The sequence below is a fragment of the Lygodium microphyllum genome, chromosome 15 (genome assembly GCF_053477565.2).
Source record: "Lygodium microphyllum isolate KBCC chromosome 15, Lygodium_microphyllum_v1.1.10, whole genome shotgun sequence".
In the NCBI taxonomy this organism is placed as follows: domain Eukaryota; kingdom Viridiplantae; phylum Streptophyta; class Polypodiopsida; order Schizaeales; family Lygodiaceae; genus Lygodium; species Lygodium microphyllum.
Window position 1 is genome coordinate 41,008,096 of NC_141149.1, and position 72,089 is coordinate 41,080,184.

A 72,089-nucleotide genomic window follows, 5' to 3' on the forward strand; every position below is an offset into this window, starting at 1 on the left:
GAAGAGCTTAAGGCTAGCTGGAACAACAACTCTGACTGGGTGAAAGATGAGTGAGTGATGGCTGCGAAGGGGTTTAGCTTTTATAGCCCGCGAAGGTCGTTAGGTCGGCCTGTTGACCGACCTACCATATGAGCCTCCACTAGTCGGACATAGAATATTCCAAGGAATATTCCCTTTACCATTGGGCCAGGGGCAGGGGCCGCTTCCGCGGCCCCCGGACCCCACAATAGGGGCCCCTTTTAACTCCCTTACACCACAACTCGATGCAATGCGCCTCGAGTTGCTACCAGCTTAACCACTCTGTCTGACCCAAAGATTAGACCCACAACAGTCACCTTTTTGCCATCCGGTAACATAGACCTCATCTGATATACAAGTCAGGACTCAACCAAGGTCCGGGCTCACATTTGGCTTCTCCTCATAATGGGGGCCTTACAACTTTGAGCACCATGGATCATTGGTAGCACCTAATGAGGGTGGGGCATTGATCATATCTAACACCACGGCCTCCAGATCGACCTCCTCTACCTCTGCCTCTACCTCTTCTAGCATTTGAGTAGAAGACAGTTTCTTTTGAAGTTCCTCCTGAAAAAGATGCACCACCATTTCTCTGCTCCTCAGAAATTAGAAGAGCAATCAACTCCTCAAAATCAGGAAATCTTTCACGGACGGAAATGGATGTTCAGAACTGTGCATAATCCTTTCCTAGACCATTCAAGGTCACGGAAGCTAAATCATCATCTTCCACTGGCGACCTAATGGAAGCAAGTGCATCTGTAATCTTCTTCACCTTCATGTGATAGTCATTGATGCTCATACTTTCTCTTTGCACATTGTGCAACTCTTGCTTGAGCTGCATTTTCCTGGCTTGCGTATTTGTGCTATACATTTTTGACAAAGTATCCCATGCCTCCTTTGGCGTACTTGCATCCTGAATATGCACAATCATAGAGTCTGAAATACTGATAGATAGCCAGTACATGACTTTTCTGGCTCTCTCATGCCATCCTTTAAATGCTTGCATTTGCTGTTGATTGGGAACATAAGGAAGAACTGGTTCTTCTTCAACAAATTCCCAATATCCTTTTCCCATAAGAAAATTCGTCATTCTAAACTTCCATGCTTGGAAGTTGTTCTTGTCAAGCTTTTCAATGACAATCTGTGAAAGAGAATCAGACACCATTACAGAACACTACAAAGATTTCTGTCACTGCAAAAAACATAGCTTCAGCCTCACAAGGGCAAATCTGCAAAACTGACGAAAGTGGTATTCGACCACACAGTCACTTCCTAGTGATGATTTTGCATCAACAGGTAACAAGGATGATTCTGTACCTCCCAATATCTCTGCGCACAGGCATACAATGTAATTTCTACGGTAACTTTTCACTAACTTGTAGAACAGTGGTCGCACAGCATAAAACATGGCCTTTTCCTGAGTGCGTGCAGAAAACTTCCGCCTCCAAAACAGGCCCCGAAATGGCCTCAAATCCAAAAAATAGAGCAATCGAGGGCTAAAGCCTGATCCCGCAGCATATACTGCCCTCTTGTTACACCACGAAGGGCGTCTCAATATGAGACAATGCACTCCTGCACTTTTTTGGCTATGCTACCTGCAGAGACTTGCTCCCAAATAGGAAAATGAAAGCAACACTGGTCCTCTTACCAGAACACCGCGAACTTGACTTGCTTTCTTGAGCTCCTTACCACGAACAAGGCTCTGATACCATGTCAAGATTGTGGGAGAGAAGGAAGGAGTTTCACTTGTAGCTTTCTTGCTTGCACAATGGGGAAATACACACACAGGTGGAGGCTTAAAATAGTTTTCCTCTTCTTAGTTGTGTAAGCGAAAAAGAACTCTCATACATAAAAATAGAAGAACCCTATATATGGGTCTCAAACCAAACTCAACTAACTAAGGTGGCATACTAACTGAGCCACGAACTAGAGTAGATAAGGATAGCTGTCATCTTGCTATTATTCATGGGCGGTGTACCAACCGCATCTACAGCTAACAAGTCGATGATATAAATGCACAACAGTCACCCTGGCATATCATGAGTGGAGCTCGATATCTCAACACTTGGCAGAGCTAATTCACAGCAAGCAAGCTATCACACGCAGTCTATGCAGAAGATTATTTCACTTGAAAAAAGACCATTATCAATTGTCGTACCCAAAGAAAAGCAAGATCGTAAAAGAAAAATCCATTTTAAAAAAAAAAGTAAGTCTTGTAAACCCAAATTTGAGCTACGCTCATCCTTCTAACGAGATTTCAAGTGTGTGAGGTTGTTTGAGATTTTTGTAGGATGTTTGATCATCACATGGATGATTTAATGGGTTAAGGTGATTTGCCAGAGCCGACTATGGAGCAAAAATTGGATCTAATTATGATGCAAGTTCAAGAAGAGCGAAGAGCACATCAAAATTTACAAGCATAACTGGCTCTCTTTCAACAATCCACTGTCGATCAAGATAGAGCGCAACTTGAAGATGTTATTCGGCGTACGATTGACGCGACACTCAATGCACAGTCTCTCAGGAAAGAGGCCAAGATAAGTAAAATAAATTTTAAATTTCGTACTTTTAATGGACAATGTGATGACAAAATTGTTCTTGCTTTCATCAATCAGTTTGACGACTATTTTCATGAAGAGCAATATGCTAAAAAAGATAAACTTAAATGCGTCACTAACCATTTAGTAGACAGAGCATCATTATGGTGGACTGTTATCCGTAAAAGTGTTGATTATCTCTCTACTTGGGAAGCCTTTCAAAGAAAATTTTACAAATTTTCCTTCTATTTTAAATCCCTGAAAAAGCTATCAAACATTGGGATCTCCTGCAACAAAGAGATTGTGAATCCATCCTGCAATACATTGAGCATTTTTGGAGTGCCTTACTTCAACTTCGAATGCTTGAAGATGTTCTTGAGATGATTCACAAGCTCAAGTATATGTCTGGTTTGCTTGGTTACTTCTATGCAAAAGTAAATATGTTCAAGCCAAAGACTTTGGAGGATGTGATTTCTTTAGCGCATGATGATAAGGATAAAATTCATAAACGAGAAAAGCGATTGCAACCATTTTCGATTAATGGTAACTTTGATTCAAAGCAATTCAATTCTAACTTTCGAAGATTCAATCAAAATCGCTTTGTTCCTTCTTCTTTCCATAAACCCTAGACTTGACCTTCTGCTTTACCATCAAATACAAATTCAAACCCTAAGCCTTCTCTCCAGCCAAATCCCAATATACCCAAACTTCCAACTCTTACCAATAATGTCTCCAAGGCAAAGCCTATATTTTGCTACAAGTGTCATCAACCTGGACACTTAGCAGTGAACTGTCAATCCAAGAATCAAGCTATTCAAATCAATCACTTGGAAGCAACTAAAGACAAGGACCATGAAGATATGCCAGACTTCACTGAAGAAGAAGATGATATCGGTGATGCTTCATAGACTTTACTAGGTATGCCAGATCCTCATTCGTTATTAACAATGAAATGTTTTGTGCATGGTTAAGAAAAGATTGTTTTGCATGATGATAGAAGTACATATGATTTTATTTCCGTAAAGTTGGTTAATGAATTGAATTTACCTACTGTTCCAACTCGTTATCGCATAAAGGCCGCATTCTTAGGCACTAGATACAATGGTACACAAGAAGTTCATGATTTAGAAATTAAATTTGGTGATTATGTTGAGCATATAAAATTCTTGGTTGTGCCTTTGCAAGCTAGTGATATTATTTTAGGAATACCTTAGCCTCACAAATATAATCTTGACATAGATTATTCCATACATCCCATGAAAATTCATTTTAAAGGCAACCAAATCACATCACATGGATTGCACACCTTTGATAATTTTCCACTTCTTAGTCACACACATGTTAAACGTACATTAAGAAAAGGTAGTAAATCATATTTAGTATTGGTAAATGAAATTGGAGCTAAGGAAAATCAGATGCATCCTAGGCATGCACAATTTCTTTCACAATTTAAAGATTGTTTTGCTACTCATTTACCACTTGGTTTACCATCTATACGTCCTAAAGATCATAAAATAGATTTAATCCCAAGTTCTCAACCACCATGTAAAGCACCTTATAGAGACAATCAGATTAAACAAAAAGAAATCCAAGCACAAATTGAAGAACTGTTGAGCCGAGGACTTATTAGGCCTAGTAGATCTCCTTTTGGTGCACCTGTCCTATTAGTTAAGAAGAAAAATAATACTTATAGGATGTGCATTGACTATCATGCCCTAAACAAGATCACTGTTAAGAATAGATATCTGATCCCTAGGGTAGACGACCTCATGGATAAACTACAAGGGCCACTATTTTTAGTAAGATAGATCTCAAATATGGATATCATTAAGTATGATTGGATACACCTAACATTTTCAAGACTATATTTAGAACTCAGTTTGGTTATTGTGTGATTGTTTTCTTTGATGATATATTGGTTTTCAGTAAGAATGAGAATGAGCATTGTGAACATCTATCTTTGGTTTTTAAATTGTTGAAAGAGAATCAATTGTATGTTAACCCTGACAAGAGTGAATTTTTTCAAACCCAAATTGAATACTTAGGTTATATTTTTTCTTCTGATGGTATTTGTGTGGATCCTAAAAAGATAGAGGCAATTTTGAATTGGTCAATCCCTAAAAATGTGCATGAGTTATGTTCTTTCTTAGGTCTTGCCAACTTTTATAGAAAATTTGTGAGAAATTTTTCATTGCTTGCATCACCTTTGACGAAATTGTTAAAGAAAGGAGTTCTGTATCATTGGTCCGATAATCAACAAAAGTCTTTTAATTTATTGAAACATGCTTTAATACATGCACCTCTTTTACAATTACTTGATTTTAATCGGCCATTCTTTCTAGTAGTCACTGACGCTAGCGGATCAGGAATAGGAGCTGTTCTCATGCAAGATTTACATCCCATAGCCTATTCTAATTGCAAACTTAAACCTTCTGAATTGAAGTATTCCACCTATGATAAAGAATTACTAGCTATAGTTCAAGCCTTACATCAATGGAAACACTATCTGATGGGATCCGAATTTATGATTAAAACTGACTAGCAAAAGTATCAAACATATTTTTAGTCAGCCATAAATTTCTGACCGTCATATTAAATGGGCTTATTTCATTCAAAGTTTTCATACACTTATCCAATACCAACCAGGTAGAGAAAATGTTGTTGCAGATGCATTGAGTAGAAGACCAAGTATCCATAATATTTCCATTCTATCTTTTAATTCCCTTATTCCTATGAAGGATACCTATGACTATGACCCCAGTTTTCAAGCTAATTGGAACAAATTGGTTGCTAATAACTAGATTCCAATTGATTCTTTGTCTTATTCCGATGGATTTATGTTTTATGAGAAAAGATTGTATGCCACTGTTCAATTTAGATCATTTGTGTTGCAGGAAATGCATTGTACTCTATATCAAGGACATAGAGGTCTTATTTCAACTTTAAGAACATTGGTTGAAGATTTTTACTGGTCGCAAATGGAATCTGATGTTTCTAACTTTGTTTTTGAGTGTTTAATTTGCCAAAGAGTCAAGTGACACCATGGTACCAATTCCTGACCATCCATGGAAATATATTTCAATGGATTTTATAACTGGTTTGCCTAATACACAAGCTAATCATGATATGATTTGGACTACAGTAGATCACTTTACCAAACAAGCATATTTTCTACCATGTAAGAAAACATTAACTGTATCTCAAGTTGCACAATTGTTTTTTAAAATAGTTTTCACTAACCATGATTTGCCAAAAGTTATTATTTTTTATCGTGATTCTAGATTTTGTAATAATTTTTGGACTACTTTGTTTGCTAATTTGGGTACTAAGATTGATTTCTCATCTGCATTCCATCTTGAAACCAATGGGCAAACAGAAGCTATTAATAGTACAATTCTAGATCTTTTACGTGCATACACAATTTCAAAACCACAAACATGGGATAGACATTTGCACCTACTTCAATTTGTATACAATAATACACCACACACATCTACTCATAAATCACCTTTTGAAATCATTTATGGACATAGATTGCCTACACATGTTACATCATTTTCAAACAAAGTTAAAGCTGCTGATGATATTGCTAATATGCATGCTACTATTTTTACTCAAGTTAAAGATATCATTGCAAAAGCCTAGCAATCATACACTGACTAGGCTAATAAGAAAAGAAAAGCCATGAGTTTCATTATTGATGATTATGTTTGGTTACACATTGCAAAGAGAAGATTGCAAAGTGTTGAGAAACACCCTGTTGTTAAATTAGCACCTAGGTTTTATGGACATTTCAAAATAATTCACAAGATCAATGACAATGCATTTAAGTTAGAACTACCCAAACATTGGAAGATCCATAATACTTTTCATATCAGTTTACTAATATCTTTTAGAGGCCAGTTACTTGTCCACCATATCTACAAAAACCCTCCTTTGTTAGAAAAAGAAACTGAAATCCTTGAACCTAAAACTATTCTAGACACTGACTTTATGACCACTAGAACTGGCCGAAGATATTCTAGATATTTGGCTAAGTTTAAAAATCATCTTGTTGAAGAAGCCCAATGCATGCACATCTGCAATCTAAGTGCTTACTCCTCACTGCTCAGTCCACATTGAGCTAATAGGAATTGAGGACAATTGGTATCCCACCCTGAGGATATGATGCCAGGAGGCATATTTCATGGTGGATTCCATGAGGTTTTTTGATGGATTCCATAAAACTATATTTATTTATCAGGGCTCGTACACAAGGTGGATTCCTTGTGCGAGAAGTTAATGGGGACGCTTGTCCTTTTCATATGTCAGATTAATTTAATGTACACATGGGTGATTCCACAACGGGTGATTTCGCAAAATACATATCAGATTAATGGACCTTAATGAGTTTAGAGTGCGCACTCGTATTAAATTATGGTTATGATAGATTTCCAACATATTTAATTATTTTGTAGCTGAAGACTGCTAGGTATTCACTTTTGTGGGTTTTATCTTATTATTTTCTAGCAATTGTGAATTCTTCAGTTGATGTATAGAGTAGGTAGCGGAGGCGTTGGGTAGCACGGGCGATGCCGTGAATTCAAAATACCTAGAAGAATTATTATTTTTGATGGGCGCGTGCCTTATCACTAAAGGTGAGGTGCCAATATTTATTTAGGCACGCTTATTTATTAAAGCACTTAACAAACATTCATTCTTTTGTATGCGCATAGGCGCTCATTTAAATATTCAATTATTTGGTATTTGTATTTGGGCACAGCCTGACTTTTGGGACTCCCAAATGCTTTACTCTTTACTTGGGCAAAAGCAAACACAAAAGCCAAAAGCATGCTAATTGTAAAGTGGGCTATTTTTTAGCTTGGGGATTAATAAATCTATAAATACATGCCTTGTGAAGTGCTCACATAAGGCATGGGGGAGATTACACCCAATTTGTCTTTTTTTCTCATGTCATGCAAATTTTCTTTTAGCTTTTATGAAGAATTGTAGAGTTCTTATTCTTGGGGACCTTCCAGCATTTACTACGCGTGCATACATCACCCAATATGCGCACCACTTTTACCTTGAGATATGATGATTGAGAGGACTCTCCTCAAGAGTAGAGCTCTAATGAACAGAGGACCTATTAAGAAGCAACTTATAAATTTCTTTATGAGGGAACCTAATAGGCTTTCAAGTAGTCCTAAACTCAGTCCACATTTGACAAGAGTAGCAAGGAGGCCCTAGCATAGCCATAGTTTATGTCTACGCAAGGGACCTTGGTTGATCGAGTTGTCCAGATTGGCTAATCCAAATGTCCTACATATCCACTGTTATAAAATTCCAGATACATGCTCGACTTTCTTATATACTTAAAATATATATGGTGAATATTATGTTGGCACAGAGGGAGAATAGATGAGAGAAAAGAAAGATGTAGAGAGAGAGGTAGAGAAATTGGAAACACACTAGGGACTGGAAGATGGGCCAGTCCCCCCCTTGTGGAGTTATATTATTGACAAGGAGCAAGCTCCTCTGTTACACATAAGCCAGTTCTTACTTGTAGATCTTGGAAACAAGATTACGGTTCCTTGCATGGTATACAACCGGCTAACACTTGCACAACTTGGAAGTTGGCTCCTTTTGATCCTTCTTAAGTCTCCTTCTCTCCTACACAATATGTGTAGGGCTCTCCTCTTGGTGCTTGATTTCAGTAGAGCTTCTACAGCACTTGCACCTTCTCTTCTCCTCTTGGAACTTGATTTTAGCAGAGCTTCCGCAGCACTTGCACCTTCTCTTCTCCTCTTGGAACTTCATTTCAATAGAGCTTCCGCAGCACTTGATTTTAGCAGGGCTTCTGCAGCACTTGCACCTTCTCTTCTCCTCTTGGATACATGCAAAGTGATGCTTCCTTCACCCCTCCCTTACACCCAAGGAGAGCCTCCTCTTTTATAGACTTTCAAGAGCTTCTCTTCTTAGAGAGAGAGAGAGTTGAGTTGATCTTCATGCAAGATGTGGTTGTTCCACTCTACAACACTAATCTTGAGATATCTCTTTGTGTGTTGTTTGGATGAAAAAACACCTAACACGAATTGTAGATCTCACTGTTTTCAATAACCTTTGTAGCCCGTTTTTTGAGATTGTTTTTCTATTGGGAGATATTTTAAAAATGGATTTTTCAAAAAACAGCTTTTTGAACTGTACTCTTAACTTGTGGTCCATGCAACTACCTTGAGTCATAGATAAGGAGAGTTCATTAGATTACCTTGGGCCTCAACCTTAAGATTGAATTCCACATAAAAGCTTATGTCATTTTAGACCTTAGAAAGACAATCACTTCTCTCCTCACTTCCAAAAGATCACGTCTCTCGTATTTCTTAGTGAGAGAATTCTCTCTCTCATCTTCCTTAATGAAAGAGAAGACCTTAAACCTTGACTTGTAGGGGAGAGGATGACCCCAAATGAATGCAATGCTCATTACACACAAGTAAACATTCCCAGGCGTCCCTGGATGCACACATAAATACATACACAATGCTAATGCACTTTCTCTTCTTAAAACTCAATCCATCTCCATTTATGTGTAACTCCTTGGTTCTTGTGTACACTCTTACACTTGGCAGACACTTCTTTCCCCCTTCATAACTTGTATTGCATGTACCAGATATCCCCATCATAGTGCTTTGATCACCCCATTAAGTGATGCACTAGGAATACTAGTCTCTAAATGGTCTCATGGCCATGCTAGATCATCATTAACACTTAAAGAAAAGTGATTCATTAATTTATTGACATGAATTTATTAAATAGAGAATGTGTAATAAGCAATCAATTTAGTGGCACCTACCCATGTGTCAATGACAAATGCATAGGACGATACAAGAGGGTATTGTCCATGCTAGAAGCTAGGCCCCATGTATCTCCATGATGATATTATTAGTCTCGTTTTATGTATACAACCTCATCAATTATAATTGTATCAACTAGGGCTTTTCTTTATCTGCCTTTCATTTACATTTATTGTTTTCTTTTGGATAGTTGTATCATCATATAGATAATTGTAGTCCTTGGTCTCATAAGTCAATTTGGCCTTTGTAGATGTTCATAAATAATTTCCTCTTTGTGTGTGTGTAACATCCATGTTTCAATTTAATGGGCAAAAAGTTAATCAAGTTTGGCTAATGTCTAATCACAACTAGTTAAGAGTAGTGTGAAATATCCAAACAACTATTATGTGGTCATAATTGGGCATTTTGAATGAACCACCATATATGTTATAATAAAAGTGAGCACAAGGTTGATGTGTGGCAACTTTACTTTGTTGGCATTGTGATTCATTACGAAATGTGTTATTCTTTGCATTTGAACTTTGCCATCATGAAGCAAAATGTTGATTAAGAGTAAGGGAGTAAGAGGGAGCTTCATATATGTTAAATACTTGAGATTAGGTGAACTAGTGATACAAATTATGAAAGAATTATATATTTATTTCTTCTTATGGGAAAGTGTTGCATGCTTCACATGTTGTAAGTTTGCAATCACAGAGCACAATTTGGTTAAAGGTGAGGAAGTGAGAAAGCTTTGCAAATGTTTGAGCTTTGAGATACAAGTAAATCAATGATAAAAGCTATGGGGAATTTATATATTTATCTCTCTTCATTGTAGATAGTGCATCCATGACCCTTCATGATCAAGGCTCATTTCTTTTCATGATTTTATGAAGCTATGGATGATTATGATGGAGGTCAGATATTGAAGAACAATGAAAGGTTGAGATCCATCAAGGCAAGATTGAGGGTGAGTATGAGAGTGCAAGTGTGAGAGTGAGTGTGAGTGTGATTATGGATTATCCATAATAGTGAATGTGAATGTGATGTTGTACATTCATGAAAGTGAAAGTAAAAGTAAGATACCTTGGAAGTGCTTGGGTGGTTCAAACTACAACACTTTAAGAGTGCTTCTAACTACAAGGTAGATCAATATAGACCAATCTTTTGTTTATGTTGTTAGGTGTTCTCAATATTGTTCTTATATAGCATATTTCTCCAATTGAGATAGACATTCAAAACTATTGATGCGATGCTGATTGGTGCGTAAGGGTGAGAGGCTAAAACCAACATATGGGTGTCTTGTGTATCATTATCATACATCATTTAGATCAGATCAATCTCCTCTTCTTTAAATCTTTAGTGCTACTTAGATAGAGTATGCTTTGCATGAGACAACTCAAAATAAGAAAAGATATTCATTGAGAGGTAAATATTTTGCATACACATATGTGAGAGAGACATGTGGGTGTCTTTTGTATCATTATCACATATCATTTAGATTAGATCAATTGCCTCTTCTTTGAATCTTCAATGCTACTTAGCCTAAGTATGCTTTGCATGAGACAACTCAAAAGAAAAAAGTTTTTCATTGAGAGGTTAATATTTTGCATACGCATACACACGATCTCTCTCACATAGCGATGGTGTGAATCTTACAAGTTCAAGGCACGCTATGTCCAAGCCTTATGAAGTGATGTATAAATGTGCTACTTGCACTAAATTTCACTATGTGCACTAATATAGAGTGCAATTCATAGTACCAATGTATAGTTTTCTTTGCAATATATTGCAATTAGATTATAAGTTGCAACACATGATTTATTTGCAACTACACCCACATAGACATACACCACCCACATAGAGAATGTGTGTGTGTGTGTGTGTGTGTGTGTGTGTGCACATTAACATGATCTATAGGATTCCTCCACATCCATCTACAAAAAATGATGACTCAATGGAGTCGCTCTACTATAGGTATAGCTCTACACTTGTAATAGTGGCTCATCAATATGTGTGCCACTGTGTGTCAACAAGGGGGTTGCAACTACATGTCAAGTGCTTGCAAAATTGACCACATAAAATTTACTACAATTAGCATGAGACCATGTCCTATCATCATGCACTTATAGTTATACACTTAGTTGAGTATTACTTGGTTCAAGTCGTATATCTCACCATGTTTGATCAGCATGCCTTACCTTGATGAGCTACCTTAGGACATCTACCTTAGGAAACCCTTTTTTTAAATTAAAAAGTCATCTCTTTGGTATCATGCAACCAATTAGTTCTTGTTTGTCACATGCACCAGAAATATTCACTAGTACCTTATTGAGTGTTAATTGAACTTGTGTATCCATAGGGTGGAGCTTGAGGTTTCAAAGCTCATCCTAGGCCTTTTGAGAAATTAATTAGTATTAGAGAATAGTGTGGAAAAAAAGACATGACTCACGGCACTTAATGAAGATACAAAAGTTTTTGTGTGTTGAAATTGACAATAGTGTTCACCCACTGTAACTTGGCTACAATCAACCAAGCCAAATTATGAGATTTAAAGCACCTCACTCTACATAGCCTCCCTAGCACTTAGATATTGAGCTAATCTACTTCAACCATTGACAAGTACTACAAATAGAATGTAGGTATGACAATCTTGTGGGCACTCAAAGTATGATGACATTGTAGGATGATCAAATAAGGTGCACAATCATGGTTTACAACATCAAAAGTTCAAGTAGTGGTCATCTTTGAAGAATATGGAAAAATTAATGCATAATTGTTTGTGAAGCTCAACACTTTAATGCACACCTAGAAGCTCAACACTTGAAAATGAAATGAAATTAGAAGCTTGAAGAGCCCATTGCGATGGTAACAGGGAATTTTTTTTTTGTGGCAGGGTAGCAGAGCCATACAAAATAGTTTCTGCACTACTGCATACAAAGCACTTGCAAACAAAAAGAATGTATACTGAAATCATAAAACTGATACATGAAATAAATACATGATCGCATAAAATGCGATTGGTACAATCATGAAAGGATATCACTAATACATAGAAAATGTCTACATAGATCAGGCAACTAAAAACTAAAGGTGTGTGAGCTCCAAGGATCCAAGGGCGAGCTACAAATCCTCGTCCCCTGAAAGCTCGTCCCGCCGCAAAGGAGCATCGAACGGGTTCGGCAGAAAAAGAAACAACATATCAATCCACCATACAATAATGCATTCAAATATCTCATGGTAACTACGGACAAGAAAGACGAGTGACTTACAGGGCTGCCGCGTCTATACAATCGGTCGATCAATGCATTGAGACCATGCCTCTTTGCATATCGAGTCTCAAGGCCTTGCGGATCGCGATTTGTAATGAAGTGCTGCAAAGAAAACAAAATGCCAACTGTTAGAAACATGATTGTTAGTACAAAGAATATTTCAAAAAAACAAATAAGCAAAACAAAAGAGAGACTTACAAACTCCTCCAAATATGTCATGTGGCCGCCACTCCCAAGATGATGCACCACTCCGGCCTCGAGTCGTGCCCTCGCCGCCTCCTGCTGCTGACTCCAACGTCCAGGCAAATCTGTAGCCTCCTCCCTCAGTCGGCACCAGTCGTCTGCATCTAACCACTCGGGCTTTGCAGCCCCACTCTTGATTGCCTTGCGTGTATCGGATCATCTATGTGACATGTATGCATGCATGCAATCCATCATCCAACCCATAGAGAATCTATCTACTACGGCTGGCACCAGAAACTCCTCGTGCAAGGATGCTACTATGTAGTCCTTGCTCCCCTCCGGTATGTTCTTCCAATGATCCAGGACGTTGTGCCGAAAAACTTGTTGGCACAACTCCCTCATGCGAGCCATCACCCTCCTCCCCTCATCATTCATGATGATGGCTCCTGACCTACTATCAACTAGGTATCCATAACCCCCAGGAGTCTGCCTAAGATGGGTCATCTCCCATCTCCGTCCACGCTCCTAGGCATATCCAGGAGACCCCTGTACATCCGGTGTACCGACAGGGGTACCCTCTCTAGGAGTGCCACTCAAAGGGGTGCCACCAAAAGGGGTTCCACCTACTGACGGCTGCGCAAAAGCCGGAGTAACTAGAGTAGACGTCCCCACAGGTGTGACAAATCTTGGAGGTGACGCAGCTCCAGCTGAACGACGAGACGGAGATACCACGTCTGTGTCTCCACAGTAGCACCTCCTGATCTTGATGCAGTCCCTCTCTCTGGCCCAAGTTGTGAGCGTCGAGATCATCTGCTCGAAGCTGAAGCATTTGATCGCGCTGAAGCAGATCTAGCAGAGCGCCCTGACGAAGAACAAGACAGCTCCTGGTTTGCCATCCCTCTGAATCTCGCGAGCTGATCTGGAGACATGCGTGCCATCATGTCCTGAAACTCCTCATCGCTCATCCCTCGACTCATCCTGAAAATGTCACCTGCACAGATAAAAAATGGTGTTATAATAATCAATTTAAACTATACAAAGCACAGTAATATAAATCATTTTTGAAAAATCCCTCTTAAAATGCATATCTTATGTACCTTTATGGAAGATCTAAACAACGAATTGAGTAATACAATTCCCCAAGAATGAAGTATTCTATGGTCCCATGTTAATCTCCTGACACAACTCTGCATACACTGGAAGGTCGATAGACATGTCACCACAAAAGAACGAGTCTGCCTCGTTCTCAAAAAATTCTTGGACTTCTGTATTTCCATCATTGTTAGCCGATGCGGGCTCCAAACTTGTGGTGGCCTCCACTCCTTGTAATATCGACCCCTCTATTTGCATATTTTCTTCATCTATGCCTGGAACATCGCTTTGATCATATACTCTCGCACTTCGAGGAGTTGAAGGTATAACATACCACCATCGAGGTTGTCAGGGGTTTGGATAGAAGATTACCTGTTTACAAACACATACAAAGCGAGTTCAAACCATTGTGACATAAACCATGTCGTATTACAATTAGCAAGCAAATGACTCTTTGCACCTGTTTACAATGGGCCGGCAACACAAAGATGTCGCGCAAATCCGTCCATTTTTTTTCGGAATCTATTTCGCGAAATCCAGATGGACCTTGTCAAACTGTTGCTCCAGCTCCTCCAAGTACCACTTTGAACCACTGCACATCGAATAGTATCATGGAGAAGCTACGGTAATCCACCGTAATAATTCTTTGCAAGTTCCCAAAATACTCCATCTCATCCACAACCGTGTTCGGATCCATTGCTTGTCACCGGCTCTCTTGCTCAAACCTTGCCATGACACCACAGTCCATTGTGGAGTGCATTTTGTCAATACGCTCCACGCGAAAATACCATCCGCGTGACCACGCTGCACTATATATTTTATACTCTACATTGAAACACTCAAATTAGATGTAGCAAGCAAATTTAGATACGACACATTCTAAACCCCTCATCACCTGTGGACTACATCCCCTTGAGAACTCCCACTCCTCCATTGAGACCTTTGTCCCTTTGCTGGATGCTGCGGTCAAGCCTCCATGTAACCATCTTGTTGACATAAACCGTGGCATCTCCTCCATGCCTTTGGGATATCGAATCGGTCGGTGATGCATACTGCGTCGGAATTCAGCTCACGCTTCCTCTCGATCTTGCCTTGCAATCTGGTACTTGGCGAGCCACGTCTCCATGGAGGCATGGTGCAACATACAAAAGCGATTCACCTTCTCTTCCATTGAGGCATCCATTCTTTTTTCTACCCCATTTTCAACCACCACATCTCCAGTCAGTCTATCATCATCCTTCAGCGTCCATAGCATTTCATTGTCTGGTTCCACCGTAGGTAGCCATTGTGAGATATGCACTAATGCCTCTGACACCAACCAACCTTCCCCCATGCTACCTTCTGGACGAGCTCATTGTCGCACAAAGCCTTTCAGGGTTTTCATGAAGCGCTCCAGGAAGAACATCCATCGCATATGGACAGGTCCAACAATTTCCACTTCGTCCACAAGATGCACAAGAAGGTGAACTTGTATCGTGAGCATGCTAGTGGGCAGGTATTTCTCAAAGAGACAGACCATCTCAACTGCTCCCCGCCTTGCGGATTCAATAGAGGACGTCTTAATCTCTTTCTGTGAGATCCATTACACCAAAGTCGACAACTTGTAAATGGCCCCACGAATTTCTGGAGTAAGGTATCTTGCGATCACGATCGGTAGGACAAACTGCCACAAATGAGAAAGCATTATGAATAATGGCCACTTTTCAAATTGCAAAATGCCCATGCTAATTACAATCCATTCTGTTCACAAACCTGACATATCTTATGCCAATCATGGGATTTTAGCCCAGACAATTGGTCATCTTTAGAAAATGCGGACCTGAGAGAACGCATCATACCCGTTGGAGTGCGGATAGACTTGATTACTTGCTTCACAATGTGCTCTTCTTTGGTAGACAAAACCCAGGGAGTGCAAGGAAGCTGGACTCCCCCTTCAGCACTCAACTACAGCCAAAGTGCCTCCATCTTACCTACCTCCTTCAAATCCATTTGTGACCCTATAGTGTCTCTCTTTCCTATGATGTGGTCCCATAGCAAGCTGCCCACATTCTTGAAAATATGCATGGGATCCAACAAGTGGTTGACCTGTAAGTGGGTCCAATATGGCACTGAGAACCATCGCATTCCATTTGGATGTGATTCCGGGTTTACCATTTTCAGCTCATACCAGCTTGCAGTGTTCATACGTGCTGGAGGTCGTCCAAGAAAACCTTCCCTGAGTTCATGATCCTCCGGCAAGAAAGCAACGTGTCCTTGATATACCATCTTCTTCATGGTTCGTGACCTTCGGGAGTCTAACTGTGGCCCACACAATGGACATGCATGATAACCTGAGGTAACCAGACCTGTAAGGTGAGCCACGACCTAGTGAATACTTGATTGAATAAAATAAAATATAGATATTACCAGCGAGAACAGAGGTCTGCTCACCTGAGCACTCTCCCAATCCCGAAAAGTCATGCATCGTCCACATGAGAATGGCTCGAATGTTGGTTGACTGCCGACCATCGCGCCTGCTCATATCTTGCACAGTGACCCCCTCCTCCCACAAAATCTTAAGCTCATCGACTAATGGACGAAGATACACGTCCATATTTTTTACTTTATAGCCGGCCCGAGACGAGCAAACTAAGGATGAGATGTCCTTTCTTCATAGAAAGCCATGGAGGGATGTTGTAGTTGAGAAGCACTATAGGCCACACACTATAAGAAGTCGAGTGTAGACCGAATGGGTTCACACCATCCATGGCGAGACTGAGCCAAAGATTCCTTGGCTCTCGCGCAAAGCCTAGGAAGGTAGAGTCAATGTGGGTCCATACGCCTGAATCCGCTGATATTCGTTAAACTCCATCCGTGGACCTATTCTGCACATGCCACGTTGTCAAGCTTGCCATGCCAGACGTGCGAAACATGTGGTTTATGCGGGGGATGAGCAGAAAGTGTCTGAGAACTTTTTGAGGGATGGTTTGCCTTGCAAGTCCTGTCGATACCTGTGAGCACCACACTTTGGACATGTCTCCATAGTCTCGTATTCATCTCGAAATAGTATGCAGTCATTGATACATGCATGGATGTTATTGTAGTCCATGCCAAGCTTTTGTAAAACTGCATCATCACGAGACTCAGGCATGGTATTTGCAGGTGGTAATATATGATATTTCAATAACCTTAAAAAAATCATAAAATACCTTGAAAAAGCACAAATGCTTGCAATAATACTAGTAAAAAAAAATCAATGCAGCCTATGTGCAAGGTACCTGAATAACTCAATCACACTCGTATCGCTCCAACCGTATTTTGCTTGCACACTTAAGAGTGCAAGCAATTTCTTCAACCGAGATACTCGGCACCCATCATATAATGGTATGGATGCTTCCTCTCTAAGCGGGTCAGATGTCTCAACATCCATGGGAATCAATGCATTGATCATTCCCTCCATCTCAGGCTCCAAGATTGTAGGTAGGTTGGGAAGGTTGTCTGTCTTCTCTGGCATTGACAGTATATATGGGCCTTGCGAGTGGTGGATTGGCTCCTACAATCCATCCATCGCACGTCCACGAACTCTTCTAATTGGCTGCAAAGGGTGCACTTCCCCTTGGGTCAAGACATCACCCCCCTGGATAGAAAATTTACCAACAAGACCCAATCTTATTGTGTATGGTTTTCAATTAGCTTGCGAGTACAATGCATGATTAATATTAACTTCAAATTACCGTTTGCTGAAAATCCGCAATCGCCTGATCAATGATCTCAGATTGAAACTCTCCAAATCATCGTACGTGTTCTATAGACAATCGGCGTTTTCGTCTGATTGCCAACTTGCATTGAGAGCAAGGACATGGGACACGCTGATTAAGATACGTCTCGCGGTCTTGAACAATAAGACCTTCTTTGTTTTCCATCTTATCTACATTACAGCAAATGAGGCTTAAATGGATAGCTTTATGGAGATGTACGTCAAGTTGCAAGTTGACCATAAATCTTGCATTGTACGTCAAGTTACATAGTAGTTGAGAGATTTATGGAGATGTATGTCAAGTTGACCATAGCTTTATGGAGATGTACGTCAAGTTACATAGTAGTTGAGATATTTTCCGATGTTATATCTCGGCCTTGTATCATGCTCAAGGATTTGTTTGTCCCGGTAGATAATTATTCGTTATTGTAAAAAACTGCACTAGAGGGCTTTGAGTATAAGTAATCCATTTTGAGCATCATTGAGGATCTCTTAGTCTAATAATAAATCAGTCTCAACAAAAAGCATCTTAGAAATGTGGTTTTTTTGTCCTAGGATCGCGTATTAAAATTAATGCCATCTATGAAATTTATCAACTATAGTAATACAATTTATTTCAATCAATTCTACTCATAGTCATAAGACCTGAGAGAAAATATCCTATACTCAATTTAAGGGATCCTTCTTCTATAACAATACTTTTGGGTTCATTTTGATGAAGTACCGTAATGACCACTAGCTAGGGTATCATTTTCTTTTAGTCCTTCCGTTGACTAGTTGGCATGATTTCTAATTTGTTATGCCTATAAAGTTAATACAAAAATAATGAATTATGCATATCACAATTAGATCCCCTACTTGGACATTATGAAGGACATGACCAATTTTAAGCCATCTTAAAGAGTCACCAATGTACGTGGCCCATGGCAAAGCACATTGCATACCATTATCGATAAGTCTATTATCTTAAATTTCCTTCCCCTCCCTCTCCCTCTCTTTCTCTCCCTCTCTCTCCCTCTCCCTCTCTTTCTCTCTTTCTCTCTTTCTCTCTCATTTCCTCTCCTAAACAAGCAAAAAAGAAAGTGATTCAAACATTAAACAAGCAAGAGGGAGAGTGAGAGAGAGAATGCACTCTCCCTCCCTCTCCCTCTCCCTCTCTTTCTCTTTCTCTCCCTCTCTCATTTCCTTCCCCTCCCTCTCCCTCTCCCTCTCTTTCTCTCCCTCTCTATCTCTGTTTCTCTCTCATTTCCTAAACAAGCAGAAAATAAAGTGATTTAAACATTAAACAAGCAAAAGGGAGAGGGAGAGAGAGACAATGCACTCTCCCTCTCTTTCTCTTTCTCACCCTCTCTCATTTCTTTCCTCTCCCTCTCCCTCTCCCTCTCTTTCTCTCTCATTTCCTCTCCTAAACAAGCAAAAAATAAAGTGATTTAAACATTAAACAAGCTGAAGGGAGAGGGAGAGAGAGAATGCACTCTCCCTCCCTCTCCCTCTCTTTCTCTTTCTCTCCCTCTCTCATTTCCTCCCCCTCCCTCTCCCTCTCCCCTCCCTCTCTTTCTCTTTCTCTTTCTCTCTCTCCCTCTCCCTCTCCCTCTTCCTCTCTTTCTCTCTTACTCTCTCGTTTCCTCTCCTAAGCAAGCAAAAAAGAAAGTGATTTAAACATTAAACAAGCAAAAGGGAGAGGGAGAGAGAGAATGCACTCTCCCTCTCTCTCCCTCTCCCTCTCTTTCTCTCCCTCTCCCTCTCCCTCTCCCTCTCCCTCTCCCTCTCCCTCTCCCTCTCTTTCTCTTTCTCTCCCTCTCTTTCTCTTTCATTTCCTCTCCTAAACAAGCAAAAGAGAGTAATTTAAACCTTGAACAAGCAAAAGAAAGAGAGAGGGAGACTCACTGATGAGATACGGCGAGCGTGAGGCGGCTCCTCTTTGCGATGAAGGCTCCTCCTCTCCTTCGCGAACAACGGCGGCGGCGGCGGCGGCAAGTCTTCTTCCTCTCATTCTTTCACGACGGTCGCTCTCTCCCTCGCTCTCGCTCTCAAAACTCACAATGGAGCAAACACGAAATGAAAACCGCGCTCAGTTTCGGCCACGTTTTTTCCCTGGGGCCCATCATTATTTGCATCGCATTTGCCAATAGCGACGCCGCTACTCCGCCGTCGCTAATCGGCGTCGCTACTAGCTCAAATCTTGTAGTGTATGGCTTTTGAAACCTTCATATATAGTTTTTTTCTTTAATAAAGGGAAAGGTAGTAGCAATTGACGTGGAAGAAAATTTAGAAGGAATATGGACAATGTTAGAGACCATATGAGTTTGACTACAAAATATCAACTATATGGAGATACGCTTAGAATTATGAACAAATTCTATGAATGATGCAAGTATTTACATATTGATTAGAAAGTTCAATTTGCATGCTAAGCTAGTACAACATGCAATTTATATACACATTCTCTCCCTAAAATCCTAAATAGGGATTATGTGCATTGTTCATCTTATTGTTTTACTTGCATGTGGGCGCTTGAAACATAAAATGGAAGTCATAAAGTATTATATTTTATGTATACAAAGCTTTCCAGGTAATGAAACAACTTTTATGCACTTTTGTACTTTTGAAGATGGTATAAGAAACAAAGCTCAAAAACATTCATCATCATGAGGACGATTTTCACTTCAAAGCTCTCAAGTAGAGAGCTAGAAAATAAATAAAGCTACAAGCTAGAACTATATGGCGTACAAAAGATGCAAACAAATAAATACAAAAAATTGCAATTAGTTATAAAACAACATTACATATAATTTTGAAAAATGTGAATGGTGAGTGGATGGAATGGGATACCTGTCAACATTTCTAAAGCTACACTAATAAGTGAGTAGATATATTGCAAACTAATGTTTGAAGGATTGGAAGGATCAATGGCTATGTGGATAGTTAGTGGATCAACAAATGGATGGATTGATGCTTGGAAAGTCAATCAACAAATAGTTGGTTGAGTATATAACTTGATAATGAATTGATGGATTGGGAGTGCCTAGAAAAAGCACATAGAAAAGTGAAGGGGTAGTACCTAGAATGTACTACATTACCACTACATCTCAAATTCGGATAGAGTAAGATTGTGCATGTGTGTGCGTATGTTTGGGCTATAGACATTCTAGATTTCTAGAAAAATCCTAAGAGGAACAATCATGGAGCTTTACCAAGTTGACTAAGTCTTAATCATGGTGTGATCAAACGCATTCCTAATGGTTTGCTCATGCCTTCTATAGATTGCATTAATAGTAGTTTACAAAGTTTCATAATCAAGGTTGTCCTCTTGCTCCCTTGTTATTTGCCATTATAATGTATCCACTATTAAGGATGATTCATCTATCCACCAAATTCAATTTGGTGTGCTAAAAGGGCTACCCTTGCCCAACATAGAAAGATTTTATGCTCAAATGTTTATATATCTCTCAGAAATGATTGTTCTAACAAATAAACAGTCGACAAGACTACATGAGATAATTTATTGTATATATATGAATGCTTTACCCTTATCTATGGCTGCATGACAAACTAAAAGAAAACTACGATGCTCTTACTATCCTACCATGGTGAGGAAAAGTGGATGGAGCAATATGGCTTTAAGATGTTGAGATTAAGGTAGGTTTTCAAGTACCTATGTACCTTATGAGAATTTGTTAACTTCAAAGAAATTTTTTAAAAGTGGATTTTAGCTTAGATGGACAATAAACTTAAAAAATGACAAGGTTTCCCCATAAGCCCAAGCAAAATAATGATAGTCATATATATATATATATATATATATATATATATATATATATATATAATCCATGCAACATGGTTTGCAGCATCAAATTTCCCATTCACTAAGGCAAATTGGAATCTTATGGAAAAGAAATTTTGATAGCTAGTGTGGGAATTTGGAGGCTAGAAAGGGTTGGATGCAATTGCTTGAGCCTTCATCTCTGAGAGTAAATCCAATGGAGGATTAGGAGTGGGACCACTAGCCCACAATTCACCCAAACTATATGGGCTTCTCAAAAAGCTACATCTACAAAGCCCCTAAGTTATTATCATGAAGGGATGGATGGAGATAGCATAACCATTAAAAGTAAAGCGGGAGGAAGCTTTGTGGGGAAGATGTCATTATAGATGGGATAGACTTTAAGTTCTTGGAATCTACAATAGTTAACAATCTACTTAAGAGTTGGAAGGCAATCCTTAGAGATCTAAAATGGTCAAAATAGTGGCAAAAGGGGGCTGCCGAGGGGGGGGGGGGGGGGGACACCTCACTATCATATAACATATGGTTGTCACTTATGCTCTCAACAGTGGAGAAGTGTCTGCTGAGAAAAGTAGGAAGTTGACGAGAGCCATATCTAATAAAAGGTGGTTATTCAAATGGGGAAAAATATGGGACAAACATAACACTAATTTAATGTAAGCCTCTCAAATATGCAAAAGATTCAATCTCACAATGTGAGAGGGTATGTAGATCAAGTATGTCTTTAAAGACAAGTTTGGATACATAGCCTATGACCATCGTGGAAAAAATGATATGGTCTCTAAAATATTTGGTTTTCCCAAAGGGCAAGAAGGCTCACTCCTTAAAGGGTTCCAAAGACTTTGAGAAACACAAGGAGCTTACCTTTGGTACTCGAGGAGTCCGCCTTATAGAACATGTAAGATACCATGTGAGTTCAAAGGAAATGGTATTTTATTTGGTAAAATCTACAAGATTATATTTACAAAATGGTTTTTTAAATTATAATTTGAAAAAAAACCCATAAGTTTAGTAAAGTAAAAGGGGACATTGTATGGCCTTATAGCATCTAAAGACGGGGTATTTCTTAATATATTTTGAATGCATGTTATATAGATTATTTTTTATAGGTGCATCCTCTTAGAATAAGTGATGCTAGAATGGAGACCACTATTCCCAAATATGCAAAAGAGGACACGTAAATACATGATGAAGAGAGTGTGATCATGCAGTCCCTCTACCAATAAATTTGCTACTTTGGAAAGTATTTGCTAAGAAGTTGGCTACTAAAGAGAGGGTGGCTAAGTTTATGAAGGTAACACCATGGTTCTCAATGTGCTATAGAAGTAAAGAATTTGTAACTCATATTTTGTGGCATCGTTCTTTAGCTAAAGGATTAGTAGGATAAGGTAGGGCTGAAAGCTCGTACCACTATTTGGAGATAAAGGAATGCTAGAGGGAAGAAAGCTAACATAAGCCTCAAGTTAGCGTTTTTCTATGATACATGAGTGCTTGATAATGAAGCACTAAAACTATGGGGCATCATTAATGGCATAGTCACTAAAGCTCTATGGAAGAATAGGAATAGGGTGGTTATGCAACAATAGGGTAGAATCAATAATGATGTACTTATTGGGTGTTGTGTAAAGGGGACCCTTGTTGCCCTCCATCCTCTAAGAAAAAGGATCTATGGGTATAAGATTGGTTATAAACTACTCAAAAAGGTTTGCAATTGAGTCCTCTTGGGGGGCTTTGTCCCTATGGCATCAATTAGTTGCAAATGTAAATATCTTATATATTAATAGCAGTCTTTTTAACACTTTAAAAATAAGACTATGCATGTGTGAGAACTTGAATATGGGTAACAGTATCAAGGTATCCAACATTTTGTTGAATACACAATGTCTGAAACTCTGCAAGGCATATAATTTGGCCATGATGCACATTCGCTATGTGAACAAGACTTGTGCACCTAGTTTGTTAGGGTTAAGGTGAAAGGAATTGCTAAAATTAAACTGAGTGATCAATCCCATAGCAATTTCTAAGCACCTTGCCATTTAATAATTGTATTGAATGATCATGTAGTTGAAGTAAAAGGAGTTTGTAGGACATGCTCTTTAGATGAGAGGCATGTGAGTCTTCATTAGGCATAGATATGGCTAGGAGGTGAACTAAAGCTCTTAAGATTCATACTCTATTATGTTTCTTTTATTAGCAAGAACAAAAACGTTTGAATTATTAAAAGGGGTTTCATCTACTACTTTAGGGTGAAGATTGTTTGTTTTGGATTAGTTTGGAGGGAAGCTATGGCCAAAATGGGATCTTTCATAAAATGAAAAGTTTTGACTAATACTACTTCCAAGCATATCGCTTACTTATAGGACTAAGCCTTGTGCCTAGCTTGCCCACTTCCAAATGTATGCTAATTAAGCAAGAGACAAATACAAATCCCTTTTTTTTTTTTACAATAAGCTATACTTGAGATAACTCTATTGAATCCAAATATGTGAGTGGACTTACTTTATTCTTATTGAAGTCAAAACAAGAGACAAACATAAACCCATTTTTTGTTTTGACAATAAGCTACTTGAGATGACTTGGCAGAATCCAAATGTGTGAGTGGAATGACTTATTTGATTCTTGTTGAAGTCATACCTAAAAAAGGAAAATATTTGGCTATTAGATGCTTATTGATTGCATTTAAAAAATGTTCAAGTTGAAGTATGGCTTTAAGATTGAGTGATGTATCAATGGATGCTACCAAAAATTTAAGTAATGTGATTCAAAGAGGGAAGAAATTCATAGAATGGCAAAATCTAGCAAAGTTTTTTCTCATTTTCATTAGTCTTGGATTTGTTTATTCTACCAAAGAAAAGGGTTGTGGATTGAAACCTTCTATTCATTGTGCAATTATAGGTTTACCAATCAACATATGTTAGAAAATTTTAGAAACATATCCAAACTAGGTAGTTTAGAAAATAAGCTATTCCTAGGATGAACAATCACCCTCAAAGAAACACACTTTAAGGGTAATTGTTCATCCAAGGAAGCTTTAGGGAACTAGTCTCACCTTCCTTTTAAGGAAGTCAATTCCATCTCCCCCCTTAATCCTTTTGAACATTCAAGGAAGGTTTAGGGCACTAGTCTCATCTTCAGTCTTTTGAGGAGTTTCTTTAATATGTTGTAAGGAAAAAAACTCTAAAATTGAATTGCTTAAGATTCTCCATCAAAAGTGGGTTAGGCTTGCTTCAATTTTGATCATATAAAGGATTTCTAGGCACACACACTTAGAAAAAGAAACTACCATGGAATCAAAGTCTCAGTAGATTGAAAACAAGTAAAAGATTTACGACCTCAATGGCCACCATAAAGGTATAGCTCACAATAGAAATTAGCCTAGGGGGGCAATTTAATTAGTACTAAGGATAAGGTTGGAAGTTACCATAACTAATTTCAAATGAATGTTGAGACTCGAGAGACTTGAATTAGAATATGGTTTGAACCAACATTTACAATGCATAAGGTTTTCTTTCTTTCACTCTGAGCTAACGTCTTTAATAGTATATTTTTTAATAACTTTGGCTAACCATTCCTTCAATAGAGTAGTCTACAATTGTGAGGTTTCCTTATGCTTGAAGTAGCAAAATAACAATATTTTTGACTTTAACTTGACATTGTGAATACCCCTGTATCTATCTTTTTTTCCACACAAAGTCCCTTAATTTCCTTTCTATCCTTTGCCACACTATATAGCTAAAATAGACCATGATCAAATCAATAATTGATAGTAAGATTAGTGCAAACACAAAAGTTGGAATAAAACAACATAATGTTTTAAGACTTGTAGACAATTGACCTTATGCTATCCATATAAGAGGAGACACAAACATTGAACATAAAAATGAAAAACATTTTAAGAATCACACACAAGTTTTCCTTATTTTATGCAAAAAATTGGAAACTCAATGGCTCATTGGGGACCCAAGGAATCCACCTTATAGAACATGTAAGATACCAAGTGAGTTCAAAAGAAAGGGTATTAAATTTAGTACAATTTACAGGACTATATTTACAAAAGGGGGTTTTAAATTACAAATTGAAAAAAATCCGTAATTTTAGCAAAGTAAAAGGGGTCATTTTAAGGCCTTATAGCATGTAAAGAAAGGGTATTTCTTAATATCCTTTGAACACCCATTATATAGATGATTTTTTATAGGTAGACTCCCTAGGATTGGGGATCATAATAATAAGATTTACAAAAAATATCATTGAATGAAAGGATGCATTATCCCCAAGATGTTATGTTCTTGTTTTTATAATCTGCCCAAATTAGATTTTGATATGCTACTTTAGGATGATGCCTATTTATAAGTAGTGTTTGGAGGGAATTCTGTGGAAGGATTTCGAGTTTTGTGCCTTGCCCTTTTATTGAAGCTTATGTCCTTAAAAGTGCTAGTGCGCTAACACTTTGAAATGGTTGTGAACGGGAAAGAACTTTGATCAGAAGGTTTTTGGAGTTCACTCCTTGCACTTTTCTTGTAGCTTATGTGCAAGTTCTACGTGCTCCTTTTAGCATCTTATGTACAAGAAATGATTGATATTCCCTTACAATGTGAATATCAAAGATGGATTCGTATGCAAAGACCTATAGTTTGAAAATGTGTTTATTCCAAGTCTTACATGCATTGGTAACCTATCATGGTCAAGTCATGCTCCTAGATTCTTGTATTGGAACAAGTAAAAAGATGTCCATCATTGATCCAGAATGCTTACAAAGCTTCCTAAATGAACTTTCTTAATGCTAAGGCTTTGAGATCAACCATCTTGGTTATGGCAATAGATTTAAAATAACCATATTTTTAATCTAGAAAAATATTTTCCAATCATTCTTTTACTTTTGTTTGAGAAGTGTAAGTGAAAGACTATTATTATAAGGATAGCACCAAACCTTAGAAAAGGTTGTGAAGTAGCTACATGATAAGCTCAATTTAATCAAATGAGTATTGCACTTTTGTTAGAATGAGGGAGGCATCACTTTGATGGTGGCAAGAGAACTTTCCTTTGCAAATGAATGAATTTTTTGAAACACATGTAAGTTTACAATGATGGTGGATAGCTCATTTGAAGCATCTTCTCGCTTCTCTCTTTGATTTTCCTAGAAAAAAGAGGACACCTAACCCTTTATCCTAGAGAGTGGACCACAAATTGGTAGTCTCCTATACAATGTGCACTAGACTTATTAAACAATTGATAGTACTTATTGATGCTACAAATTTCGAAATGTATAAGAGCTTCATCTTCCGTTTTGATATTTACTTTGAGAATGAATCAATTTCAAATGGTCTAAACTAACTCATGTGCATATGGGATAAACTTCTAGACCTCTTATACAACAAATTATTAGTTCCATCTCAAGCTTGTGTATAATTTTGGCATGTCTTTGAGTTCTATTATGTGCACTAACATGATACAAATGCTTGTTCAAAAGTTTTGATTCCTATGTATGACATCATAGTTTTGGAAAAGCGATGCCTATTGTTTCAAACCCCAAGTATATTGAGATTCTTATCAATGTTGCAACTATAGCTTTGTTATTTTATAGACTTTTCCTATGTATGAACATGACTCAAATGCTTGTTTCAAAGATTTGGTTCTAATGTTTGATGTAAACTTGTATGCCTATATAAAACAATGATCCTTTGTATCCAACACAAGATCATTAGTTAAGTAATGCTACAAGTGAATGTATGTCTTGATTGTTTTACAAAACACTTTGTTTTTGAATGAGGGATTTCCATAAAGTTGGGATATTTCACAAACAGTTTCAATTTTAAAGGATAGTTTATGCTTTTAAGGAGAGACAAGTTAACATATTTTTCACGTCATGCAAGGGTGGATTACGTAAAGTATGTGCGAATTTAAGCTGCACACCTAGCCATTTTGTAAGTGATATGCATTGACATTCTAAACAATAAATAATTAGTTTTGATAATTAGTCATATAAAAATATGCGAATGTTACATTAACAATTAATAAAAATTACATATCACTTTAAGGGCTAATTAGGTTGTAAGAAAATCCAAGGTAAAAGACCTATTTCTACGTTGTAAATCTTTACTCAGGCACATGTCCCAATAGGGCATAAACTAGAAAGTTGTGTTTTGTTTAGCAAACACTACTCACAAACACTCAATGGGGGATGGGGAGCTCATCATGTTTGGTTCAGCAAACACTACTCACAAACACTCAATAGGAGATGGGAAGCTCATCTTCATGCCCCCTATGTTCAATCCTTTGAGCATTCCTAATAAATCTTCCCCAATAAAACTTTATTACCAATAACAAATGGAGAAGAAGAAACATCACGATGCCTTGAAATGATGTTGCATACAAGAAAACCCCATCATCTATGTTATCATTTGCCTTACTTTCTATATTTTCTCTATCTCAATATATTTTCTCTATCTATATTGAGATGTGTCCACACTATTTTGATATTATCATTCACTATTTTCTAGATTAGAAGGATACCAAAAGTTTTAGATAAACATTTGAGAAGATTACCTCCTATTTTAATATAAAGTAGAAGCATATGTGACTAACATTCTTCAAATTGACAAGGTTATTTTGCAAAAATCTCTTGCTACTAAAGGGGTATAATCGAGTGGAACAAATAAGACTAGCATGTGTACTATTGTAGTTTATTATCATTATCACTAAAATCTAGAAAATCTTTCTATGTCTATGTGTGACTCTCTGATTATCTCCTATTTCAATACAAAATTGAACCATAAGTGACTAATATTCTTCAAGTTGACAAGGTTAATTTTGCAAGAATGTAGAATCAAGTGGAACAAATAATATTAGCATGTGCACTATTATAGTTTACTATCATTATCACTAAAACCCAAAATCTCTCTCTCTCTCTCTCTCTCTCTCTCTCTCTCCCCCCCTTTTTCAGAAGAGTTATTATGATCAAGATAATGGAGAGATTTTGGGTAAAATATGTTATTGCTCATACCCATAAATTGCAAGTGTCTTATAGTTTTCTTTATTTCTTCCATGTGAACCTTTATAGAATTCGAAGACAACTTTGAAAAGTTTGAAAAGGGTAAAGGCACAAGTAGAAGTGTTAGTCCCTTGAAGGCCATCTTCTACATAAAATGATAATGTTCGAGCTAAATTGGAGCATTATTCTCTTGAAAAACTTCTTGATTATGCATGAATTAACAACATTTCTAACCAAGAGAAATGAAACATTGAAATGGAGAGGCTTTGGAGAGTAGAGTCGAAACAAAGACTTTGATATACACTGAACATGTTGTGTCAAAGAATGAATGTGGATTTTTCAAAGCCACATTATCTCCATTCAAGTACTTACTAACATCTCCTCCCAACATATGAGCTATGACACCATACTCCCAATTTATGCTAAGTCGTGTGCTTTAGTGGTCATAGGTGCAATTGTCTACCACTTATCTCCTTTAAGCATAGTAAACAGTGTCATTTCTTTTCTTTTTTTGCATGTGTGCACCCAATAACACATAAGCATAGATGTGTGCGTATATAGGCTTTGGTAACCATTCTCCTACAAATACAAAGAAGTTGACGATTTTCATTCAAAAGGTAAATACATGTTGACATTCATCCTTTTTATTCAGAACTTTCTTTTTCCTTTGCAAATGGTTAGTAGATGGGATCCAAGGTTAAGAAAGAGGCTTTTCCACATGTGAAAATAATTATTGGGGACATGGCTAACTGCCATATTCAAATCTTCTAACTAAATCCATTATTGGATATAGATGCAATAGGAGCTATTTTATCATAGGAAGGGGAGAATTCACAATATGCAATGCCTATTTGTATGCCAATAGAGTTAAGAATGCAACAAAAGAAATAATTTAGAAGCTAAAAATTTATTATGGCAAGCATTTCTTTTGTATGTAGGCAATTTAGGACATACAAGTTGTCCAAATCCTTTCTTTAACCAATCATTCACTTATACCACAATTGAAAAAAATTGCAAAGATTTAAAGAAAGTTGAAAGGGGTGATACATTTGGAGACTTTCAATATTCATTCTTGATTGAAAATAGTATAACAACTAATTTGGTTGGTCTCTTAGCATATAGAGATAATCTTAAATTAATCAAACAAAATTTAGTAAGGAAACATGTACTTGAAGTACCAAATATATATGATGGATTTGGCTTATGTTTTGGTGGATCTTTTTGAAGATTAAATAATGGAGTAGGAAAGTACAAACCGAATATGCTATGTTGGAGAGGTGCTTTGAGTATACAAAGAATAAGAAAAAGCATATGAGGTGATGATTTTATTGAGGTTGAATAGGTATTGGAGATTTGCCACTTAAAGAATCCAATGTTGAAACAAATGTGTCATTAGGTTTATAGGTGTGAGCTCAAGACATATTGGCATGAAGGAGGGTGAAATTATACTACTTATTTTTCAAAGTTAAAACAAATGTTTATCAAGATCAAAATATTATTGAATAAAGTTTATAGCTTAGAGCTTAAGGCATATGGATGTGAAGGAGAATTAGATTGCACATGTAACTAGCACAAAATGTTATATATTTCCTTTGTAACAAAAGCTAATGCTTGAGTGTACTTGAGGAGAGAGACCCTTCTAGAAGAAGAAAAGATGCTTTCCCAAAGGGTAGAACAAGTTTCAAAAGCATTCATGTTAGAAGAGTGGGCAAGTACATCCTATGAATGAGTTGTCTCTACCACAATTGATACTCCAATGTATTTGAGGGGATAAATAATCTTGTAGAGAAAATGTGCATTCCCAAAGGGTTAAACAAGTCTCAAGAGCATTCATTTGGTAAAAGAGTGTGTAAGTACATATTGGTGAATTGTCAAAAAAAGTATACACTAGTGAATGTTTTTATTTTCGTAAAGGAGATAATATAAATTTAAGAAGAGTCCCATGAGCACATGAGACTTGTAGGATCTTAGAAGAAAATCATGAAGGTGCTTGTGGAATATTTTTCTAGGAAAAATACTCTCAAAATCCTGCATAGCCTATCTTTCCTTAGTAAGAGACGTTACTTGAATCCCAAGCTTGCAAAGTGTACTATTCTTGATCAAAGTCACATTGCCCTTTCTCTTTTTAGTTCTAGTTCTTGGACTTCCTTCAAGCTTCCTTCACAATTCATAGTTTGTGGAAAGAGACTAGGTATGCATGAATGATTGCATATGCAAGCAATTTTATTTTATTATGGAGTTCCTTGTGGCACTCGATCACCAATTGATTCTCATTTTGCACATTTTTCTTTACAATCTCCATAATAGATTTTTAAATCAATTTCATTTACCGATCAATTCTCATTTTACACCTTTTTCTTTGTGATATTCATAATATATCATTTTATCAATTTATGGTTTAAGTTAATTGGAGGTTTTGGTTGAGTAGAGCAATTTCTTACATAATGTTGGGTTTATGGCACCTCTAAACTCAATGTTTGTATGCCACTTTGTTGAATCATGATGGTTTGTTCTACCGATCAATTCTCATTTTGCACCTTTTTCTTTGTGATATTCATAATATATCATTTTATCAATTTATGGTTTAAGTTAATTGGAGGTTTTGGTTGAGTAGGGCAATTTCTTACATAATGTTGGGTTTATGGCACCTCTAAACTCAATGTTTGTATGTCACTTTGTTGAATCATGATGGTTTGTTCTACGGCATAGTCAATCATTCACTGGCAAAAGTTAGGGGGTTTGGCTATTGGGATTGTACTTCCGATTTGGAAGTAGTAATGGTAGGGTCAGTGGGTCTATTTGTGGTAGCAACTAAGAACAATGCTTAGTTGGATCTTTGGATGGTTTGGAGGCACTCATAAACTCACTAGCTTGCTACATGGAGGCTATGTGTGAACTAGTTCAAAAAGCATGTGTGATCATTCATGTGATCAATTTATTCAATATCAAAGGAGGTACAAAGGGGGTGAGAGTATGAGTAGAAGAACATTATCTCATCTTATGACAACTCTTATAAGAGGGAAATTCATGTGATATGATCTCTACCTCTAACTACAAGAAATAAGTGCTATATCATCAATATTGTGGATTACCTATCTAGACAACAAGAGCAAGACTTCTCTCCAATGAAAAAAAATAGGATGTTATCTATGAGTCCATTTATTCTAGCTTTAGTCTTCCACACAAGATATTACAATATCAAGCCTAGGATTCAAACAATATTGAATTGCATATCATATGGAAAGATAAGGATTATTCGAATGCATTGTATGCCATTCTATACTTTACACAATGAGATGAATGAGAGATTATAACATGAGGTGGATGGCAGCAGGCTTGATCATCAGCAAAGTATTGGAGAACATATAGCTTTGGTGTATGACTAGCATCATGCGGTCTCATGTAGAGAGCATGATGAGGCTCATCATTGAGGTGTCCCTATGGCCCTGGTGCATGGACCTAGAGGCCCACATGAGAGATTACATGGATGTCCCTCATTGTTATGGGCATTGTGGTTGGACACATGGTGTGGCATATAATAGTATGGATCTCACACAAAATCAATGTGATTCTAGGTTATGGATATCATAACATCAACACATGGATGATAGAAAGAAACTATTAGATATCATGATTTTGCTTTATGGGCAATATCAAATTTTTTCTTTGGAAAATCAAAGCTTTTTAAGCTCTATGTTTTCTATTATCTTAAACCAAAAAGTGGCCTTTATAAAGGGACTTTCATAATATATTGTAGAAAAGATGAAAAAGGATAGAAGGATAAGGGAAATTTGAGAAAGAGAAAGAGAAGGAATTGTGAAAAGAAGGGGGTATGAATATAATTTTTGTCCTCCCATGAGTTTATGTTTTGATAATGCTGGATGAGATGTTGTGATAGCGAGTGTGTGTAAGTTATGAAGAGCCTTTTATGAGATTGTATGAGATAGTTGAAATACAATCAACCACTGATAGGAATGTTACTTACTGCCCAACATTAGAAAGTAAATGAGTGCTAGTAGGGATGTTTTGACTCTAGTATCATGATTGGAAATATGATAATTCCTAGTGTTGCACTTCTTTTGATTTCAATGATGGGCTTTAACGAATTTGTTGTTAGACCTTGAAGTCTAGAGTTGAATGACCATCTTGCTATCAAATTGGCTAAGGCATTGGTGCATAGCTTGTAAGTTCTTTAACCAAAAAGATATAGGTACACTATGGGGTGATTGAGAACCCAATAGCATCCATTGCCAAGAAAAACCCTACACCAGAGTAAAAGTTTAGACTTGTTTCAAAGGTTCATTTACTTCTCTTATCTCTATACTTACCCATGAGGGTCATTGTGGAATCGATTAGGTAAAGTTCCTTTTACCTAATCAACTTTCCTTGCCTTTAGGTTTGAGTCTTCTCTCATGACTTTAGTGAGATCCTTACTTCAAAAAATAATGTTCTACCAAATTCTTAGAACATAATCAAATTAGCAACAATAAATTTCACAATCTTTGTGTCACAAAAGAAATACACACTTATTCACAATTATGCATTTTTGTGAACCACACCACACTTAAGGAGCATATGACCATTGAGGAAAGAAATGAGAAATCAACTTCGATGTTAATTTTTGAATAATCCCAACATGTTTAGGTTTCGTGTTTGTTCAAAAATCCTTTTTTACAAAGAGTATAAATGTACACCTCCAAAAGAAAGCCAGACACAAGAGTTATTAACAAATATTTTAAAAAGAGAAAACAAAACCATAATACAAAAAATCTATTGTGATGTTAGTTCTTAAACCTTAAGTTGCCCCTTGATGCTAACATTAGTATAGTAGATGAATGCTATCTTGACACCAATTGATGACATGATTGACATAAATATTGCATTGATAGTATGATTGTTGATATAAACATTAGTATATACCAATATAGTATCGTTGATGTATGTGGATGGGTTTTCAAAAAACTTATTGATGGGACATACCAATGCCATTACGATCGTAACAACACTTGTAAAAATTATCTAAACGTGAAAGTTCATGTGTTGTGCTCATTCTTTAGTGTCATTTTTCAAGGTAAGCCCACAAACCTTCACTATTTTTTGGTTCAATTTCATGCTCTCTCTCTCTTTCTTCTTTCTTCTTTCATGGTTTCACATGAATTGTTATGCAATGTAGGTAGATTTTAGGACACTTTTTGGGGAATTTTGTTGATTTCATACATACATACATACATACATACACACACACACACACACACACACACACACACACACACACACACACACACACACACACACACACACACACACACACACACACACACACACACACACACACACACACACACACACACACACACACACACACACACACACACACACACACACACACACACACACACACACACACACACACACACACACACACACACACACACACACACACACACACACACATACATACATACATAATGTGTGTGTGTGTGTGTGGAGAGAGAGAGAGAGAGAGAGAGAGAGAGAGAGAGAGAGAGAGAGAGAGAGAGAGAGAGAGAGAGAGAGAGAGAGAGAGAGAGAGAGAGAGAGAGAGAGAGGTCCAACTTACCTTGAGTGTAGCTTAATTTACTTACTCCAAGTGTAGCAAAGCCTAGCATGCCTGGCCTACATTTAGTGTATACCTATACTTCACATAGGCTTAGGGAAGCCTAGTCTACCTTGCCCTGAGAGTAGGCATGCTTGACATCGGGTTTGAATAGCTTAGCCTAAACGTAGCCTATTCCTATGCTCTATCTAAGCTTAGAGAAGCCTAGCCTATATTACCCCACATAAAGCGAAGCCTAGTGTGGATTGACACATCTTGGATCAACTTAGCACAAGGGAGTGTAGCCAAGACTAGGATGGATTGGCATATCTTGACCTACACTTAGCCTATGCCTATGCTTCACATAGGCTTAGTGAAGCCTATTCTACCTTACCCTTAGCCTAGCAAAGCTTATCATGTTTGTGGTTAAAGGCTACATGTGCCTAGTCTCCTACATTGACTTGTACTTATTGTTGCACACATGTACACTACAAGTGTAGTTGCCATCATTGTCACTTTATTATTTATTATTTACATGAAAATAGAATAAGGAAAGGTAGGTCACACATTGTGAGTGTTGGAGTCTCGTTGGAGTTCCCACATATCATCTTGCTCCCTCTTGCTTGAACCTTCATAATTCTTACTTCTCTCTTGCTTCTGCTCATGCTTCCACTCTTGCTCCACCTTTCAACTTGCTTCAAGCTTTCATACTAGCCACACATCGAGGTATGTAGTAGTCCCATTGAGCTCCCATTTGCTTCAACTGTCTCCATGGTTTCTTGGGGCCTTCCAAGGGAGTGTTTGAGCATTGTTAAGTGCTCCATTTTGTCCATATAGTCAGTAGTAGCCCCCAACCTTATAGGAACATCTTATGCTATTTGTGCTTGCATTTTCCAGCCTTGTCATGCTTCACATTGATCATTTCTAGCTCTAGCCTTGGTCTATAATGATTTAATACTATTGGGCATTTCTCCTAGCATTGAAGGCCTAGTTTTGAGTATCATTTCAAGTGCATATGCTCAGTCGTTGACTATGAATACAAGTCATGTTTGTTGTCAAACATTGTGGAAGGCATGCATGTGAATACCTATGACTTACATAATGCTTATAAGGCAAGTTTTTGACACTCAAATGTTAGTTTGATGCTTGGGTAACCTTCTTGGATTGATTAGAGCTTGAAAAGCTTTGATGGGTCTATTGCTATAGAAAATTTTGGACAATAAGCATTCATAGTGAATGTCTACATGCTACTCATGTATGCTACATGGTTATATTGATGCTTGCCATTGATATTTATTCTTGGAGATGCTTATGTTGAGTCTATATATTGGATTTGAGCTTGGTTGGTTGCTTCTAGTATTAGAAGACTCAAATTTGGCAGATACTAGTGCAAAAGAAGCAAGTCAAGCCATTGAAATTAGAGAGCACAAAGCTAGAACTTATGATGTAGACGAATGGGAAGAGCTTGATGAGCTATGTAAGTCTACCATCATATTTTCATTGTCAAAGCATTTATACTTCAATTTCATTGAGACTAAGAGTGGTGCTTATGCATCATGGAAAAAGATTTGTGACCTCTCTGGTAAGAAGAGTCTTGCAATACATTAGTATTTGCATAAGAAACCCATGGACCTTCGTATAAAGGAATGGGCATTTATGTCTTCTCATTTAAATGATTTTCATTCCATTTTCAGTCAGCTTACTTCCCAAGGTCTTAAGTCTGATGAGAATGTCGAGTCTCTTTTCTTACTTGTCACACTACTAGAGTCTTGTGATACATTTCATACTGCTATAAGTTCAAACCCTCCTAAAGGTGGCTTTCAACTCAAGGATATAGAGGGTGCTTTGCTTACAAAAGAAGTAAACAAGAAGAATGTTGATGTAGCTCGTACTTATGCACTTATAGTGAGAGATAGACCTAGTGGTAATGGGAATAATAATCATGTTAGAGATTCATAGCTTCAATAGGACACGTCTAAGTCTCGTGGACAATCATGTAGTAAGTTCCATGGTCCTGAGTCCTTTCTTACTTATCATTATTGTAGGTAGCAGGTTTACATAAGGCCCCAATGCTATAAGATGCACAATGATAGGTATGGCAAGGAAACCATTCCCTAGACATGTTCAAGAGAGTAAGAAGCCATTGGAATTAATCCACTCTGATGTGTGGACTACTAAAGCTGCATCTCTTAGAGGCTGTCATTATTTTGTCACTTTTATTGATGACTATAGCAGAAAAGTTTGGGTGTATTTTATGAAAAAGAAAAGTGAAGTTTTTGGGCATTTCAAAACTCTTAAAGCTATGGTTGAAAAGAAACAGGCCTGCAAATAAAATGCCTAAGGTCAGATGGAGGGGGAGAGTACCTCTCAAATGAATTTGCAAGGTTATTGCAGGAGCATGGCATAAAGCAGCACTATTCATGCAGTCATACCCCACAACAAAATGAAATTGCAGAAAGAAAAAACAGGCATATTGGAGAGGTATCTCGTGCCATGCTCAATGAAAAAGACATGCTAGATTTTTATTGGGCTAAAGCAGTTGCTACAGCAGTCTACATAATGAACATGACTCCCACTACAGCAATACATGGCATGACTCTAGAGGAGAGGTATATTGGTAGGAAACCAGATATTTCTCATTTGAAAATTTTTGGTTGCATTGCCTATATTCATGTGCTAGATGAGTTGAGATCCAAGTTGGATCCAAAAGCTGAGAAGTGCATCTTTATTGGTTATTCTCTGTAGCAAAAAGGGTATAGATGCTATAACCCTTCTACTCATAAGTTTATAGTGAGCAGAGATGTTGTTTTTTATGAGATGAGTAGCTGGTATAAACCAGTAAATGTGATTGATAATGTAGATGCACAAAATGGTAATGCTGCATAGAATTCACAACAGCAGTCATAAGATATTAGTGGACCTGGAGTGTCCTCTAGCAGTGGTTCACATTCTTCGCCATGGACAAGCAGATTGAGATCAGGAGAATCTTCTCAAAGTAATGCAGATAGTGGTATGCAGGTATCACGAAAAGGAAAAGAGAAGGTAGATCAGCCCATGTTTGATGTGAATGCAGGTCACTTTTATGTGGATGGTGAATCCAGTGGCTCAGAACAGAGCATTGACGATGAGTTGGGTATTCCTTCTATTGTTACACCTGGAGTAATGAAGACCAAGGATGTTTTGAGACCACCTGGGAGTGAACCTACTTTGCGTAGGTCTACCAGAGCTAGGTATCTTGTGGATAGGCTGAAATATGATGGATTTACAGCCATTCACTATGCATATATGGTCAAAGTGATACAGGAACCAGAACCCACTTCTTTTGAGCAAGCCATGGGAAAAGAAAAATGGGAGAAAGCCATGGATGAAGAAATGGATTCCTTGGAAGCAAATGCTACATGGGAATTGGTACCTTTGCCTAAAGATAAGAATGCAATTGGTTGTAAGTGGGTTTATAAGGTGAAGCACAATGCAGATGGTTCCGTGAACAGATACAAGGCAAGATTAGTAGTCAAGGGATATGCACAAATGTATGGCATTGATTATGAAGAAACATTCAGTCCGGTTGCAAGGATGGCAACCGTAAGAGCAGTCATTGCTATGGCTGCATCAAAGGAATGGTCTTTACATCATATGGATATAAAGAATGCCTTCTTGCATGGTGATTTGCAAGAAGAGGTCTATATGAAGCAGTCACCAGGTTATGTGCATGCTGTTCATCCTGAGTTTGTTTGCAGGTTGAAGAAAGCCTTGTATGGCTTGAAGCAAGCACCTAGAGCATGGTCTGACAAGATAGGATAGTATCTTGTCACTATTGGCTTTCAGATTTCCAAGGTAGATTTCTCACTTTATGTGAGAAAAACAGAGAAAGGTATTATGCTACTTGTCATTTATGTTGATGATTTGATTATGATAGGTGACAGTGATGAAGATATCCTTCATGTGAAAATGCTATTGAAGCAAAATTTTGAGATGAAGGATTTGGGAGAGCTGCGCTATTTCTTGGGCATTGAGGTGATTAGATCACCAAGTGGGATATGGCTCTTGCAGAGGTAGTATGGATTGGACATGCTGTCCAAATATGGGATGACAGGCTGTAAGCCTATTTCAGTTCCTTTGGAGCAGAATGTGAAGCTGAGCGCAGATGTAGGTGAGCTTCTAGAAGACCCTACTATGTACAAATGCATAGTAGGAAGTTTGATTTATATGACTATTACCAGGCTAGATTTGAGCTATGCTGTTGGATTGGTAAGTCAGTTTATGCAGGCCCCAAGGAAACCGCATTTGGATGCGGCTAGACGCATACTCAGGTATGTGAAGTCCACATTGCAGTATGGACTATTTTATGAGACTGGGACTCAAATACAGTTGCATGGATACACTGATGCTGATTGGGTTGGTAGTATTTCTGAAAGACAATCTACCAGTGGATATGTGTTCTCTTTTGGGAGTGCTGCAGTCACTTGGAGCAGCAAGAAACAGCCTACAGTTGCCTTGTCGAGCACAGAGGCAGAGTATAGGGGTGCAGCAATGGTTGCATGTGAGGTAGCTTGGTTGCATAAGCTACTTTATGATATGCATCAGTCTACAGATGGGCCAATTGTCATTTATTGTGACAACATGAGTAGTATACACTTGGCAAATAACCCAATCTATCATGCTAGAACAAAGCATATTGAGGTGCATTATCACTATGTGCGGGAGAGGGTTTTACTAGGTCTTATTGATCTAGTTTATGTCAGCACAGAGGATGAAGTAGCTGACATATTTACGAAGGCATTGGGCGTAGAGAAACTGCACAAGTTCAGAGACCTACTTGGTGTGCAAGAATTGGGATTGAGCTCGAGGGGGAGTGTTGAGATATCGAGCTCCACTCGTGATATGCTAGGGTGACCGTTGTGCATTTATGTCACCGACTTGTCAGTTGCAGATGCGGTTGGTACACCTCCCATGAATAATAGCTAGATGACAACTATCCTTATCTACTCTAGTTCGTGGCTCAGTTAGTATGCCACCTTAGTTAGTTGAGTTTGGTTTGAGACCCATATATAGGGTTCTTGTATTTCTATGTACTTAAGTTCTTTTGGCTTCCACAACTAAGAAGAGGAAAATTGTTTTTAGCCTCCACCTGTGTGTGTATTCCCCCATTGTGCAAGCAAGAAAGCTACAAGTGAGACTCCTTCCTTCTCTCCCACAATCTTGACACTACTCACAAAAAGTATCCTAGTGGAATGTTATGCCTTCCTTAGGAAGATGATGGGCATAGGATGAGAGTACATCTATTCCTCATCCTATTGTAATTATATGTACACTTTATAATTTGCTACGTTATTCTTGTTTTCTCTACATTAGGCACAATCACCTTTAAGTGAGATGTTGGGGGTTAAAGGTCATATGTGCCTAGCCACCTAAATTTACTTGTATGTAGTACTCACACATCTATACACTGCAGGGGGACCGACCACTTATCACTATCACTTTATTCTTTATTCTTTACATGACAATAAAACAAGGGAAGGTAGGTCACACATTGTGACTTTTGGATTTCCTATATACCATCTTGCTCTCTCTTGCTTGAACCTCCATAGCTCTAGCGTCTCTCTTACTTTCACACTTGTGCTTCCTCCTATTTCACATTTCTTATCCTGGCACCATGAGATGTACTTATAATCAATTGGCTTCCCTATCTATCTCTCAAACAGTCTCAAAAGCAACACTATAGCAAATGATGTGGCAACAAGCAATTGATATGGTAGACAATTGATGATGAAGCACACCCTATGGTTTGCATGTAAGGGTTGGCTTAGCATAGTGTAGGCTACACTTAGCCTATATCTATTCTTGGCCTAGGCTTAGGGAAGCCTAGCCTAGATTTTGTAGCCCTAGCCTACATACCATACATAGCATAGCCTATGTGTAGCCTATAGTTAGCATGTAGCTATACTTAGCCTAGGCTTAGTGAAGCCTAGCCTAGTATCCCTAGCTTAGCCAAGACAAGTGTACTCTTGCGCTTAGCATGTACTTAGCTTATGCTTAGCCTATAGCTATAGCATAGCCTGGCCTATCTTATATATGCCTAGTCTAGCCAATACACCTACTCTTAGCCTATGCTTCCACTTTGACTATATGGCTTACACTTAATGTACCCTTACACTTAGCTAATGCTTGCACTAAGCCTATTATTAACCTACAATTGACCTAGCCTAATGTATGCTTAACATATACTTATCCTACATAAAACTTACACTTGTCCATGCATATGTATGGTTGTCTACACCTAACATATGCTTAGCTCACTTCTAGCATATAAACTAGGTAAACTACTAAGGCATAATGAAAATCCAAGAATTTTTTTAGTACTTAGCATAGGATTAATATGAAGTTGCACGTGTTTAATATCTTTTATGTTCCTCATCTATTGCATGCATCATCAGTAGAACAATCATCCTTTGTAGTCTAGGTCTGTGTTGTCTCCTCAATATCCTTTTACAAGGACTAATGGAGAAATAATGACTTGGAGGGGGATTTCTCTCCATGCACTACACGTCTTCTCAAGGGGAACTTGCTCACAGTTGCTTCCAAGAGAGCAAGCCCCACAAGCACTAATAGGGTGTACGTGAAATCATATGTGCTATATGTATAGTGCCCTTATTGTTGGGGTTTTGCCTAGTTTCTTAAGTCCAAATCCTCAAACTATGGGACTTGAACTTGTACATATGAATCATCTTAAGCTATCTCGTGATTGTGTTTGAATGGATCAAGAAATTTAGTTAGGTTTTAAGTTTACATTTATCAAGGAATTAAGTAGTGATTCCATGTTTGACACTATAGTAGATATGGACACTAGCCTTTTTAAGGACCAAATCCCTTAAAAGGCTAGATCCCTACCAATCCTTTTCTCTCTATACACTCATCATATATGCATGAATATGATTTTTTGTACATGTAGAAGAATTATTAGTCTAAGTGTCAATATATATTGATGCTTATACCAATGCAAATTTTGATAGTTACCTAGACATATTTATTGATATACTCATGGCAATGGTCATACCAATGGGCACTCCAATGGTGGGGTTTGAAAATTTTAAACATTATCATGTGTACTTTCATCAAAGATCTTTCCTCTTTATATGTTGTATTGTAGTAAAGACTAATAAAACACTAAAATTCTTATGTTAAGTCAAATCACAAGCTTTAATTATCACATGGGATAAGGCATATCCAATTAGTAAGCACACATAGTGCCTTTCTTACTATGGAAACAAAACTTCCTAAGAGATAAATGAGATCAAACTAGATAAGGAAAAATTGGGGCAAACTCTTTATCAACATTCATTTGTTAAGAAGGATTGAATTGTATAAAGATGAAAAATACCTTAATTTCAACCATGGAAGGGTAGGTGATGATGACCATGAGTTGTTGAAATTAGCACATAGATCCCTTATTGCATCAACCTTAATTTTACTTTAAAATGCTTGTCTCCCAGTAAACTTGCTCTAGCTTCTACTCAACTAAATATTGGCACATGCTATTGCTTCCTTTGGTCTATTTTGTGCTTGAAGTAGTCCAGGCATACACCCTTGCAACTAAGAAGAAGATCTCATGATATTATTTTCTTTTTTGCATAATATGAGGCACTGATTGAGGAGGGGAAGATCCATGATCCACCACACTGGTGCCCAACCACTAATGAATATGGATACCAATGGTTGGAGAAACTATGCTACCTCCCTCAATAAGACCCCCTCTTAATCGCCTTGGAGTAGCACTACAACTCTTGAAAGGAGCTAAGGTTGGTTGAAGAATGGGGATTGGATTCACCTTTGGTGTGGGCAAAAGACCCTCAGCTCAAGATGAGGTGAATTGTTACATGGATTTAAGACCCTTGGCATTTGAGCGACAATTGTCATCTACATTGTCATATGCGGATCCACTCTATTATGTATTGCTTACCCATCTAGATCCAAGCCATCTTTAGTGACCCACAGCCACTTTTCTTATGAATTTCCATCCATTGATATTATAGATACCCATGTCATTGTACTTAGTGAGTCATCCCAAATGTGATCCATGTCACACATGCTATGCTACATAGGAAATCATTGAATTTATATCCCATATACACATGTGATCTTCCCTTAAGAAAACTTTGCATTTAAAGAAAAATTTCTTAGGTAGCCATGTCATTGTATCGATCATATGGATCATTCTAACCTACCGATCATTATCTTGTAATTTTCATGCAAGCTTGCTCACATGATAAATCAAGTATACCTTGTTATGCACTAGAGAAGCTAACTAAGAGATAAGCTAAAGTACATCTTTGAAAATTTCTCCAAGTTTCCAAGATTTAGGATTCTTAACATAGTACTTCAAACCGGAACCATCAAAGTCATCGTGAATTTATTAGCTTGATGTGAATTAGATAAGGAAAAACAACCTCAATTCCAATGATATGAATTAGGAAATCCTTTCCCTGTGAGATGGATACATTAATCAAAGTGTATTGTATTGTCTTTTGGATAATTTTGTTGAAAGGCTCCCAAACCATATATCCAATGTCTATATGAGCTTACATTTTTATTTGATCTCTTGCACACTTGGATGGTCAACGCAACCACAACGTTGTGTGCAAGGGACTTCTCATAACTACAATCTTTTAATGAAACTTACATACATGAAAAGAAAAGTATCTTCATCAAGTATTAATGAACCTACATCATGTCATATAGACTAAATTATGAGCTTCAAATTATCTTAAGCTAATAACACAAATAATTAGCATCAAAGAGCTAATATTGTGTGACTCACATTGATGACCAACATAAATTTCTTTAAACATAAGATGGGATAACAAAGGTTAAGCCTAGACACAATAAGCTATTATTTACTAAAACATTGTGAACAACTATTTATTTTCTCCTTTATTAGGATATCGTGGGTGTGAAATAGTGAGAGAAATTTCTTTTCATGCTAATATATAGGGAGCAATCCAAAGAAAACTTTTTGGCTCAATGAATATTTCTACACCTATCCCTATATTAAACAATTATATGAAACTCCACACATTTTACTTATATTAACCCAATCCAAGTGGTATGACTCCATACTAGAAGATAAATGTTTCTTACATAAAAAATGAAAGCAAAGCAAATAGTCTCTATTAAAGTTTTGTGTGAGTCTTCAAGCCATTTGACTTCAAGGAGAGTTCCCATTGAAGCCCTTTGCATTCAACAAGAAGTATTTTGAGAATTCTTGAAACAAAGACATCCATTAATAGTAAGCCTTGCTATCAAGCACTATAGTAGCTTTAGTAAACTGCAAATTAGGTGGTTTAGATTTTAAATTATGCAAACCTTTACAAGTGTAGCTTTTAAATGATGTAAGCCTCTCCATTTATAAAAGCAAATTGTTATAGGATCATTGTTCCTTTCATTTTCTTTTGCACCACAAGAAAATGTGGTAGCTATATGTGAACTACCAAAATCTCTAAGAGTAAATGTGAAATGATCATTGTGAAAGGCTTTTTGAAAGTACCATCACCTAGAAATAGATTGATGTTAGAGAACCAATTGTTGCAAATTGCAACCCTTGAGTGAGATAACTAAACTCATTTTCATACACATCTTGTAATATAGGTACATCATCCATAATAATCTCTAGAAGAGAAAATTGGAGTGCTTGATGCTGAGAAATACCATCTATTCTTGAATACTTAGTCTTAGAGGCATACTATGATATGCATGTGCCTAACCCTATTTCTCCCCTAATTTGATTTTAAGAAAGAAGTGGGAATCCAAAGGAGCACGCATTCTCTAACTTGAGAATCAATATTGGATGTCCAATGTAAAGAAAGTGGTAGATAATGGTGTAATGCTTAGCACATTACCCTTTTGTTCATTTTCTACCAAAACTTAGAATACTTGAATAGGATGATAGATGAAGTAAACTATACAATATTCCACTAAGGGTACTCTTACACTAGAAACTTGAAAGGACAACTTGGTCTATCTATGTTAGTAATAATCACAAGAAATTAAGAGTCCTATGCAAAAAGCACAACAATTACACCTTTATTGATTTGAAGTTATGGATAAATCCTAACCTTCAAACTTGCAAGTGCTACTACCAAAACTCTTTAAGAAGATGTTAAGGAAGATGGTTTCAATAAGTCTTACATTTTCTTTATCATATTCTTTGATGCTGCGATGATGGCTAAGTTAACTTTGCCAAAAAATGATGTTACTTGTGACAAAAAAACTCTAAGGATGGTGTCAATGGTTGCTTTGTAAGCCAAGTTGCTAGCTTTATTTTCTCTTTTGGGATAGTGAATTGTGTGTGGGCTAGGTAAGTAACTACTTGCTAATTAAGTCGATAAGTTGCCTATTGAAGTGGATGAGGATGTGTTGAGGATGCTAATGGGTGTGGGACAACTTTGGTGGATGGATACTTATGTCTAGTTCCTAGCTTAGATAAGCTTTACAAAATACATTACTTATAATATTTAGGTAATTGTAGGATGTTGTGAATGCTACTAAGTGAGGACATGCTTTCCAACATCGTTAAATCAATAATATATTCTTATGACACCATAGTTAATTTAATAATAATCAATCCTTTGATAACAGTGTGACAATCCATGATGAGTGAGTTTTCCACCGAGCCACAATATGCATGTGGACCGAATTTGTTTTTCTTAAGGTAAGTAATTTGGGCTGCAATGGCCATAATGGCTTTGTGCTTGATTTTCCCAAAAGCATGTTCCAATGAGGTTCCTTGAACCCACATGCCTAGGCATACTCATAAGGACTTGTAATATAAATTGCACCCTCACCATGTCATTCTTGTCCAAGCATTGACCAAAGTTTATCACAAATCATTGTCCAATGGATTCTTCTTTCCCAAGAAGATAATGCAATTCAATGTGTTTCAAAATGAGCCATCAAGAAAAGTCTCAAGTTTATCATAATGACTGATTGGCACCACTCCTCTAAGAAGAATGAAATACCCAATCATTTGACTCTTTTTGCAACAAAGAATCTCATAAATATAGCTACCAATTAGATTAGACTTGGCACCAATCACATAATTGGCTATTGGATCCTCTACCTTAACCCTTCAAAATTTGCATTACCAAAATATTTGCACCCTCACACTCAATGTCAATTACATCAAGTTGATTGTCTTTTTAATGCTTTTTGAGATTAGAAATGATTTTTAAATTGAAGCTACAACATGAACTCATGATATACAATCTTAACCATCTTTTCCCGTACATTAAAAAGCTTACAACGTTTGCACTTTGATATATTCTTGACTAGTAATGAGTCGGACTCGCATAATTGTAACTATAAATCCACTCATTACAATTATGGATGTGAACAACAATATGGTCTAGTGCTCTCTCCTCCACCATTTTGAAAAATTCACAACATGATAAACTACTTTGAAAACTAAGGAGGACTAAAGTTAAGTTGTGGTCATTTAAACAAAGGTATGTTAAACTATTACTATATTTATTAGTCCTTGTTATTTGATGGTGCGTTAATTATTTCTTTTTCTCATTTTGTGAGGTTAATATATTTATATGTGTACCTTAGGATGGCTAAGCTTCACACTCCAAGCCACTAAGCCACTCTTTCATATATGCAAGCTCACATTACCTTTTGGCACTAGTTTCTTAGATTTTTCTCTTGCTATTTTCTTCCTCATTGTACACTAGTGAATCTCAATTATCCTCTTTAGATATCCTTCAATATATTGGAACATGAGAGGTGTAGTAAGTAGGAGCTAGTAGAGAGGGACTGGCCCTTGTAAGTAGAGAGAAACTAGCTCTAACAAGAAATATTGAATGCATTTAATTCTATGAAAAATATTAGTTGTTGCAATGAGTTGCTAAGAAAGCAAAGGTAATTAACCTATATAAATGTATTTATAAGTTGTCAAGGTTTTACTTCCTAAATTTGATTAATCTTGGCCATGACTAAGTATAGATTAGGCACATCAAATGATAAACTAGAATTTCTCTAATCTTATTAACAAAAGGCAATAAGGTTGAGAAAGTCCAACACAATTTATTTGTTTAGGTTTTTTATGCATATTGCGTACATATTCAAATTCACTATGCATAAAAGTATAGATTGAATACTTGCACATCTCTAATACTTTATTTGATACTTCATTATAGCCATACATATAGCCTATTAGTAGATTGTTGATTTAGTATAGTTAAGGTTGTAAAAAATCATTTGCTATGTCATGCATATGTTCTATTAGTATTGTAGCCATTAATATATATCTATTGCAAGTAAAATAAAGAGATGTAAAAACTTGCCCTTAATAATGTAAGCTTAGAGTTTAAGAGGCTAAAATAAGTTAAGAGACATGTGCTTATTCTTTGTCAAAATTGGGTGCAAAAAGGGTAGTGCATGAAACAAATATTTGTTGATAAATAAAGATTATGCCATAAGCACTATAGAGCAAAATTAACAATAGTTCATAACTAAAGATTATGTTGTAAGCATTGTGGATAAGAGGAAGGTGCTACAAGGATATATAAACACTTATTGAACTTTTTTTTTTCAAAAAACATATCACTATCTACAAAATATCCTTTTAGTTCATACTCTTGACACATGAAAATGACTTAAACAAAGACATTCAATTATGCTTGGCAATCTGTGTACATATTATAATAGATAGTGCACCATGGTATTGAATATTCGCATTTACATCTATTAGGAGAGACTCTTATGTGCCTTGGTGAGGACCGCCGACCAAAGTCCATTGAGAAAGCATCAAAGTTTTCATCATTTGAAGTTGCCTACATGTGCCACATATTTCTCAATCTTGAATGCTAATTTGATAATCTTGCATTCTTATCTAATAATCCTTATTGTTGCATCAATTAGTTGTGCCTTATCATTTGCAAGTTGTGTATGTAGTGCATTTGTTTTTTCAACTCTAAGTTCGTGTACTTGCTTTGGATTGTGCGTAATGTAAAATTGTACAGTGCTGTGCTGCTCTTGTGTCATCATATGCAAGGCTTAGTTCTTGTTAGTTGCTCCTTGCACTCTAATCTATATGGATGCATAATGTCTTCTTGACATAACATATTGCAATTTTTGGGAGGGTATTTTCCTATACAATGAAGCATCACAATAGGCTACAATTAGGCTCTAGATGGCAAATCTAAGAGGCCTTCATGCATTACATTTTCTTTTCCTTGCCACCTATTTAAGGTATACCTCCTTAATGTATTAGCTAAACACCATTTTAACTACTTCATTGTACTATAAGGGCTCCCCTTTGAACTTTGCTTTCATCTTGCCATGTGCCACTAACCATTTCATCTTTTATGCACCATGGTAATGGTTAATTAATTAGTTTGTACAACAAGTGATCATCTTTGAAAACTACTTTCATCTTGTGCATTATCTTTTATGCATTATGTGATGGTAAATTAATTAGAAATATAAAGTAAATTTACTTTAGCTAAATATTACTTTACCTTACTCGGTTGCCAAAGATTTGAGGTAGCCTTTGCCTTTGTGTGTGTGTGTGTGTGTGTGTGCGGGTGTGTGTGTGTGTGCGGGTGTGGGTGTGGGTGTGCGTGTGGGTGTGCGTGTGCGTGCGTGCGTGCGTGCGTGTGTGCGTGCGTGTGCGTGTGTGTGTGTGTGTGTGTGTGTGTGTGTGTGTGTGTGTGTGTGTGTGTGTCTATCTATCTCTCTTTGTGCCCAATCTTTGAAAATGATGCCCCAATAGTTCAAAATTTTATATAACAAAGTTATTTAATGGAATATATTTTTATATAAGCTAGATGTATGAATACAAACAATAAATATAGCTAAATTCCAAAACTCTTGACTTGCTACTGTGTATTCAACTTTTGCAAAATTATATCACATTTAAGTAACTGTGCTTAAGCTACTTAATGGTAAGAAGAAGGAACCTAGTACAAAAAGTGGGAAGAAAGGAAACATAACATTGGAAGATTCGTACCTTAGGTCAAGCACAAAAGGATACGTGTCTTATCTCAGAAAAGAAAAACTTTAGACCTCAACGTATGCCCTTTCATTTTATGCATAGAGTTTCTAAAGAAGAAGAGTTTGAGTTTTTTTTTCAAAATGCTGTTCAAATTATAGAAAATATGGAATATGCACAAGGTTACAAGAAGGAAAGGTAGACTCTGATATCTCAAGCTTAGAAATGATAATCCCAAAGACTACTAGAGTCCTTACTTTTAAGTTGTAGAAGGTTAAAGATCTACACACAACATTTCTCAAAGTTATCTACATGATCAACTATAATCCATGGCTTCCCCATAACAATATATAGGTTTCTACCTTCCCAAATCTTATAAAGTGCATCACTTCTAATAACTTGCAAAGCCTTAAAAAATGGTATGACATCCTATCTTTTTGACCTAGTAGTGCCATCATCCAAGAGACCACATCATGGTACTATGCATGAATTAGCTAGTCCTAAATTTTCCTCCACAATCTTCAAAAACACTTGCAAAACCAAAGTAGATGGAAAACATTCTTCTCAAAATGCATACAGTGAGGTAGCATTTATTGAACTTTTTCTAGCTGCCAATTTTATCTTTACTGGGTAGCTTACCATTAAAATTTTCCAAACACCAAATTATGATGAGAGAAAGGGGTAGCTTTTTGGGAAGTTAATAGTAGAATTTCTCAACTTCTTCGTAGAGAGGGAATACTAGAAAATTTCCAAACCCATGGGATTTAATGATTAATTCCTCTTTAGCAAAAATAACTAGATATTGAACCTTAGCCGTAGGAACATCATTTATAACAAAGTGATTCCATGAGAATGCTAGATGAAATTTAGTTGAATGTTGGCCACTCATCCTAGACTTTTGAGAGAACAAGAACTAGCCATTCTTTCTCCTTGTTGGTGGATAGAGAAAACATATGCTCAGTTTTCTCTATAGAAATTCATTTCATATTGCATGGATCCCAAAGATCCAGCCAAATAGAAATCTCTTTGTTATACAGTTTATGAGCCTTATTTGGAACTAGCCAAAAATGTCCTTTACTATCCACCACAATATTGGCTACAATGAACAAAATTGACATGTTCAAGGAGGAAATCCCATTATCAATGGAGTACCATTTCATTTAATTCAACCTTTTTCCATGCATCTAGCATAAGTTAGGATGATTTGGATGACCTTATTTTCACTTTGTCCAAAGAATTCTATGAGACAATTCAAGAACAATACAAAATTTACTTTTAATGAGAGCTTCAGAAATTCATTTCCATAAGAGTATAACTGAAGGTTAATTGTAGTGTTGAAGCTTTTGTCACCATTTCTTACTAACCTTTACATAAGAGATGCCCAAATCACCTAACCTCTTACTAGAGGTAACTTGAGACCAAGAGATGAAGTGCCAAGAATGATGAGAATCAAAGAAAACCCTAAGGATTTTCTTTGATTGATGCCAAAAAGGCTTGTTGAAAGAAATTTCCATTGGAACAAAAATTGTATAAAACATTAAAATATGCTTGAGAAAAATGTCTAAAAATCTTAGCAAAGCCAATATTGCTTAACCAATAACCTGAAGGATTCCACAATCATCATGATAAGATAACCTAAGAATTTCAGTTTTATCTTTATTGATCTTTGATCCAAACCAATAGCAAATTGATGTAAACTTTAAATAAAGTGTGAATAATTCTTGAATAATTTTAGTATTATTGTTGGTAAATATCTATCTTGCAAAGTATAAGCCATAAAAAAAGGGAAAACCCTTAATAGACTTAGAAGCAATTTTCATATGTTGAGTTTGCAAAAGAGGATCTGAGACCATTATGAAAAAGAGAGGAGCCATAGGGAAGCATTAATGGATTGACCTACATAATGGAAATTTATCCATCATACCCATTAATACACATCTTGAAAGAGGTGTTGATAAATAAAGCTTTGATCATCTAATGGAATACTGCATTAAAACCCATTTCCCCAAAGTGAGGAGGATGGAGTCTCACCTCACTTGATCATATGCCTAGTTAAGTTCAATATTAGCCATAACAAACTCTCTATTCAAAGACAAGGAATTATCCAAAGAAAAAACTAAGTTGAGAATAGACTCATGAAAATTCCTTTTGTATACAAACCCAAACTATCTCCCATGAATGCCATCAACCAATACATTTTTTGATCCTAAGTGCTAGCGTCTCACTTCTGGGGGACCTTCATCTTTAAATCTAAAATACAACATCCTTCATCTCACCTTTAGAAAAAGGATGATCCAAGTTCATTGACTTGTCTATATGGAAACTAAATTAAGAACCAACTCTAGAAATTGGGCCACCCTAGAAAAATATCCATTCTCTGCTAGCTTCAAGTATATAATCTAGAATGCTCAAAAAATATTTTGTAAAGAGTTTTGCAATGTTCTTATGTGAGATATGCTTAAAACCCTCAATTTTCGTTACCTCCTTGATTAGATCTTGTAATCTTTTTGGTTTCACAAAACTAAAGAAGAAGGTAGATGAGTAATCCTTGACCTTGAGCCAACTAGTTTGAGCTTGTATTGTATCCTCCTTTGCACCTTGGTCATTATATAATATTTGATAATAAAAGTAATCAAAGATGATGTGCATTTGTTTCACATGAGTAAGGTTTTTTGGTAATAACATTTAGGGATTTTGAAGACCTTGCTTATAGTATTGATTTTTAAAAGATATTGGTAGCAATTCATGATGATAAAACATGGAGATTGAATTTTATCTTTTCTAAAACATTTTCAAGAAGTTAAGATATCCTAAAAGTCTTTTCATTATCACAATGGTTCAAATGGATCAAATTTTGAGTTTTAGATCAAAAGTCATGGCCATATAAAGTCATGTCCAATGTGTACAAATTTTATGTGCCTCCTGCATGTGAGTATAGATGACCATGTTTTTGGACTCGTAATTTCACAAAAAGCATAAATAATCATAAATTTGAGATATACATCTAAAAAATAACTCAAATTATATTGCTTCAAGCTTAATGTAGGCCCTCCTCTGTGCCTATATAAATAACCCATAGGTAGCCTTTGAGGCATATGATTCTCTTAGAGAAGACATGACTCTGTGGGTGTAAGCAAAGCTAGAGGGAGCATCTCTCTCCTCTCTTCAACTATCATGTGGCATCTTTACTATATACCATTGAGCCTTTTTATCTCTTTCTATAATTATGTTGCGGAAGCTCTTACAAAAGAAATCTAGCTTGCTCTTTCTTTTCAATAGCCTCACAGAAGCACTCTTAAATCTATACCAAAATAATGGCCCTTAAGAGACATTATAAAGGAAACATTGTCAAAGGGTTTAGTGATAAGCCACAACCCACAGGGGATCATGAGATAAAGCAAGACTTAAGAGGGAAGGCAATTCATGCCAAGTGAGAGTCATCAAGAAAGAATTCTTAAGATCTCATGCATCTCATGTATCAAGAAAGAGTTCTTAAGATCCCATGCATCACACAAACCACAAGAACTTGTTGCTAGAGTTATTGCCATCTTTTGAACTCGATGGTCACCTTCAAGTTGTCCATTACAGTCAAATGACAGCTGTCACACCTTCAAAAGCAACACAATCATCAATCTTGCTAGATCCAACTAACTACTATGGTGTTTGTTTGCATTCTAGGATCAAAGCATCGATCCAACACATGCCCTTTATGTAGCCCAAATCCTCACTAATTATGGGTAGCTTCAACTTGTCTTGAAGAAGACATGTATACAACAACAACAAACACACGGGGTCAAAATCTTCACAATCACACTAGAAAATGGCAATCGACTCCTACCAACTTCATTTCTCTAAACACAAAATTTTTAGAAAAACTTGTAGACATGCCATGCAAAAAGATGGCTATTAGTTCTCATCTCAAAACATGGCCTCCATCCCCACTCGCATGTAGCAGGCTTTCCTCAGATCTCCCAAGCCAACCTCAGTGTAAACAATGCCATTCTACATCTACTTCATTAATCATATCTTCTAATTTAGCTTTAGTGGGATTCTATCCCAAAGACCATATAACCATACCAAGATCCTTCCGAATCAACCAAACACATGCGTTTCTTGGAATTTGATTAGGCTTCATAAAGAAAAAGCAAAGAGGTGTTGAACTAGTCAAAAACCTCCATAATGATCGTAGGCTCTTCCATGATAGTCACCTTCCTTATCTCAACATTTTAGCTCTCCTCCCTAATGTTGACTTCATGGACTAGAAAGTACTGATGGTCTCTCCTGAAAACCCTCATCATGACAACATTAGTTGGCCAAATGTTATTGTTTATATCCATTCATTATAGAAACATGCTACAATATGAAAACACATGCTAAAAAATACACCATTTTCCATCCATGAAAATCCAAAGCAAGAATAACATTCTGACCCAAAAGCCACACATGCATTTTTGCTTAGAGAAGTCTTCTCTAAGGCCATGGTAGCCTTAGCATAGAAAAAGCTAAAATAATAAAGAGCTTTTTTTCGCATTCAAGGAATTTTAGAAGAAATACAAAATACTACAATAATCCATACGACATCCACCCCCTTCAAAGATGCACATCCCCCAAAATTGCCACACTATGTAGCCCACCAAGATCAAACACCCATATGATCTTCACCCAAACAAGCATATGCATAATCATCCTCTAGCTAGGATCATAACCCAAATTAAGAGCTCCTTAGAAATGCATAGGAATCCTAAACATTCCCACCTCAATCATAAGGCAATTATAGCTCATGACATCCAACTATCATGTAACCATCTATAACTAAATCTATGAACCTGTTAGACTCTCCAAGTTCAAATAGTAATCCAAAATCCCATTGCAATATCTTGTAGTCTTCCCCTACATAAACCATAGTTGGATTGACCATCTACACATATAAATGCTCTCCCAAAGCGTATATTTATTTTGCATCCTCAAGTACCATAGCACATTTATTTGCTGCTAGAATATTCAGGGCTGAAGCTCTTTTGCTTTGATTTGGATATGCCTATTGGATTCAGGCTATGTCTTGGATGTATACATTGATGTAGTGACTCTCAGGGATCGATATAGAGCTTGGATTTGCTCTCAAATCATTGGTTGAACTTGAGCTCGCTTCACATAGCATTTGGATCTTCATCTTTGATGTACTTATGGCATGTACTTTTCTTATGTCGTCAGACCAGTCTTGACATGCTTGGCCTATGTCGCTCCTACATGCTTATTACATTGTTTGGCGTTGGATGCTACTGACCCTTGCTTTGGCTTTTTTGGGAGCTTACTTTGGCTATTTCTCATCTTGCTAGAGTACAATTTGGATGTACTTGATGTCTATGGATGCTATGTACAGATGCTACATGGCCTACATGCTCATGAGGCCTTATTGATGCTTGATCTTGGATCTTCTGGCACTGGTGCTATCATATGCCCTTGTTGAGCTTATTTGCTTGACATTTACAGCTTTTGTGCTAGTGGGAGCATCTTAATACGCTTGATAGACATTGATCATGTGGTTTATGCTACTTGAGCATTCGGATACTTGAGACTGGGATCTTCACTTGGATGTTGCATGGTTGATATGCCATGGTCCTCATAGATATACTTGGGCTGATTTGGGCTTTGCACTCCTTGAGCATACACCTCTTTGTGTTGGATCTTGCCAGTGTTGTGTGTAGTTTGCCCTATTATACGGAGGGTGTGCCAACTTACTAACAAATTCTTTTGACATGCTTGGGCATTTTCTCGATGTCCATATGACTATCACTTACTGATTTATGTCGGTTATGATTTGACAGTCAGTGGTTGACTTGGTGCATTCATTTTGCCTACATTTTGCTCTCATTGTACTTGGCTGTAATTTATTATAGCAAGTAGTTATGCATCGAATGGCGTGGAATTTTCATGCTAAATCATCCTGATTTTATATATTTTTGATGGTACTTGGTGGAGAGCATCATTAGTTATCAGTTCATGGTCATTTTGCCTTGGTTTTGGTGGTATTTTGGATGTTTACATTGGCTGTTTACACTAGAAAACAACAAGCAGTTTTGCATTGTATGCACCGTTTTGGACTGTAGTATGGCATCTTCTCCCACTGATAGTGCTATCTTCAATATCATTAATCTTGATTGGTACAAATTATGCCTACTAGAAGAGCCAAGTTTGGCAGGTATTGTTGCAAAAATCGAAGATAAAGTCACTAAGGATGTATGGCGTGTAGTCTAAAACTATGATTGATGACGAATGGGATGAGCTTGATGAGTTATGCAAGTCCACCCTCATCTTGTCTCTCACTGAATAGGTGCATTACAATGTGGTTGAGGAAGCAAAGAGTGCTTGGCAACTTTGGGATAAGATCAAGAACCTCTATGACAAGAAAAGTTCGACAAGTCAAATATATTGGTTGAAGCAACTTATGGACCTGTGCATGAAGAAGAATATGAGGGTGTTTGCTCATTTGAGCTAGTTCCATGTTCTTCTCAAGAACTTGACTTCGTATGGCATTACCTTTAATGATGAGGTTACTCCATTGTTTTTTCTTGGGACTTTGAGTGAGTCATGGGATTTATTCCGCATTGCCTTATGTGCTCCTGCTACTATTTTGAACTTGCATGATGTAGAGAGTGCTCTTCTGTAGGAAGAGATCAACCGTAAGAACTTGGATGCCTCTCATGTGTCACATGATTTGACTATTAGAGGCAGAGATGGTAGTGGTAAGAATGACTGTGGCAGAGACTTGCAGAAGTCTAGGTCTAAGTCGCATGGTAAGTCGCGCAACAAGTCTCATGGAAGAAATGCTAATGTGACATGTCATGATTGCGGCAAAAAGGGTCACATACACCCACAGTGTCATGAATTGCACAATGAGAAGTGCAAAAAGAGAAGGGAAAAGACAAAGTACAATAAAATAGAGGAAATAAATGCCATGTAGATTGATGGCGTTGATGGGGAGTACATGCTTGCAACTAGTTCTTGCGATGCTATGCCGTTGATCGAGGTTCACTCTATCTATGCAAAGTGCTGGCTTTTGGATTTTGGTTTCATGTTACACCATGCCGTGAATGGTTTCACTCCTACCTCACTATCTCTGGTTTAGTTCGCTTGGGTGATGACAAGTCACTTACTATTGTTGGCATTGGATGTACAACTACAATTCTCTACTGGCACTACTTTTCTATTATTACAGGATGTATGTCATGTACTTGTGCTTACACGCAGTCTTATGTTTGGGGCAGCTTGATGATGCTAGATTTCATGTTTCATTTGGGGATTCTGCTTGGATTACCCGTGGCAAACTTGTGCTTTCTAGAAGTGCCAAGGCTAGCGGCCTCTATCCTCTTGTAGTTGATGGGTCCTTTATTGACCATGTTTTGTTAGTTAGTTCCATCCCACATGTATCTCTTTGGCATGCCCGTTTGGGCCATATGTCCTTGAAGAGAATGAAAATGCTTTCTAGTTTGTAGTACTTACCGCCCCTTGACTATGCATGTTTTGATTCATGTGAGCATTGCCTTTATGGCAGACAGACTAGGAATACACATAAGAAGTTTGGTAGGACATGCACGAGTGAGCCCTTGGCATTGGTACATTCAAATGTCTATGGGACCATGCCCTGTCAATCTATGGGTGGTGAAAATATTTTGTGATGTTCATTTATAATTTTTCGCGTAAAGTTTGGGCTTACCCCATTAAGCTTAAGTCAGATGTCTTGGTTGTGTTTCAGAGATGGCTTGCATTGGTTAAGAACTAGATTGGGCATATGATAAAATACCTTAGGACTCACAATGGGGGAGAATATGTGTCATGTGCCTTTGAGCAGCTATGTGATGAGAGGGATATTAAGCATCAGTTGACGGCCCCCCTATACCCCACCCCAAAATGGTTTGACTAAGCAGATGAATAGAACCATCTAGGAGCATGTACGTAGTATTGTTAACCCTCAAACGAACAAGGTGGAAAAGCCAAAAAATCTAAAGCACAAGACAAGGCCAAGGCAAAAGTGAAACAGAAGACGAAGGCGCACCAAGAAGAATCTGGAAACACAAGAAGTACAAAAAAGTCCTAAATCAAGCAAAAAGGTGCACATGAAAAAGTACATGTCAACACTTTTGTAAAAGAGCGCAAGGCGCATCATGATTTATTTTAAGAGTGCCAGGCTCTCACCCGTGCAATTTGTAAATATAGACAAGCGGTGGAAAGAAAGCTAGGAAGATAGGAGGACAATGGGAAAAAGGGCCCAGGCCACTGCCAGCCATGTGAAAAAGGGAATAAGGGGATGATCGCCCAAAAGGGATTTAGGATTTTGTATATAAAGTTGAAAAGTGAACGAGAAGCTCATTCTTGTGTGTGGCCAAAAGTGGCTCTTCTCTTCGTCTTGTTCTTCTTGTTCTTGCTTGCTTAAGCTTGTGCTTGAGAGAGGGAGTGTGAGAGTGTGAGGGAGTGAGTGTGTGAGGGTGAGGGACCGGGGAGAAGAAGCTCTCCATCTTTTCCTCTCTTCTTCTCTTCTCTTCTCTTCTCTTGCTCACGGCCATGGAGCTTAGAGCATGGAGCTTGAGGATGGAGCTTGCTTGAAGCTTGCACTTGGATCGTGGAGCTACCAAAGTGCGCGGGAGAGGAGGTAATTCGATTGGCATGGAGGTAAGCTCACTACACTCATGGATAGATAGCATGTCGGCTATATGAGAGGTGGCCATTGGTGCTCGTCTTGGAATGCTTGAAGCAATAAGTGGTCCGTGGGTCTTGGCGGTTGAGCGAAAGCTCCCACATTTTGGTTCCGTTGCCGGAACCAACAGATTCAAGCCTTGAGCACTTCGAATCGAGCATCGAAGTAGGGTTTTTCCCAAACCGTTGATTGAGCTAGATAGGTAGGAAGCCAGGGAGTTTGAAGAGGTATTCGATCTCCTTAGCAAGTAGGTTTTTGGTTTTTGGACTTGGAAAAGCATGATGGAGTAGTATAGGTATTTCCCTTATGATTTTTTCTTGCATTTAGGAAGGATAGGAGCAAAACATTGAAGCATGTAGTAGGATTTTCTATTATTGTATAACAGGCTGAAATAGGGAAAAGAAGGGGAAAAAATGAAATTTTGGGTTAAATGTTGGTAAAGGGAGCAAGATCAAGGCAAGTCCAAGCCTGGGTAGGGTGAAAAGGGTCTAGGAGTGGCAAGAGAGGCCACATTTTTCATTGTAGGGTTTCAGGAGAGCTGGAGAGAGGGAGAAAGCTTCAATGCATGGACTTGCTTTGATCTGGTCATCTAGGAGTTATTTGCCCAGTTCATGTAATTTCAAACCTTCCCCTACATGAGTAGCTTAGATCTTGAGGTGCTCAACTGTAGGAAGGCCTCGATCGCTTGACGCGATGAGTTCTTTGTAGTCCAGCGAAAAAACGCGTTGTGCTCGGCCCATCCGAGTGATGGCCATTTTGGGTCGAATCCCAAAATCGACCCTCAGACCACTACACTTGGATACCTTTCACTCGGCCCATCCGAGTGAAGCACTCAGACCACTTGATACTTGGCCCACTTGACTTGCCACTCGGCCCTCAGTCCACTCGGCTCGACTAGTTACTATTTGGCCCTCGGCCCACCTGACTCAGCCACTCGGTCCTCGGCCCACTCGGGCCTCTGATAACCATATTCAGACTGCCCGAATTTGACATTCGGACCAGTTAAATTTGGCTCACTTTCATTTGGCCCTCAGCCATTCGGACGGGCCAAATCAGGCATTCGGTCCCTACAATTCGGACTTGTTGGGTCAAATTTTGATTTTTTCAAATTTTAACATGTAGATCCTGAAACTGACCGAGAGATCATATAGAGCCGAAACCACATCATAGATCTATCATTGGGCTGAAATCTAGAGCAAGTAGTTCAAAACTTGGCTATAAACAATCCTTCAAATCGTGCATGGCATTTACCGTAACACCCTGCCCCCTCTGCACCTCCCCCAAGTAGGTTGGAAGAAAACATGCGCTGTAACACCATATTGGGGAATATGGGAATTTCCCATAAGTTTGGGACATATGGTCAAATATTTGGATTTGTCATAACTTGAACACTATAACTCCAAATCGAGCGCTCTATAGCTCAATAGATTCCATTTTTCAAACGCTTTCCAATGATAGGTCACATCATATGGTTTTGGGAAACTTATGGGCATGTTATCCGGGTGCCACCTTTTTAGTATTCAAAAAATGGGAACTGGGAGATTCCCAAACTCACTAATATTGTGTTCTGTGACAAATCCTCCAAATTAGATCCTAGTGTAGTAATGACTCTACACAAGCATGAATTCTCACTTGCAAAGGAGCAACCAAAAGCCCATACCCGAACAAAGACAAACAAAGACCCTAGAACCTCAATGGGCCAATCTAGCCAACAAGGGCAAAAAGGCCACACTGCAAAAAACGTATGTATTGCATTCGGACTGCATCTAGTCAAAGCAGAAATCAATAACATCAAGCTACAATTGCGAGGATGACTAGATATGACAGTCCTGATGATAGATGCACCTTGAATAGCATTGCACAGACGATCCAAGACATCAGTGGAGAATCCACATCTGGTTGTGCGGTTGGGGACTCAAGGGCATTTGTCAGAAGGCTTAAATTTATAAACCAAGACCCGAAAGATGAAGAAATAATATTGGATGCTTATCTTAGGGTCAAACTCACCGCAAAAAGAGAGCATACTATCAATGCTCTCATCGATAAAGGAGCAAATTTTAATATCTTGACCTATGAAGCATGGACTTTGCTAGGCCAACCAAAGGTCACAATGACTAATGCAACTATTAGTCCATATGGGGGACACCCACAAGCACTCATAGGAAAGTGCAAAATCCTTGTAACCATTGAAACTGAAAGCTTTCCTGTCCTATTCCATGTTCCTCCAAATAGTGCTAGTTGTGGAAAGGAAACCCTCCTTGGACGACCCTTCAAAAGGGCAACCAAGTGTGAGCCGACTATATCGCACAGAGGATACACTTGATGCTACCGGGTGTGAGGATAATCACAACCTTTAGTAAGGGTGACCTCATCAAACCGCGAGGGAAAGACAAGAAACATACTGACATACCAAGCAAGCCTAGTGATGAAAACAAGGACTTATTGAAAGAGTTGCTACAAGCGCATGTTAAGCAGAGAGAACGAGTGAGTGAGGCCAAGCTTGAAACAAGAAGGTCAGGAGACAATGCCAAGGACATGTGTTGGACTTACAAATATTGTAGAAGACCCCAAAAGAAGCCCAAGCCTTATAGACAAAGGCATCAATGGAGAGCTAGCACAACGCCAAGATGGATATCCAAAGTGTTGCTACGTGCTCAAGGGTATTGCATAGGTAACCGATGGATTTGGATACCAAAACCCCTTGCTAAACTTCCTCTGTCGGGCCGAAGGCCAGTACATATCAAGAGCAAAGAAGCGAAGGAGGAAGTATAAATGAAAAACCAACTCTCGAGTAAAAAATAGTGGAGTGACTGAGCCCCTCATGATCAAAATCAAGAAACCAAATGGGACTAATCGAAGGGTAGATTCTCAGCCTAGCATGCTTGACAAGCAAATATCAGATGCAATCATTGAGGATAAGCAAAAGCCACTAGTGGCCAAGAAGCCTTTGATTTCCCAAGTGGATAAAAAGCATCATAGGCACAACATTGCTCATGGCAAGGCTAAATGCTCAACAAATCAAATGGCTGAATCATCTATCAATCTCATGAGCAAATATCCCAGTCAGTGTCAAAGCCACTTAGGGGTCCCAAGTCTCCTACACCCTCTTTCCCTAAATGGACAAAAGAAGCACAACATCAGTCATCAAGTGCGGCTGCCCAATCCCAATCTCAATCTCAATATAAGCTTCCAAATGTCCAAGAGGTGGGACATGACACCATTTGTAGCTCTCGGCCCAAGGATATGCCTATGCAATCTAATGTGACTAGATCATGATCTGCACAAGTGAATGCTCAAAGGGCAACAAAAGACACACCCACTTCTGATCTACCTAAGGACTTGACACCGCAATCTACTAACAATAGCCAGTCCACTGAACTAGCCATTACTACTTCCAATCAAGAGTCACAGCAGTCACAGCCTTTGGCCGTGACGATGCCCCTTGCGGAACATGTCCTTAGCAATTCAACCGTGAAAGAGGTGTCACAACCAACATCCTTGACATCTTTAGCACTACCGAAGCACCTAAAGCTTAGGCTTGAGGAGAAATCTCTTGAAGGTTTGGCCAAGGAGATGGCACATCTAACCAATGAACCAGAGGAGAAGTGCTTGATGAAGCTTGATCACAAGCTGACAGTCATCACACATGCGTACGTCCATGTGGACATAGGAAGGCCAACACTAGAGCACACAAAGCTCATAGCCAAACCCATGACTTGGGATGAGCAACAACATGTTTGCTCCCACTATGTAGCTATCGCTTAAGAAGTCATAAAGGATATCCCAAAGGCCATAGCTAGAGAATTGCGCTTGATACCCTCACTCTATACTACTCAATGTGAGATAAACAAGGAAAATATTGAAGCAATCAAACAAAAAGGGAAAGGACAAGGTGGGTTCGTGTAGAAATGGTACTCCGATCAAAGTTTGGCAGCCAAAATTAGCCATTGACTAATGACACTCAAAAGCCCTTTGGACATAAAAACATGATCCCACGTACATAGCCCCAACCTCATTACGAGTGTTGGCAATGGTCCATGAGGTCCACCCTTCTACCACTATCCAAAAACATCCCTTGTATGATAAACTACTTCTAGAAGAAGATCTACACATGGCTAGTAGGCTAGGAGTAGGGAGCATGGTTATTAATCTTAGTGCATATGTCTTTTGCCTCACTCAAGACCTTACAATTCTAGATCCCTATGCTTTCCATCAATAGAACCTTGACTTCTTCAGCTAGTTTGGTCCAAGCTCCAAGCTTACCTGACAAGAATCCTAGACTATCTCTCGGTTCTACATTAGAGTCACCCAAACCTCCTAAGCAAGAGAAAAATAGCTCTAAACACAACACCTGCGCTGATAAGAAGCAATGGAGGCATGTTGCAATGGGTAGGGACAAGAGTCTAGAGCAAATGCCCAACCAAAAGCACCTACCAATGCAATTAGATGAGGAGCTAAAGGAAGGGGAATTAGCTGAAGAGCTAGGCTCTCCAAAAAGAGAGGCAATTGTACCCTCACAACCTAGCGAGGCTGTTCAACAGGCCGCAGCTATGTCCCATGACAACACACTAGAGAAAGAGAATGCTGAGCCCCAGCCAAGCACATCAACAAGTGACCTAGTTCAAGGTTCCGAGTCTAAAAATATACACATTGATTGCCTAAGAAAAAGAAGAGAAAATAACGAAAACAACAACGGCAATTGCAAGTGGTTGTAGACCCCAAGAAGATTGAGACCAAGAGTGCCAAAGAGCTGAGGAACAAAGCATCGAGTCCACCCATCAATGAGCCACCCATGAATGAATCCATTGCCATCTCTCCTAGTAGCAGTGAAACCTCAAATGCATCCATGTGCTCTGAAAAATCAAAGCAACCATTACCATCAACGGTTGCTTGCAACACTCAATCCACTGACAATAGAACTCACATTGACCAATCAAGAGTGGATACAACATTGTCACAACAAGGTGACAAGACTATACCAATCACATTCAAGGAGAACCATGACACAATAGCAGCAAGGCCCCAGGAGAAACAAGGAAACACAGAGAACATAAGCAATACCAGCATTAACCAATCTTACTCATCTAGGCATGAGCCCCTAGCTATGCTAAAGCCTAGGGAAACTCCTAGAACCTTGCATGAGATAGCAACCAAGCAAGCCCTCAATGAACATAGAAGTGTCGTAGAATGCTTAACTAAGTTGGATGCTAAACTCAAGGTATTTGCACGTCTACGTCCTTGCTAACATGGGTGCATTCCCCAAGAAGGAGCTTGGGGAATACTTGCCATTTCCCCTATCCTGAAAAGAGCAAGAACATCTTGATGAGCACTATGATAAGCTCCTGCATGAACACATGCGACTCACCTCTGATGAGGAAGCCGACAAACTACGCTTAACTGTACATTCAACGATGTGCTCTGCCAACCAAATCTCTTAGAGATAGAGCAACTAAAGCGACAATCAGAGGATCGAAGTCTATTTGAAAAATGTTGGTTTGAAAAATGTGTTGCAATGGCTGAATTAGGAGCCCAGATTATGATAGTCTTAGAGGAGCGATTGGCTAAATGGGGTTCTCAAAGAGACCCAACCTATGTGGTGCCGACTTCCTTTCGAGTACTGACTGCCATTTGGGGTACGAACTTAGATAGAACTAGCCGAGAAAACTCTCTGACTGATAAGGTTCTCACTGAGGAGGAGTTACATGTTGCCAGTAGACTTGGACAAGGTACCATGCTGCTTGATGTTGCAAAATATCTATCATTATTGAGTAAGCTGCCACGAGTACTCGATGCGTGTGCCACACTCTAGTACAATCCTGAGCTCTACAATTGGTTTTTATCCTCATGAAGTGACATGGATTCGTAAATATGTACATAAATAAACAATGAGTTTTGTGACCCTGAATAGATAATATCAACACACATAAGCAATGATAGTCAAGCGCAAGGAGAAGAGTTGGGTTTGATAGGTTGAGCTCCTCAGGTCCTCCTCTCACCACACGTCTAGAAGTCGTGTGACCATTCCCGCCTCTAGGTGGAGGGCATGTAGCCCTCATTACCGCCATAGGAAGCCCTAACCAACACCTCTGAGGGCGTAGATGGGGCATTGTCCCCTTTTATACACCTTTCCCCTTTTCGGTCTATTCTTTCGGGGACGAGCCCTACTCCACTCCATCACAACCAGTCCACACAACTTAGCATAAGCCAAGATCTGCTAATGGCTAGAATACGCCCCGCAGTCAAAGCAGGATGAATATCATCACGGGGGCCGTCCCTTTACAACAAACATTGCATACCTCACCTCACTGCACTCCTCCTCATATGCGCTTGATAATCCATTATTTAATCCCTTTCATGCAAATAATTCTATCCTGCCTCAAAGCCTAACCTTGATTCATATTTTACAAATTTTTCCACAGTAGCTATCATGGAGCATACAATGTAGTTGGCATGCAAGGAAGCTCTCCTCCGTAGAAGGGAGCATAAGGCACAAGTGCCTCTACTAGAGCAATATGTGCCTACCCTTAAGAGGTACACACCAAAAAGAGGCCCTAAGCGACACCGCCCTGGATGCACGCCAAACACTTTCCAGGCCAGGAGAACAAAGGCTCAAGGGTATGCCTGGGGAGTGGCAACACCAGCCGTGCAGGCCCCACAACACGCTTGGGCACTAGGAGCTCGAAAGAGGAGAGAGCAACTAGAGACAAGCGGTAATTTGATGAATTGTTTAAAAGCATTCTTGAAATAGTTGTGGCTAGGGACTACACCATTCGGGTCCCGGTTGATATCTTCCCTGCCCAGCCTAACAAGAGCCCACCATTAGCACTGCCCCAATTGTTTGATCACCCAAATTCACCACTCCTCATACAAATAGAATAGGCCCTATTTGTATAAGCTACTTGCCAAATGCCATTTTGTCATGACTTTTTGTCTGTAAGTGGTTAAAAGGGCAGTCTCCCCAATTGTATAAACCTCCCTTACCTACTACTAATATATGTCATGTCTTCAACAAGTGTCGAGGATATGCATTGCAGTCAACACCATAGGATTTTGATAAAGTAATATCTTTTTGTGTTGCATCTATTCATTATAATTGATACATGTGACCATATACTCTCACGAAGTGTCAAGTGGATGCAGGGTGACATAGGTCTTTGTACGAAAGTGTTCAATGCCCAAGTCACCGCAAGACTACCAACCTCACAAAGGGCCATGACGAAGCCACACCGCCGAAAGTGAAAATCACCCTTTCCGATCGCCCACATCGCATGGCCAAAAGCATGATCAATGGTGGCCATGTTCCCTTTCTGGGTCAAACTCTACACCTGACATTCATGATATCTATTACCTCAATTGTACCAACATCTCACATTACAAAGAGGTTTTGCAAAATCTCTAGTGTATCTCCCCATCTCAACAACTATTCCTCTAGCAATGAGGCTAGGACACAATCATCGCTGTAATATCTAGTTTTGCAGCCTTTGAATCTCGACATTTTTTAATCCAATTGAAAGGTCGTGGCCTCAACGTATTGCAACGGTTGTACTCATGTTATTCTTTATATTTAAAAAAGTGTGGGAAAGAAAAGGAAAGAAGAAAAAGAAAAAAAAAGGAGAAGGAAAGAAAAGAAAAGAAAAAAAGCACTCACAATCACAGCACGACACCTAGGGGTCCTCAAATTAGGTACGCCCAGTGACCTTGGTCGGCTGGCTCCGTCCCTAGTCCCCTAGCCCTCTACACATCCCCCACAATTGTTCAGGGCACATCAAGGGTAGGACATACCTAGGGAGCTTGTCTCGCCTATGGTTAGACCTGTCACATTGACCCATTTTCATGATTCCTTTTTGCACTCCACCTTAGCATCATTGCAATCGATCGTGGCAAGCACCACACGAATGGCCATGAAAAGTACACCGTACTCGTCGAGCAAGCCCAGTAGCTACCAGCTGCTGCAAGTTCAGTGTTAATGTGTTCAATTATGATACATTATGCTATCACAATGCAAAGGATGTCTCATACACCTTCATGTGTACTTCTTCTTAACATGGACAACTTTGCTTCATCCACATGTTGTTATGAGGAACTAACCTGTGGTCTTTTTGTTAGAAATCAAGCTCACCGTCAGTGTGTCTTCATCTATGACTGACATCTATGACAGCTAGTGTGTACAACTGTCTACATGGGACTACATTAAATAAGTCAAGTTAGTAGTCAGTCAGTGACCTGACTAGAGTTAGTCAGTCTAGTCTACGTTTACACTAGGTCACTTTATCTTGTAGTGTGTGTGCTTTTCAGTGTAGTGTGTGGAAATGTAGGAATGAGCTTGAGAGCCTGAAGGCTCATGGATATGGAGTTTTTCCCTTTCTCTCTCTCTACTCTTTGAACATGGTATTAGAGCTTCATCCATGAGGCTGTGGGAGAATGGGCATGACAACTTGCAGTGCAAAGGAGATGGAAGTAAGGAATGAGGAAGAAGCTGGACACTTGCAAATGAAGCCATAGTCAAAGGAAGGAATCAGCGTGGACTGCCTTCTTAAAATCGTGGACTGCCTCCTGAAAATCAGCAACCTATGTTTGAAAATCGTGGACTGCCTCCTAAAAATCAGCAACCTATGTCTGAAAATCTGCGCCTGCTGATCTGAGTGGACAACAACCTGTGTCTGAAAATATGCACCTGCTGATCTGAGTGGACAGCAACCTGTATCTGAAAATCAATGACAGGCTGAAAACTGTCATACACAGTCAATGACAAAATACTCAGATCTGAAAATCAATGACAGGCTGAAAACTGTCATACACAGTCAATGACAGAATACTCAGATCTGAAAATCAATGACAGGCTGAAAACTGTCATACACAGTCAATGACAGAATACTCAGATCTGAAAATCAATGAAAGGCTGAAAATTGTCATACACAGTCAATGACAAGTACTGTGCATTACTGAAGCAATACAGGTCAACTTGGGGGTTCCATCATCTATATGAGCTGGCCTATACATGCTGAATGCATGGAGAATTGAAGCAAGCAATGAGCATCATTGAAAACTGAATTTTGAAGCTGAAATAAATGCAATTACACTGTCCTGGTTAATTACAAACAGCTCATGAGGTTTATGCCATTGGTCAATGAAGACAGGTTGTCTATGCCTACTCAGATGCTCATGTATTGAACTTGCCACTACAAAGTAAATGTATGACATGGTCAAAAGACATTTTGGAGCTGCTTGGAGCTTGGTATGCTGAATTCTGGTTGACTGCAACCTGAAACTGAATTTGTTGACACACTCAGTTTTGGACTTGAAATTGCTGCTGGTTACTCACAGTTTACAGTTTTCAGACTACATGTATGTACCTTGGTAGTGAGGTTACATAAGCTTAAGCTGAAGCAAACACATAGCTTATGTATTGACAGTTATATCTACAATTGAGACCACTTGTTTGAGGGTTGTTTTGGGGTGTCAGTGGGCTGAAATACCCTGGTTTTTTTTTCTGCAATTTAGTCCAGAAAACTGTCATAAACTGTTACGGGCTGAACTTAGTCAGTCATACTTATTGGACTGCAGGGAGTCAAGCACTTGGTAGACAGTCTATTGCATCATGGCTAATGCACATGGGACTGACAATATCACTCAGATAGTTGGAGAGAAGTTGGATAATAAGAACTTTACATTATGGAAATTCAGAATGAAAAACTTTTTGGTTGGCAGAGGTTATTGGGATTTATGTACAGGAGATGAAGTTGCTCTTGAGTTGCCTACACACAATCCAACAAATGAACAGAAAAGAGCCTACAGGCTATGGAATGAAAGAGCATGCAAGGTGCTGCATTGGTTTTCCTTATGTATATCTGATGTTATGGTAATTCAAATCACTGGATGTGAGACTCCGAAGGATGCTTGGGACATACTGATGAAAAATTATGGAACCATGACACATGCAAGAAAGATCCAGTTGAAACAGCAGTTCAACAACATGTCTGGGAATGGCAAGAGCATCCAGACGTATACCACGGAGATTAAGACCATAACTGATCAACTTGCTACTATTGGCTCAAGTGTATCAGAAGATTATATGATTGCTGTTGCTTTGAATGGCTTAGGCAAAGAGTACAAAGCTTTTGACACTTCCATTTCTGTCAGAGAAGAGCCCCCTAGCTGGAAAGAGATAGTTGCTTTGTTGCTGCATGAGGAAGTCAAACTTGGTTTGAATACAGGTTCTAGTGCATCTCAGAGTAGAGATACTGTGTTGTACTCTAGCCAACGTGGCAGAGGATCTAGAGGTCGTGGTTCGTTTCGAGGTCGTGGTGACACTCGTAATACTTATGGATAGCAGCAGCAGTAGAGTAATTGGCATGGTGCAAATACACAAGGCCAGAGTGGATCTGGTGGGTTTAGAGGCAGGGGGAGATCACCCCGAGGTAGAGGTGGTGGTTCTGGTTTATGGTAGGCGTCTGATCAGTCCAACAGGGACAAGGACTACCATTATTGTGGCCGGTATGGGCATATTGCAAAGGATTGTTACAAGAAGCAAGGAGATATGAAGACAAAGGGCAGACAACATGGGCACTATGCATCTTCCAGTGGTGCTCATGATGAGTCAGTTGATAGACTCTTTGCCATGCAGCATGTATCTAAAAATGCATCGAGACATGATAGAGATGATAGATGGTACATTGACTCTAGAGCGTCAAACCACATGACCCCGCATGGAGAGTGGTTTGATGAGATGGTTGCAGGTACACATGGTCATGTATGTACTGGGGATGATACCCAACATGACATAAAGCATAAAGGGATTGTTCCATTGATGATGCCTGATGGCAAGAAGAAAGGCCTACATGATGTCTTACATGTACCGACCATAACAAAGAATTTGTTGTCTGTGGGTCAAATGGCAGAACAGAATCTGCAAGTGAGGTTTAACAAGGATGGATGTTTCATTGAGGAGTATGGAAATGGCTGCAAGCTAATTGCCAAGGGCAGAAGGGATGGCATGATGTTTACTTTGGAAGCGACCATTCCTGAACTTAAAGCAGCTATGTTTGCTCATGGTGAGAGTGCCATCAGAGATGTAGAGATCTGGTACAAGAGAATCGGACATGTCAATGTACAAAAGCTAAAATCTATGCAGTAGAAAGAAGTAGTACTTGGATTACCTAAATTCAAGTATAATGATTTTGGTCATGTATGCCCTGCGTGTCAGTTTGGGAAGCAGGCACGGTTTCCTTTCATGAGACATGTAAAAAACAGCACTAGGTCTTTACAGTTGGTACACTCTGATGCCTGGGGGCCTTCACATAATGCTTCCTTTGGCGGTGCACGATATTATGTCTCATTTATTGATGATTTCAGCAGGTACACTTGGCTTTATATCTTGAAACATAAGGATGATGTGTTTGATGCATTCAAAGACTTTAAGAAACATGCTGAAAATGAATTGGGCTGTTACATATCATGTTTGAGATCAGATGGAGGAGGTGAATATGTCTCAAACTACTTTGACAGGTATCTTGCTAAACATGGGATCAGAAGACAGCTCACATGCAGTTATACACCGCAACAAAACGGTGTTGCAGAGAGGAAAAACAGGGTTTTGATGGAGTCAGCTAGAGCTATGCTGAATGAAAAATGTCTGCCAAATGGTTATTGGGCTGAAGCAGTGGTGACTACTGTATATGTGCTGAATCGAACCCCTACAACAGGGATTCATGATGTCACTCCGTATGAACGGTTGTATGGTCATAAACCTGATATTTCACACTTGAAGGTATTTGGAAGCATTGCATATGTGCATATACCGGATGAGAAGAGGAAGAAATTGGATCCTAAGGCAGTGAAATGTGTGTTTATTGGATATGCACAGGAACGGAAAGCTTATAAGTGTTATGTACCTTCTACGCATGAGACACTCATAAGCAGAGATGTGGTATTTGATGAGTTAGCGTCTTGGTATGGGAATCCTATTGCAGTGCCTACTGATGGCTCACCCAGTATGAGTCATGCTGAAAATACTCCTGCAGAGAGTACTTCCATGACTGGTCAGACAGGTGATGTATCATCTACAGTGAGTCCTTGGATAGGACGATTACGGAGTCGCACTACTGCATCCACTGACACGGATATGTCAGTGAGGGGGAGAACAGATAAGGGAAAAGAAAAGGTTTTTGAAGATGTAACAGGTCCACTCACTGCAGGTTATGATTCATCTAGCAGTGACAGCTTAGATAGTGAATTGGGGATTCCGTCTGTTATGACGCCAGGTGCTAGACATAGCCGTTATATGCCGCCTCATGAGAGGCAAGCTCACAGTGAGCCATAGCTCAGGAGATCAGAGAGGGTCAGACGACTTGTTGACAGGTATACTTACACTGGATATTCAGCCGTCATTATGCTTATATAACAAAAGTAACAGGTTTTAGAGAACCAAGTAAGTTTGATGAGGCAGTTTCAGATGAGAATTGGCGTGCTGCTATGGATGAGGAATATTCAGCTTTGGTTGAAAATTGTACATGGGATTTGATACAGTTGCCTGAGGGCAAAACACCTATTGGATGCAAGTGGGTGTATAAGGTAAAATGTAAATCAGATGGATCATTGGAAAGATATAAGGCCAGGCTGGTTGCAAAAGGGTATGCGTAGTAGTATGGTCTTGATTATGAGGAGACTTTCAGCCCTGTAGCAAAGATGGCTACAGTTAGAACTGTGATTGCTTTGGCTGGAAACTGTGATTGCTTTGGCTACAGTTAGAACCTTGATCTATCTCACGATCACTAGACCTGACTTGAGTTATGCTGTGGGGCTGATTAGTCAGTTCATGCAGAAGCCTCGCAAACCACACTTGGATGCAGTCATAAGAATTCTGAGATATGTAAAGGGTACCACAGATCATGGGTTGTTTTATGCATATGGGAAAACCCTTGACTTGATGGGATACACTGATGTTGACTGGGCTGGTTGCACATATGACAAGAGGTCAACCAGTGGCTATGCATTTGGATTGGGTAGTAGCATGATCAGTTGGCAGAGTAAGAAACAGCCTACAGTTGCATTGTCCAGTACGGAAGCAGAGTATCATGGTGCGGCCTTAGCGGCCTGTGAAGCTAAGTGGTTACAAAAGTTACTGAATGACTTGGGAGTACACTTGGACAGCAAAGTCAAGCTGTACTGTGACAATTTGAGCAGTGTTATGTTAGCAAGCAATCCTGTTTATCATGCAAGATCAAAACACATTGAGGTTCACTACCATTTCATCAGGGAAATGGTTTTAGCAGATCAGATTGACTTGGAGCATGTGAAGACTAAAGAGCAGGTAGCAGACATCTTTACCAAATCACTTGGTAAAGATAAGTTCATTCACTTTAGACAGCTACTTGGAGTGATGCAGATGATTTGAGTTTTGTTTTTGAGCTTGAGGGGGAGTGTTAGAAATCAAGCTCACCGTCAGCGTGTCTTCATCTATGACCAATATCTATGACAACTAGTGTGTACAGCTGCCTACATGTGACTACATTAAATAAGTTGGGTTAGTAGTCAGTCAGTGACCTTACTAGAGTTAGTCAGTCTAGTCTACGTTTACACTAGGTCACTTTATCTTGTAGTGTGTGTGCTTTTCAGTGTAGTGTGTGGAAATGTAGGAATGAGCTTGAGAGCCTGAAGGCTCATGGATATGGAGTTTTTCCCTTTCTCTCTCTCTACTCTTTGAACACTTTTATCTACATAATATCTAAGTATGCACAAGCACTCACATAATATCTGCACCAAAATATATACATAGTTTGGGTCCTCAAGTGTAGGGCAATACTCTCAGCTTTCTTAGAGTTTGACCTGTCTCCCAAACTAATTAAACTACGTCTTGTGCATGATAAAGAAGACTAGCACTACCCCAAGGGAGAGACCACATATGAGAGGTTTTTAATTGCAGGTATTGAAGACTCCAATGGAAGTGTCGTTTGCTCTTCATTGACACTCAACTCTGAATTCTTATCCTTTATCACCCGGCAAGCCCGCCAAGAATCTTTATGTGCAGAATCCCCAAAAACCAATACCAGTGTCAGCCCAACGCAATTCCCAATAGCAAACACTCCTACCCCCAACTCCAACCACCCTACCACCAGCCGCCCACACCAACAATGTGGCCCCAACAACCTTCATTTGTCCACCACAGAAATCCTCCAAGGCAACCATAGACATCCTTGCCACCCACGTCTTCAGTGCATGCTAAAGCTTGCTACCTATGACTATGAGTGCCATGGGACTGGCACTCATCTAGGAGGGGGGTAATGTTAACCCTCAAACGAATAACATGAAAAAGCCGGAAAATCTAAAGTAGAAGACAAGGCAAGGCAAAAGTGAAACATAAGACGAAGGCACACCAAAAAGAATCTGGAAACACAAGAAGTACAAAAAAGTCCTAAATTAAGGAAAAAGATGCACAGAAAAAAGCGCATGTCAACACTTTTGTAAAAGAGCACAAGGTGCACCATGATTTATTTTAAGAGTGTTGGGCTCTCACCCGTACAATTTGTAAATATAGACAAGCGGTGGAAAGGAAGCTAGGAAGATAGGAGGACAATGGGAAAAAGGGCCTAGGCCACGGTCGGCCATGTAAAAAAGGGAATAAGGGGATGACCGCCGGAAAGGTATTTAGGGTTTTGTACATAAAGTTGAAAAGTGAATGAGAAGCTCATTCTTATGTGTGGCCAAAAGTGGCTCTTCTCTTCTTCTTCTTCTTGTTCTTGCTTGCTTGAGCTTGTGCTTGAGAGAGGAAGTGTGAGAGTGTGAGGGAGTGAGTGTGTGAGGGTGAGAGATCGGGGGGGAGAAGCTCTCCATCTTCTCCTCTCTTCTTCTCTTCTCTTCTCTTCTCTTGCTTGCAGCAATGGAGCTTGGAGCATGGAGCTTGCTTGAAGCTTGCACTTGGATCGTGAGCTACCAAAGTGTGCAGGAGAGGAGGTAACTCGAACGGCATGGAGGTAAGCTCACTACACATCATGGATAGATAGCATGTCAGCTATGTGAGAGGTAGCCATTGGTACTCGGCTTGGAACACTTGAAGCAATAAGCGGTCCGTGGGTCTTGGCGGCTGAGCGAAAGCTCCCACAAGTATGCTTAGCCATGCAAGCCTACCATAGAGCTTTTGGACTGAGACACTCAATATAGCTGTGCATGTTATTAATAGATCACCTTCCATTGGTTTGGATTTCTAGATTGTAGAGGAGATCCGGATCAGGAAATCTTCATCTTATGCGCATCTACGTGTCTTTGAATGTGAGACATTTTGCCATGTGCCCAAGGATAAGCGGACTAAGTTGGATCCTAAGAGTGTCAAAAGCATTTTCCTTGGCTATGGAGATGCATGCGAAATGGATTATCGCCTTTGGGATTTGCAGGCGCGAAAAGGCATCGGCAAACATGATGTA